Source organism: Heloderma suspectum, chromosome 6 (assembly GCF_057233095.1).
Source record: "Heloderma suspectum isolate Gila_16-S chromosome 6, 16-S_ref, whole genome shotgun sequence".
Taxonomy (NCBI): Eukaryota; Metazoa; Chordata; class Lepidosauria; order Squamata; family Helodermatidae; genus Heloderma; species Heloderma suspectum.
In genome coordinates, this window is record NC_139463.1 from 26,911,494 (window position 1) to 26,983,582 (window position 72,089).

At 44.3% G+C, this 72,089-nt stretch overlaps 1 protein-coding gene and 1 pseudogene across 2 annotated transcripts in view; both read left to right on the plus strand.

Annotated features, from left to right (window-relative positions):
- The first annotated feature begins 4,712 nt into the window (after positions 1-4,712).
- On the plus strand, positions 4,713-15,861 carry LOC146340587 (interleukin-36 alpha-like). The gene is made up of 6 exons (XM_084808166.1): positions 4,713-4,761; positions 7,900-8,245; positions 9,419-9,541; positions 11,238-11,377; positions 12,879-13,087; positions 14,239-15,861. The coding sequence occupies exons 2-6, from the start codon at positions 8,062-8,064 to the stop codon at positions 14,297-14,299; spliced, it is 717 nt and encodes a 238-aa protein (XP_084664292.1). The 5' UTR covers positions 4,713-4,761; positions 7,900-8,061; the 3' UTR covers positions 14,300-15,861.
- A 49,224-nt stretch (positions 15,862-65,085) lies between these two features.
- LOC146340588 (interleukin-36 alpha-like) overlaps positions 65,086-72,089 on the plus strand; it is an 11,835-nt pseudogene continuing 4,831 nt past the window's right edge. Inside the window, exons 1-3 of the transcript XR_014784044.1 lie at positions 65,086-65,135; positions 66,721-66,873; positions 69,759-69,875. The product of XR_014784044.1 is annotated as an interleukin-36 alpha-like (transcript). The remainder of the gene's footprint in view (positions 65,136-66,720; positions 66,874-69,758; positions 69,876-72,089) is intronic.

Below are 72,089 nucleotides of genomic sequence, written 5' to 3' on the forward strand. Positions count from 1 at the left end.
TGATTTCTGTCTGTTTATTGTATAGTGGTAAAATAAACTGTGTTTTCCTATAATCTGGGAGACTGCCAGGAAGGATACTTCAGGTTGCTCAACTGAAATCATGATGTCATCTGTGTATATTGCTCTTCTACACTGGGATGCCTCTGTCTGAATTCCTTGGAGCTGAAGTGATTCTCGAAAACTCTGGAGTCTCCAGTCCAGGAGTGCAGGCAGGACTGGCCCAAGACTTTGTGCTGCCTGAGGCAAAGGACAAGATGGTGTCTGAGCCACCATTCCATATACAGAAGCCAACCAGACTGGCAGCCGAATTTGTCTTCACCACCGATGATGGGGCAGCTTTCCCCACCACACTGGAGGGCAGCAGTTTAGCTTAGGGCATTAAGGGCAGAAACAGCAATGTTCTCCAACAGAGGGGAATAGATAGGGGGCTGCAATGGTTGGCTCCACCAGGCTCCTGGCATCTGCCGTCTTGGCATTTGCCCCACTCTGCCTAATGGTAGGTCCCATATTTGCTTGCCGAATGTGCTTAAAAAAGAGGAAAGAAAGACCTTTTTAATTTTTATCACTTCTCTTTTGATCTCACCTGTGAAATAATTGTCTGAGCTGTGTAGCAGCTTGGAAAGTTTCCCTCAGTACATGAACATACCAACATCTCTAGTCCTCATGGAGCAGGACATGTTTCTCTGAGTCCCTTCCCTGATCGGAAGCTCTGTCTCTTATCTGTGGTCTAAGTAGCCAATCAGGACTTTACCTGGAAGCTGGATTCACCTTCTTGATAGTACTGAACCGCAGCTACAAAGGAGCTGGCTAATTCAGGGGTCGTGCCTTCCCTTGATGCCACAGAAGACTGCAGTCAGGGAGAGGCAGCTAGTTAGCTAGCTAGCCACCTACAGCCAGAGCTAGCCTTGGAAAAAGTGCCCAAGTTGCCGCAGCCTGAGGAACATTCTTTGATAAGAGGCCAAGAAGCCAACTAGGCTGAGGAAAAGGCATGCCCAAGGCTGTCTTCTAGACCATGATAGCAGCTGAAGAGCCAAAGGGAAAGGCACCCAATTGAGTGGAGTTCTCAGCTCCAGGCTAAGATTTCCTGCAGGGTAGATTGACAAGCAAGGAACTCTGGCTGCCCCATCCCTGCATAAATGCTGGCACAGAGGCAAAAGAGGTTTGTGGGTACAACATCACTGCTATCAGACACTCCTTTGCTTGGACTACGCTTGACCCTGAACTATTGCATGTCGTGAATCCTATGGCTTTGGACCCTGTCATGGAATATACAGCTGGACTTTAAGACCCTGCTTCTGGCTCCTGTTTGGACAGTCAGAGTTTCCTGGAACGGTCAGAGTTTCCTGGAACTGGGGCGCTTGTATTGGTGTCTTGCTGCAATGAAGAAGGTAACTGTTTCTTCACATGCATTTGGTTGGTGGTGTTTCAAGGCAGTTCGGCAGGACAAGGTGTGCCCATCAACAAAATGACTGTGATAGTGGGCATGGCCAGTCCCAGAAGAGATGACAACATTTATCAGATGGCAATCTGGTGAGGCTGAGAGCTGTGTCACTTGCCCAAGAACCTTATTCCAAGCAGAGGTGGGATCTGAGACCCCAAACCACAAAACTACTCATTTGGACCCAGTTTCCTGCTCAAACAGAGCAGCCATTTCAGAGAAGCCAGGCTTGCTCTCTTTCTGTTTGCAGGCAACTTATAGCTGTCCCATCTGTTTCTCTCTCTGTCTCAGGATACACACACACAGGATAAAACAGAGCCAGCCCTGTACAGATGGAGAAAAGTGCACACAGACACAGAGAGGTGGAAAAAGTAGATATGTCCTGCTCCTCTCAGTACCCAGGGGGTGTCTCCATGAGTGATTTACTCTGAGCTGGCTGCATTTGGAGGTCATTAACGATATATGACGTTGTGGTCATCCAGCAGCCACCCCGGAGCTTATCAGGGAAAAACCAGATTTCCTGAGACTGCTTATAGTCTGATTCTTTTCCTTAAATCTGGTTCTCTGCTGTATAGTTGTATTCCCCAACCCCTGCATTTGCATGGGTATGCCAGCCCTGCCCAGGGGTGTGCCTTTCACCATGACCTTGGTCAAGGGGTGTTTCCTGTGTGTTTCCCATCCCTGTGTTTCCCAGCACAAACCACTTAGTGTCTACTCAGAAGTAACTCCCATTGTGGTCAATGAGACTTGTCCCCTGAGGGCGCACTTCAGAATTTACAGAGTCCCCCTCAATTGAAATAGCACATTTGATAGCACTAATTCCTTAAAGGCTGTAAAGTGCTTTCCCGAAACTGCAATTCTCCATTGTTTGGTTTATTGCCGTTCAGAAGTAACTAATGCCTGCCCAGCATTGGGTTAGACATGGGGCTGATTTCTCATCTCTTTGTTTCCCCTCCTTTCCCAGCACAAACATATGTGTGTCTACTTCGAACCAATCCCACTGTAATCAATGAAGCTTGTTCCTGAAATGCGCACTCCTGAAGTTACTGAGATTTCCATGAATCAAAATAACCCATTTAGAGACTCTTAATGTCAGTGCTTTGAAGCTTTGATTGATCACAGCAGAGCAGCGAGGACACTGTGTTCCTATAGTGATTGTCACTGTGAGGGAGTAATTAAAGCAGGTGTGGGGGGGGGTTGGGAAGAGAAAGAGCGTGATTCCTGTGGATACAGGGGAGGAAATCTCACGGGATTTTATTAAAGAGGAAAGGGGGAGAGCCTGGGGAGGGAGCATCTCTTATTGGTTGAGCAGCTCCTGCCCCTCAGATGACATTCACTCCCCCTCCCCTGAAGTATGGTCTGTGAAGTGACTCTAACTGGTTGCTTGTGGAGCCCTGCGCGGACATAAGCTGGCTTCTTGAAAAATCTGGGCATCCTTCCATTGTCGTGGAGAACAGCGCCCCCGCCCGTGATTCACATGGCCTCATCTGCCCTACCTTTCCTCTTTCAATCTGAGACAGGTGAATCATTCCTGCTTTATCCAACTAGCTTGTTTCTATTACCTGAACAGGTTTGTCTGTGACTCACCTGATCAAGATAGAAAACTGCGGCTGTATGGACAGACCCCACAGAGCAACTGATTTATAAAACCCAGCTTAGTGTTCTAGGCTCCACAAATTAATTTATGGGTTTTGGTCCCTGAAGCACCTTTCAAACCAGATAACACAAAGTGGTTCCACAACATTTTTTTTTGCATTTTTTATAGCTCCAATAGTATTAGACAATTACAAAACTTTGCAATGATGAAACAAGCAAAACACATCACCACATATAATACAGTTAGGATATTTAAAAGCACAATAGAAATAGTGGCTAGCACATTTCTTATTAAAATTAAAGTTCTATTCCTCTTAACCAACAAAACAGTTATCACTGAGATCTTATATTCAACTGTCTGGCAAGCATGGTTGGTAGGCATAGTTTGTAGGCGTCTCGTTCTTCCAGGATCTCTCTGCTCAACCAAGCCAAAATCATACTGTTTATAAGATTCTACTCAACATTAGCTCTAGTTTCTTATTTTAAAGGAATCTTTCTGCAGCTGGACTTAACCAGGAGCTTCGGACTCAGTCATAACTCCTGTGCATAACCGCAGGAGGTCTGCTACCTAATACGGCCAGGTTTGCAGCTATCTTCGGAAGTGCCCTCATGAAGGTCCCTCCCCCCTTGAGATAAAGAGGTTTTTACTCCCGTGAACTAAGCAATCCACTTGCGACAAACTCCATTGTCTGAGTTCCAAGAACACATTTTTGCACTTAAAGTTAGCTCATAGCATGTATAGAAGTAATTGGTTTGCATGTACTGTTAGCACACACGGATTATAACAAATCTCACATAAAATACACCAAATTCTTGTCACCGATGCATGTTACATTCATACTTTGTAACACCCCCTCTTGATAAGAGATTTATTTTATTGAGATTTTATAGATATATTAAAAACAACAAAATTGTATGAATTCACTAGATGGCAGCATATCAAAATTCTTTTGCTGATCAGTCTTCAGGACAAGGCACATACGAGAATTTCATTTGTGTTCGCAAATCGCTCGAATATGCCCCACGCACAACCCCAAACGCATACATTAAAGGGAGCGCATGGTCTCGGAAAATGTTTGCAAGAGCTTGAATAGTTTCTCTCAAGAGAGGTTAGCAGTGGCTGTTCGCAGTGAATAGCAGAGCCTGGGTGATGGTGAAGCGACAGGGATGAGGGAAGAGTGACTTCTAGGTGAGGTGAAGGATCAGGCTTCTTGGTGAAGCCCAATTAATGAAAACACTCAGCCGTGGGGTCTTCCTAGTGAGCTCTTGCACCACTGAAGTGTGAAGGGGAGTTGCACATCCGGTCTGCAACCAACCAGCCCATGCAGGACATTTGTCCCCTCCCCAACCAAGAGTCTACATGGTTTGAAAGCCAAATGGTTGTGTGAATTCCTCCTTGCTCAGAGCTGCTTCTTTTGAATATGAGATGGAAAACAACAACTAGGCATTCTCCAAGAGGCCTGTGAGATTCTCGTGTAGTTGATAGAGGAGGCTCTTGGCTGAAAAAGCTGGTGCTGCCTCTAGTTAGCCTTTAAAGTGTCACACCCTTTCTAGACACCACATTCTGCCACAAGGCTCACCCATGTGTTCCGTATTGGAATTAACTTCAAGCATGTAAATCACACCCACGTGTCACTGAGTAGCCAAAAATTGTTTTGTAATTTCCCGAGCAGAGCACAGAGAAGGAACCTCTGCCCAAAGCACAGGACTTCCCCACATCGGAACAGGTACTGTCTCCTCGCTTACCTCTCTGATCTTTGTTCCTCGAGTTGGATTGCCTGCTTGCGGGGCCAAACCACCTGAGGCAGGAGATGTGTGAGGCAGGAGCCCTGCACCTGCCCAATTTCTCCATCTTTCAGGATGGCCGTTTGGGTGCCAGGCCGAGACAGTCGTATTTCCCGGATATTTTTATTAACAACGATAGTGTAAGGGTGCAATTCCCTATGCATTTCACCCAGCCAAGCATGCTGGCTGGGACATGCTGGGAGTTGCAGGACGTTTTTCTGTCTAAACATGGATGGGACTGCGCCCGAAATGTTTGTTTGTGGTTTGCTGATTTGTAAATGTCCTGCACTGAACACTCATTTATTCTTGTTCTATTTTGGTTTTATTGTGGTATTGTTGCTTTTATGAATTTATTGTTGTAAGCTACCTTGTGCATTTTAATTTGAAAGACCAGACATAAATGCCCTAATAAATCCTTCTTCCTTACCTCTGCAAAACTGCATTTATTCTGTAGGATGAAAAAAAAATGTAGAGGCACAGTATTGGTACCTGATATAACAGGTACTGGCGGACAGGGAGTTCTGACAAAGAAATTTTGGATGGGTTGGCCTTGATACAAAAAAAATATTTATTTGAAATATGCATAAAATTGCTGTGTTAATAAATGTTCTTCCTAACCTCTGCGAAACTGGTATTTGTTCTGCAGCAGGAAAAAAAAAAAAAAAAGCATTTGGAGATCCAATGCCAGCCATTCTACTTTACATCGTTTCATTATGTGGCTAATCAGTATACATGTTGATCCTCGCCCCCACCTCCAGCTTCTCTTGGAATGCACACTGCAGCCTGTTCTCCAAATACTGGGTTTATTTTGGCATTTGATTCAGTTTTTTTCAGTGTGCTTTCTTAGCTGACTTTCCCTAGGTGATTCCTTCTCAATACAATTCTTAGGTCCTCCACCCTGTTCTAACTTTGGCTTTTGGATTGGTTGATGTTGATATGAAAAAGCCCTCACATACTTATTTAAAATATATTTTTTTAACCACCTATCCATTTTTTTTAAATGATCCAACATTTTTACCATCCGTCATATCAGATTTCAGAAGGGGTGCTATATGTGCTACCAAAGCTGAGGAGAGGTTCTCTACATCTAGTGAATTGCTTTCTTCAGTCAAAAACAATTCAACCCAGAACAAAGACCCAAGATACGTACACAACAGGCTTACTTATCCACTCAATCTATAGAAACGTATATTGATATAAGAAAATACACAGTGCATTTACTCATCAGACTACATCAATACATACCTGAAAATACAGAATAGAAACTCATGTCTCTGACTCCAGTTACTACGGAGTACTGGCAAAGTTCAGTTTCAACGATGCAGAGTCTTTGAGCTTTTCTCCATGAGGCATTTATTTTGCGCTTGTCATTCCCACTCACGGTTGTTTACTGGTTCTTTAGATGACGGTGTCACCCTCCAGTTCTGCTTCTGTTTTTAAAGATCATTTTCAGCTAGCTTTTTTTGGACCAGGCTATTGCACCTGTTCAATAGCAAAAATAGATCCTCAGGTGAATGATTTATGCCCCCAAAAGAAACAGTGATGTTAATGGGGCATCGTGAGTCTTTGTCCTAATCTTACTTTTGTATTCACTGATACATCTATTGTGTATTTTCACCAGTGTATTGATATATTTTGAAATGCATTGTGTGTTTTCACTCTTGTACTGACAAATGTTTCTATATATGTGGAGAGAGTAACTGTATTGAGTGGAGAAAGTGACTGTATTGAGTATGTATTGTTTTGAGTTGTATTGGTCTTTGTTTTGGGTTGGATTTTTTCTGGATTTTTTTCCACATTGTGGTTTGTTCTTGGGAGAACCCCCCCCCCCCTCAGCGAATGCCGACTGCTTATTCCAGTGTAATCAGGGACACTAAAGATGGTGGCCAGCTCCTTTCCTGTCAAATATCTCTTAATGGCTGTGTAATGGAGAATGATCAAGCAGACACTGTTTCCCCCTGAAATGGGGTTGCAAAAATGGAGAAAATTGGGCTTGTTGAATTTCTGGCAGAAATGACAGGCACAGGTGTTTCCATCAGGAAACAACCCACAACCCATCTTGGTATGAAACAACCCAGAGACTGAAATAAGATATGTAGGGAAAGATGATGAAGATGGAGTTGGTATTGAGTATGTATTGTTTTGAGTCGTATTGGTTTTTGTTTTGGGTTGGATTTTTCTGGATTTTTTTCATGTTTTGATTTGTTCTTGGGGAACCCCCCCCCTCAGTGAATGCCTACTGCTTATTCCAGTGTGATGAGGGACACTGAAGATGGTGACCAGCTCCTTTCCTTTCAAATACATCTTAATGGCTGTGTAACAGAGAACTATCAAGCAGACATCGTTTTCCCCTGAAAAGGAGAAAACTGAGCTTGTTGAATTTCTGGGAGAAGTGACAGGCACAGGTGTTTCCATCAGGAAAGAAGCTGTGTCCAGTCTAGGTATGAACCTGATGACACAGAACTTGATATGAGGTATGCAGGGACAGAGATGATGAGAATGGAGTTGGTATGGCTTGGGGCGGGCTCCAGGGGAGCAGCTGTATTAGTCCATTACAGCACAGAAGACAAAGATAGTTGTAAGATGAATTTACATAAACAGGAGTTTTTGCAGGCAAGAACTTCCTTCACCACAAGAGTCAGACTTCATTGCCTTTTCTCGTTCTTCAGTGACAGTTAGATCATTCAGAACTGACCATGGGCATTTTTCCTGGCCTAAGAAAAATGTTGATGGTGTGATCTGCAGCTTTAATTCCCCTTCTTCTCCTTCCAGGTCCACCTCTAGCACTGCCCCTCATTCTACCTTCTTCTTAACTCCTCATGTGTGGGGGGTTATCCTTGCCTTTTCTCAACTCTAAGTGAGGGCAACTCTTTAAAAAAACTCCCCCGTTTCTGTCTGCCTCTATCAGACCATTTGCTCTGTATTCCTCCACTAATACCCCAACCCTCTTGGTTGCTTGTGCTGAGCCTGCAATATAGGGCATGGGACAGACCATGGACCTCCTCCATTACTGTCTGTGTTTGGATGGCTTCACATGCTTGTCACTCAAGAGTTTCTAAGGTGTACCTCTCTTTTAATAGCTGTGACTGCAGTAGAAACAGCCAATACCTGGAACTGGTTGTAGGGCATGGTCTGAAGGCACCTGAGGCAGCCACCTTGCTGAAGCTAAGCAGGTCTGGGTCTGGTCAGTGCTTGGAGGGGAGACCACCTGGGAACCGCACGTAGCCACCTTGAGTTCCACAATGGAAAAAAGGTGGGATATAAATATAATAAAGAAGAAAGAAGAAAGAAGAAGAAACTTTAATCAAAGCTTTGGAGGGGAGGGGAAGGAGGCTGTGGGAGAAGCTGGAATGATGAAACTGCCCAAGAAGACTGTGGACCAGGAAATGGAAGATTTATTCCACGAATTTCCAAAGATATTACCAGGTAAAAAACAACTCCTTACTTTTCTATTTGTTGGTGAAAAGGAGAGACAAAGTCCTAGGATGTAAAAAATAGAGTTTTTTCCCGTCAGAGTAGCCCCAATATCTTTTGGCCCTGGACCACATATTTCTGGGCTGTCTTCAAAAAGCAGACAACACATTGGTTTGCATTTATAAACTAAACATTTTAAATATGAAATTTCATATACATATTGCAACTGTGCTTATGCATACTTACTTAAATTCTTTAAATGTCGTGTGCAGAGATCTCTGAAATGTTTTGGTCTCCAAAATTAAATTCTGTGACCAGTGACATGATTAGCAAGCAGCAGTTTATGTACAGTTGCTTAACCCATCTCAGATGTTCCCATAATTGCACTGATTAAACTCAAGGTCTTTCATTTCTGGATGTGCACCACACTCCTAGGGAGTATCCAAAGAACTCTGTACTTTAGAAGAAGGGAAGAAAATCCAGCTCTTCAATAAGGGGTCAAAGTTTTCAGCCTTAATATCCATTCTAGTTCTTTCCTTAGCAGGGTGTTTTCATTGTCTGCGGGGAGTTTCTGTAATGCCCCAAACATGGTGGCTTTTACAGAGTGATTTCGAGCTTTTCTAAATGAGGCTTTTAATGTGTTCTTGTCATTCCTACTCATGATTGTTTATGGGTTCTTTAGAACACCCTGTAGCCCTACAGTTTCACTTTGGTTTTAGACAGCACTTTATTTAGAACAGGAAAAATGCAGAATTATTTTTTTAAAAAAGTGAAAGAAAACACTATTTCCCCCAATGAATTCACTTTATTCTGGGAAACAACAAAGTGATTAGTGGTCAGGAAAAAGGGGGTGGGCCGGGGAAGAGAGCGTGGCCATCTGGAGAACCCTGAATGGGTGAAATTGGTCCCACAGCCCTAAGGTTCAACACTTCTGTTTCAGACAGACACCAGAAACTGCCCAAATCATGGCATGGAGTGTGCCATGCCAACCAAGGTGTTTGCTACTGCATGCTAACTCCTCATGCAAAACACGAAAGTAGAACGTAACCAATGGTAAAATCATAAGCTGCTGTTCAGTGCCAAACAAGTTATTCATTCCTTCTTTCATAGCAGTCTTTTCCCCTCATGTGAGTGTTTATAATAGATTTATATCTGTCTACCCATCCCCTCCAATGCCTTTTCCAGATACCATTGTGCTCGAAACTGAAACAACTCCCCGCCTCTTCAGAATTTGGGATATTAACCAGAAGTTCCTCTTCCTGCTGAACAAAGAGCTGGTAGCAGCCCCACGGAATTCCAACTCACCAGGTAGCACCTCTTATATTCATGTCTCACCCCTCCCCCTCATTCCCAGTCACTGACTAAACACATGCAAGTTCTGGAGGTGGATACCTAGGTGTTCGGAAGCACCTGAGTCAGCCACATGTTCTTCAGGAGACACTGGAAATGCTGCTCTACTTTACCGTTTGGTAATTACTAATGCCAGGTAACAGATGTAGCAGTTCTGGTTGATCTGGTTCCTGAGTGGCCGACGTACCTGCTCTACCAAGCTGGGTAGACCTGCCCTCTATGAAACTTGTACACCCGGCCTTTCCATCCATTGTTTCTTAATAGATAGACCTATTGTCTATAGGCTGTTTCCACTGCAGTTAAAACCCTCAGTTCCTTCCCTGGCTCTCTGCATCCTCTCGGCGCCTTAATTAATCACACTGCTGCTGCTGTCAGCGTAATTCCCCTACCATGCCTTTTCCTAAAGAAAAGAAAAGGAAAAAATGCTGGAAGACTGGATAACCACAGTAGCCTACACAGCTGGGTTGTCATACACTACTCTAACCCCCAGCAAAATGAGTATAACAATACTTTGCAGGGATGGGGTAACCCACAGTCCCTGAGCCATAGTCCTGCCTCGGGCAGCATGAACATCATAATTATGGAGTAATGTATACATTAAAAAAATAACATTTGGGGGACACAATAAAACTTGAGTTAGAAATATCATGAAGCCTTCTCTTTGCTGCTCCTTTTTGTTTTGGGGTAGAGCCCAATCACACTTCAGCTGAATCACAGCTAGACTGAAATCCTGGATTTCTGAATTGGTTTCTATGTGGCAGCAATCACTTCTCCACCAGGGAAGGCCCAAACATTTGTTAAAAATGAACCACAACATTTCTTCTCCAGAAAATGGGCGTGTCCCTAAAGCCTTCTTTTTGTCTGATTGGTTAGCTCTGCTTTTCTGAATGTTATTATGACTTCATTTATTGTCTAAAAACACAGAAAGGTACAAGCAAGCTAGTTTCTCACGAAATGACTGGGCAGAATGATACCTGCAAGAGGGCCAGACTTTGTTAAAATAAAAACTGGCATTACAGGGATTATTGCAAGGGGTGGAGGATAACGGTGCCCTCTTCACCCTAACCCCCCTCATTGTGACATTTCCCGAGTCTGAACCTACCAGTTGCACGTTCAAGGGTCCAAGAGTTCCAAGGTGGTCAGCACAAAGGTCTCAAAGGTCCAGGTAACAGGCAATAAATGTCCCAAGGCAACACAGCAGACAAGGAGCAGGCAGAAGGAGAGTCAGAGTTCAATCCAGAAGTAGGTACATGAGTCTCCTGGTAGATGCTGGGTATTGCTGATGGTGGGTGGTTCCTTGTCCTCCAGCTCTTCCTCCTCCGAGGAGCCTTCTAGCAGGGGCATGACACTGCCCACACATGCCAGTGAATGGGCTGTAGCTCAGTGGTAGAGCACACATGCACAGAAAGGTGTGCACTGTCACCAGGTTTGGTACTGAACTCCTGTATGTAGACCTGAGCTGCTGTATGTAAGTCATTGAGCTCCTATATGTAGACTTGCATTTACTGTGTTGGGATATTTCAGTCGCTTTGAATTTTATTGGCAATCTTGCATCCAGTTTGGCTTCTCATCCAAGACTTCTGTCCCAAACAAAGATGTTTCTCTCTATCTCTTGTACCACTGACCCTGTTTCTCCCCTGTTGTTTGCCTCCAGGGGAGTTAGTAGCTATGATCCCCAACAGGGGCATTGAACAAAAAGAGAAGCATACATATCCCATCTTTATGGGCCTCGCAGATGGGGAAAATGTCTTCTCCTGTGTGGAAGCCGATGGTCAACCTCAGCTAAAGATAGTGGTGAGTTTCATTTGGGGTTCAGTGTCTCTTTTGATTCCCTAAGAAACGGATGAAGATGGTTTATATTCTATGCTAAACTCTATGGAGGTGCATCAGATTCAGCTGACGGCCAAACCGAATCTCCACTCAGATCCTGGTTTGTGAATCAGCTTCAGTTGAATCTGATGCACAGGTGAAGTGGATGGCCTCCAAATTCATCTGAGCAGAATCAGAGCATTTCCTGAAGCACCGAAATGGGGTCTAAGTTGAATATTGTGGTCAGTGCACACCTCTACTAAACACACAGACACACTCATTCATGCTTCTGTAATCTGGACCAAAGAGATAGATATTCTCTCTACGGGTAAATTGAATACTGAGACTTTGGGTAGAATCCAAGTAAAATCCTACATAGAGTAGACCCATTGAAATGAATAGGACTTAATTTAGGGAGCAATCCTATCAGGATAGGGGACCGCCTCTGAACTCAGAGGTGTCTGCCTACCCAATGCACCATGGGAAGAGCACGGTGGGGATCCTCTCCTCAGCACACCAGCAATACTGCGTTCATGGCTAGATGGCTGATTTTGGTTGTCTAGCCGCAGAATGTCAGAGTGCAGGGTGGGGAGGCATCGTACCGGCACTTCTGCACTCCCTGCCCCTAGGAATGCCCCCTTTTGCCCCGCTCTGCACTGCTCATACGAGTCTGGAGCCCGGGGATGATCTGCGCTGCCAATGAGGCAGTGCGGGAGGGGGCAGGGAGATGGTTCTCCGGGAACCAACCTTGGAGTGTGGGCTCCGAGATCAGTTCTGATAAACTAACCAATACTATGGTTGTCTAGCCACTGTGTAGTGCCCACAGGATTGCGCCCTTAGTCGTGACTAATGTAAGTTCCATTCATTTCACTGGGTCTTGTCTAAGTAGGACTTTACTTGGATTCTAGCCTCAGCTCATTTCCTTGCTAACCGTTTTTTCTTTGCTAGGACAGCACGCTTCCTGTAGCCACTCAGCCTGCCTTCCAGGAAATGTAGATTGCAGCCTATATCGATCAGAAAATCAGTTGAATTAAAAAGCTTCCTGTTAGCGGGTCCAGGCACTTTTCTTCCTTCCTGTTCAATGCAACCAGTGGACATGGCCTCAATTGCTTCTTAATTATTCAGCCTCTGTTCCCTGCAGTGCTGGCACAGGGAGAGCTTAGTTACTGGATTTCCTTTTTTAATAGTGAAATGGTGCTATTTTGATAGAGACTTTAAAATAATAACAAAGAAAGGTAAGGCGCAATTAAATGCCACTTTCCCGACAGGGGACAGAATTTGTGTAACTTGTTTGTAAATCGCACACACATAATTTAAACTTTGAACTCCAGAAAACTTTAAATGTGTTTATGTTTATCTTTATGTGAATTAATATATACTTATAGGCAATAGTCAGGGTTCCCTCTCTTGCAACACTTGGGTATCCACTAACAATACGATACAACATTTCTTCCTGCCAAAACCTTTGTGTATTTGTCTTTCTTAGGAGCAGAGTATTATGGGTCTGTATGAAAAAACTGAGGAATTGAAGAGCTTCACTTTCTTCAGTCAGTCTAAAGGCAGCAAAGAGACATGCTGCTTTGAATCTGCTTCTTTCCCGGGTTGGTTCCTAAGCACTTCGTCTGAGCCACATAAATCGATTGGTTTGAGTTGCGAAGGAGGCACTGAGATAACTCTGTTTTATTTTGAAAAAAAGTAATCAACCAGAACTTTTGTTTTTAAGAATAAATGAAATGGGGGGGGGGGGAGAATGCGAATTCCAATCAATTTTTAAAAAATCCGATACAAGATGGTACATAGACCCAGAGGTATAGTATACAGAAGTATAAATAGAAATATTTTAACACAAAAAATCCAGTCTGACATGGCCACAAAACACATACCCAAACATTACAATATATATCCATTCATCTGCTACAGTATCTGTGTGATAAACTCTCTCCTTCCTCCATTTTATTTATTTATTTATTATTAAATTTATTAATTGCCCAACTGGCTGGTCACCCAGCCACTCTGGGCGATGTACAGCATACAATAAAACAGTTTAAAACAATAAAATTCTACAGTAAAAACATTTTTCTAAAATACCCTAACCCACCCCAAATGCCTGCCTGAACAACCATGTTTTTAATGCCCGGTGGAAGCTCACTAAAGAGGGGGCATGGTGGAGTTCCCTAGGGAGGGAGTTCCACAGAGTGGGGGCCACCACAGAAAAGGCCCTCTCCCTCGTCCCCACCAGTCTAGCTGTCCTGGCAGATGGGACAGAGAGAAGGCCATCCGAGGCTGATCTTGTTAAGCGGCCTGTCTAGTGTTGCTGGAGGCGCTCCTTAAGATAGGCTGGGCCGGAACCATATAGGGTTTTAAAGGTCAAAACCAACACCTTGAATTTGGCCCGGAAAACAACGGGTAAGCAGTGCAACTCCTTCAGCACTGGAGTGATGTGATCTCGCTGGCGGCTGCCTTTAATCAGATGAGCCGCCGCGTTCTGCACCAGCTGCAGCTTCCGAACTGTCTTCAAGGGTAACCCCACGTAGAGCGCATTACAGTAGTCTAAACGAGAGGAGACCAGGGCATGTACTACCGATGGGAGCAGATAGTCGGGAAGGAAGGGGCGCAGCTGCCGTATCAGATGGAGTTGATACAGCGCTGTCCAGCTTACAGCTGACACCTGAGCCTCCATGGACAGCTGGGAGTCCAAAATGACCCCCAGGCTGCGGACCTGGTCTTTCAAGGGTAGCCATACCCCATTCAACACCAGGGCAACATCCCCCAGCCTCCTCTTGTCTCCCACCAAAACTACCTCGGTCCTGTCAGGGTTCAGCTTCAGCTTATTCCTCCCCATCCAGCCACTCACCGTCTCCAGACATTTGGACAGGGATTCTACGGCCAACCTTGGTGAAGATTTGAACGAGAGGTAGAGCTGCATGTCATCTGCATATTGATGACACCACACCCCAAACCTCCTGATGATAGCCCCCAGCGGCTTCACATAGATGTTAAATAGCATCGGGGAGAGGATGGAACGCTGTGGCACCCCACAAGTGAGTGGCCACGGGTCCGAAACCTCCTCTCCCAGTGCTACTCTCTGGTACCTGCTGGAGAGGAAGGACCGGAACCACCGCAATACGTTGTCTCCAGTGCCCAACCCCTCCAGGCGGTCCAGGAGGATACCGTGGTCAATGGTATCAAAAGCCACTGAGAGGTCGAGGAGAACAAGGAAGGAGCATTCACCCCTATCCAGAGCCCTCCTCATATCATCTGCCAAGGCAACCAAGGCCGTTTCTGTCCCATGCCCAAGCCTGAAGCCCGACTGAAATGGGTCTAGATAATCAGTTTCTTCCAAGTGTGCCTTCAACTGCATCACTACCACCTGCTCAATCACCTTGCCCAAAAATGGCAGATTTGAGACTGGGCGAAAGTTGTTCAGAACTTGAGGATCCAAGGAGGGCTTCTTTAAGAGCAGTCTTATCACATTATCTTTTGGCAGCCATTCCATGGTTGTAGGAGATTGAGTTTTGTTCTCCAATGTCTTCCTATTGTAGCAGCAATTAACAGTTTCAAAATTAGTAACTTTAATATTCTTGGTAAACTAAGCTTTGTTGCATTGAATAAAACCAATAAAGGATCTACTCCAGTTGTATGGGCTGTGATTTGCATTGCGTTATTTATTAATTATTTGATGCCTGTACCTTTGGGAAGTCCTACCACATGTGAAGAACATATGAAGAGCTATGCTGGATCAGACCAAAGGCATATCCAGTCCAACAATTTATATTGTATATCATGAACTGAAAAGCTTACAGATTTATACTTAATGGATACATGAAACCATCCCTGCTTTGTAATGGGTATCCCAACTTCCCATTCCCAGAGGCTTTAAATTCAATTATGCAGGAAATTATAAACGTTTGCCAATCACTCTTTAGATTCATCACTGGTTGTTATTGTTTCCAGATTTGTCAGCTTTTGAAAAGGATAGTTGGGCCCCAGTAAATACATTCAAAAACTCCTTATTTGTAAATATTGAAACCAGGGAAGGATACCAGCCAGCTGGATTTTAGCTGCTATCATAGCTAGACAATATTTGCCCATCTGTAATCAATGATCAAATTATGTCCATTTTACTTATTTCCCAATTTCCAATCTGTTGTGATCTCCCAATCATATTGTCTTGCTCATGGTTAGCTGGGCAACGCTGGGAGTTGTGGGGACTATCTAAACATGCATAGGATTGCACCCTCATTGTGATATGTTTTAAATAAATAATATAAATAAATAAATGTTATGCGCCCCTTGAGCATAGGTTGGTTTTGTGTTTTGGGGTTAGATAATTATTGTCGTATTTTAAATTGTTTTATTGTAATAGTCAAATTTTGTGTTTGCTTTACCGATACTTGTTTTGGTAATATTGTCGTCTGCTCTGAGCTCCTCTTGGAAACAACTTGCAAATAAATGAATAAATAAACAAATGTGTTTTGTACATGGATACCATAATATCTCACCTGAAGCAGTCCTGAGGTTAAGGGCAATTTTTCTGTCAGGTAGCTTTATTCCAGTTCAAACCTTAAAAGTCCTAAATATGCTAAGGCATATGAAACAATTCTGAGCTTTTCGAAAAGTCAAGTCATGATGGTGGGCCAAATATATTTTAAATTAGCCTCACCTTGGAAGTATTCTGTGGTACATCAGGAAGTATCATGTAGTATTATGCAGTATTCTGTTCTACATCAGAATGTATTATTCTGTAGCAGACTAAGTGGCCATGTCAGGGGTCAGACTAAGTGGTCTCATGTTCTTGCTGAGCTAGCATAGTTTGGCAGAAACAGCAATGTAGAGACTTCCCCTGTCAGCAAGCCAAATTGCACAACACAGTCATGATTTTGCCTTTTTGCTTACTGCAAGACTGTATCCTTGTTCTCAAGATAGAATGTCCTATGGCCCATTTCCTGTACTATAAACAACTGTACCAACTGTAAAACCACAGGAGAGGGGGTGGGAGAAAGGGTCACTTGTGTGTCATCATCTCTATAAAAGTAATGTGTGGCTATGCCTCGGGGCTTTTGGCTCTTTGGAAAAGATTCCAGCCTTAAGCCCGCGTGTTAAATAAAGAATACTCATTTTTCTTTACTCCGTGGTCTCTCCGACTCTGATTTCTGCTACATAAATAGTGCTGTGACTCGGATGTGGCAGGCTCTGAGACAGAGAGGTGGCAGTTGCCTGCTCTTTATCGCCGCACCGGGAGGGAGAGCTCGGCGCACACCTCCCTTTCTTGGCGCCACCGACCTTTTTGTCGGGTAAACGGGAGGGAGCCTGCGCCGGGATCGCCCAAACGGCAGCGAGCAGCAAGAGAACCTTGGGAAGCGGAGGAAGGAACTTGAGCCCTGCCTGTATCGCAGCTGCAATTGAGTTGAAACCCACATTGGAAGCCTTCAGGAGTAAGGCAAGTATGGAGTAAAAGTGGGCCCCGCCTTTAGGGAGAAAGGCCACTGGGCAGAAAAAAAGAGGGCCCTGCCTTACGAAGAAGGTCAGTGTTAGTATACGTATACGAAAAGAACCTACTCCTTGCGAGTAGAAGGGGGGCCTGATCACACCCCCGAGCGGGCGCCAGTACCCAGCATGCCAGTACTCAGTAGGAAGCTGAGGAAGCTGGGGAAGCCGCTTTCTGCTTTGGTGAAAAGTGGAGAAAGTGGGTGGCAGGGACATATGGATGCAGTGGAGAGATTAATGATTGTGTGAGTGGCTACTGCGGTTTCCGATGCATACCGTTGACCGTCCGGGTGCCCAGGCCAGTAGCAAAGTGCGTGGTGTGAAATTCCTTTTGTGTCTGCCAGTGAGACCCCTTACTCACTGACCAATCCCCTTTCCCTCCTTGTGTCTGTCTTTATCTTAGGAGAGAGGCTATGGGAGGTGGGGGAAGCAAGACTTGCACCCCCTTGAGATGTATGTTAAAAAAAAAAAAAAAGGAAAAAGATTTTTTAAAAAGGATTCAGAATAGAGAGAGGGAATAGCAAAAAAGCTCAAGGTCGAGCTGAGAGAGAAAAAAAGAACAAGATCTGAGGCTGTTAATCAGAGAAATGTTGCAAGACAGCCTGGCTTTTGACGAAGCGTGGGAGTGTGAGGCTGAAAAAGTAACCATTAGCCTAGTGCGCCGGGAGGGCAGCAGGAGAATTGCCCACAACATTCTAAGTTGTGCAACATCATCACCTCGCCTAATTGAGATGAAATCCCTAAGAAATGGAAACTGAAAATGAAGACCCAGAAGATGAAGGCGCAAAATGAAATAAAGGTGAAGAATCAGCCCCCAGGGCACAGGCTAGACCCCTCTTCGAGTGGAAAGTGTGCCATGCCCATAGGACGGTCCCAAGGCAGAATGAAGCGGAGAGACCATGATGAAGATCTCTGTCAAGGTAGCCGTGTTTAGCTTTGAACTGTCCTAGAATTTCATAGAGCCTGTAGACCATCAGCTATATGATTTCTGAAGAGCGTAACCATTAAGCTTTTGCCGTGGGATTCCCTGCAATGAAGAAATCTCACTGATTTGAGTGTCCAGTGTTAAACTGCCTGAGTGTGTGTGCTGAAGAGACCGAGAAACCAGACAGCATGTTCCTGGCCAAGCCAAAATTACGCTACTACCATGCTCCTGGAAGCTGCAATAAACTGTGTAAGCTGGGAGACCCAACCTGATTGAGAAGAAAAGATATTGGAGTAACTGTCTTGAAAAACAGTGACATCTGTGTAGCTGGCTGGCTGACGCTGTCAGTGATGTTACAACTTTAAATTAAGACTGTTTTCCTGTTTGAGACCCCAGCGAAGAAAGCTAACCTGAGTTATTTGTTGCCCGTGCCAAAGCAAAGATTTGGCTGCCCTGTACCTCATCGTGTCCTGTTTTAAGCTTGGGATTTACAAATACAAACAAACTGGGAAGCTTGCCTTTGAAGTCCTGCGAATCACCCCACCGCCTCCCCGAAGAAGATTAATGGCTGCCTGAAAAAAAATGCAAGTATAAGGCGATGCCCATCACCCCCCAGCATCCTGAGTTTCAGCACTCAGTGTTTTAGTGCTTTTGTGTACCAGGTTAGAAGAGAAAAAAAAAGAGTAAGTTTTTAAAATGTCTGTGAGAACCTGAGAGAAGTAAAATAAAATTTACAGAGGAGTTGCCCAAATTAAAGCGTCATGGCTAGAGAGCTGAGCTGTGCAGCTCTGTTTAGACAGAGGCCTTGCTAAAAAGTTAAAGGCCCTTGTCTGTCAGAAGGGGTGTAGGGCCACACTTCCCCTTTTTAAACTGATGCAAAAGTGGAGAGCCTTTGCTGGAAACATCGCATCTTCATTGCCCAGAGCCTTCTCTGTTTGCCTCCATCATCATCTGGGCTTTTTAGAGACACTCTGCACATGAACTAAAATTTTAAATTGTCAAAGACTTGCCATGGACAGTGCTGTGAAGCTTTTGATAAACTTGAACTCTCATCGCTGTGGACCGTGTGTCTGTGTTTGTAGTCAGCTCGGTGTACAGCAGGCTGAGTTTGATCTATGACTTTTAGATTTTCTTTTGCCAGAACTCATGCAGCATAGAGTTGCCGATGCAAAAATGGTGACCTAGAACTCTTTGCGTGTGTGGGTATGCCTGTCCCTTGATTTTAATGGGCCCTGAGCTTTCAGCCAGAAGAGCAGTATAATTGCTGGATCTGCTCCATCATGCCTTACCGTGCTAAAAGTGCTTTCCATTCATTGTGTTAAATTGCAGAAAAAGTTTGTTGTGTATATTTTATGATTTCTTAGATATCATAAAATATATGTGATATTTGCAGATTAGTGTTAGTTGCAACTCCAAATGATACTAAGTGTGGTTCCCAATGGATGACAAGGAGAAAAGACAAAGTCAAGTAGAGAAAGACAGAAGCAAGTAGAAAAGAAGGAATAGAGAAAGTAGAAGACAGATAGAGAAGAAAAAAAAAGAAAAAAGAAAAGGCAAGAGGCAAAGAAAAAAACATCTGTAGAAAAGAAGCGTAGCCATAGTTGCCCCCAGGGTAAATTAAAAGCAGCTGATTGTGCCTGGAGCTTATTACCTGGGGTAAAGTAGCGACAATAATGTAATAGTTCTTTAAGATGAAGAAAATGTAACTAGAAGGAGAAGAAGAGCCTATCCCAAATGTGTGTCATTGGGACTAGTGTAAGGCAGAAAAGTTTAAGTAAGTGAGTTTAACTTGAAAAAGACAAATAAAGAGACAAGGCTGGTGCATGGAGCAGAAAGTTTTATGTAAAAAGTTTGAAACATGATCAGCAATACAGGCAGATCAGCAAAGAAAAAGAAAGCAAAAGAAAGAGAAAAAATTTGTCTTCCCATACTAATAAATAAAAGTGTTATCAAGCACTTTGGAAAGCGAAGTTGTTTACAGGAAGCTGTGCCTGAGAACCAAACACTTCTAGCCTATGCTGAAAATGCTTGCTAGTGTTGTGCTGCCTCATTGGTAACATGTATGGTATAAAATCCATTTAGCCCAGTAGCTCGTGGTTCAGAGAAGCTGTCTGATCTAACCATTAGGTACGCCTGTGTGCTGTAAGTTACCCAATAAAGTCTCCTTGTAAGTACCCCCCCCCCCCGCTGGAATCCCAAAACACAAGTTGGGCTAGAGCGCCTCACCCAGTATCAAACCCTGCTGTTAAAAGCTGTAAAGGCAGGTATGAAGAAGTCAGTTAATATGACCAAAGTGTCTAAAGTGCTGCAAGGTGCCACCGAGGCCCCAGAGCGTACTTAGGGTGTCTTCCAAATGCCTATCGCCAGTATACCCCCCTCAACCCAGAGGCCCAAGAAGACGTGGATGAAAGAAGAAAAGAAGAAGACCCGGCAGAGGCAGAAGATTCTTAAAAAAGAACCAGTGTGCCCAGTGTGGACAAAATAGACATTAGTGGCATGAATGCCCAAATAAAATAAATCAAATACACAAAGGAGAAAACCAAAGGGGCCAGAATGGGCGAAGAGAGAGACAGCTTGAGAGGGGCCATGACAGTGACTTCATGATTGACACTGGAGTGGCATCAAGAGCAAGCAAACGTTAGCCTTAAACAAGAAGTCCAAACACTGAGCAAAGTTCTTCAAGCCCAGCGTCGCTTTGTCTTAGAAAATAAGCCATTCCCATCACAGAAGTTTATCCTTTCCAACCAAGAGTTAAAGTATGAGTTAAAGAGGGAAAAATAACCCTTTAACTCCCAGATAGAGAGGAATGAAAACTGTCATACTTTCCACCCCCGCAGCTATGAAAGCAGCTGGAGTTAAACCCTGGATACATTGGACACGAGTCAAGAGAGCGAGAGGGGGAGAGTAGACTGTAAACAGAAATCCTGAAAATCCTTTAAAAATCATTCTGAAAAAGCAGTAAGAAGACTCAGGCTAGACCTTACTGTAGACACACCGGAAGACTGTCCCCCTGCGTACGGTCAGACCTGCAACTGGAGAATTGAAGAAGGGGACTAGACCCTACTGCAGCTTGCCAGGTGAATAGCTGCCCGGCGTACGGTCAGATCCCAAAGAAGATCAAACATGCGTGTTGTAGTGTTAGTAGTGTTGCATTGTGTTTCCTTAATAAGGTGCAAAAAGGGGGGTCTGCCCCTAGAAAGAGAAGTTTGTCCCAGCGATTTGCTGATAATTACTGGCTTCACCTGGCTAACATCACGAGAATAAAACATTTTTGTTTGCCAAGAGATATACCTGTAAACAGGCTTATTAGCTCTTGCCTAATACCTGTCTGTAGACATCCTAGGAAAATTCAAAAAGATACCTTGTTAAGAGTTTATGGTGTAAGTTTAACTTATTCCCCAAATGCTAATTGGGGCGTGGTTGCAAAGATCCTACCCCCTACAGAATTTACTTTACGTACCCCCATCGTTGCTGAAACAAATACTATGTGTGCACGAATGCTTAATTGTCAAAAATTTTCCAGAAAATATAAAGCTATCCCTGGCCCCCTTCCACTGTAATAAAATTCAAAACATATCTTTTAATGATGCCCACATACTTTTGCCTCATAGATGGTTTTAGACATGTGGTTCCCGCACTTGGTCATTCATTCCTGCCAACTTGTCTAATAACCACCCATGTTGCCTCAGCCGCCAATTGAACTGGTGCCAATTCTTCCCCTGTGGCCCGAGAAAATCCGTCGACGGCAGCCTTGAGCACTCCAACTAACTAAAAATTGTAATAGTCATGTGCAGTTATATTCTGACTCAGAAAAATTGGCCTTAGCAATGTCACTGGTTGGGGTTCCAGGTTTAGCCTTGGCTGATAGTCTGGAGATCAACCGGTTAGCTTGCAGCTTAGCCAAAAGCATAAATGCCACCTCACGAGCATTGTCATTGTTAAATAAAGAGTTGCGTGATCTAAGAGGTGCAGTTCTAGAAAATAGAGCTGGTATAGATTACCTCTTCCTTCTTCATCATTTAAGTTGTGAGACACACCAAAAGCTCTGTTGCTTTAACTTAACTGATAATGGCAATGCTGTAGATGAACAGATCAACAAACTGCACCAAATAGTCGCTGACATCAAAATAGAGCAACATAATTGGCTCGACTGGTTGACCTCTTGGCTTCCAGATCTCAGCTGGCTCAAAGCATTATTTGTTCTGATTTTACCAGTAGCAGTGGTAGGGGTACTGTTATGCCTCTGCATCCCCTGGTTTGTGCATTGCTTAAACAATCTGTTTATTGCCTCAGCCACAAAAACAGCCACCCGCTATGCTTTAATAGCTCAACAAGATATTAAATAAGAAAGTTGCCATAAAAATCCTGTGTTATGCCTTGCCAACCGAGATGTCTACTTGTGTAATGAAATGCTATAATTGTAATAAAATTATGCATTTAAGGGGGGAATGTAGCAGACTAAGTGGCCATGTCCGGGGTCAGACTAAGTGGTCTCATGTTCTTGCTGAGCTAGCATAGTTTGGCAGGAACAGCAATGTAGAGACTTCCCCTGTCAGCAAGCCGAATTGCACAACAGAGTCATGATTTTGCCTTTTTGCTTACTGCAAGACTGTATCCTTGTTCTCAAGATAGAATGTCCTATGGCCCATTTCCTGTACTATAAACAACTGTACCAACTGTAAAACCACAGGAGAGGGGGTGGGAGAAAGGGTCGCTTGTGTGTCATCATCTCTATAAAAGTAATGTGTGGCTATGCCTTGGGGCTTTTGGCTCTTTGGAAAAGATTCCAGCCTTAAGCCCGCGCGTTAAATAAAGAATACTCATTTTTCTTTACTCCGTGGTCTCTCTGACTCTGATTTCTGCTACAATTCAGGTGTTGGGGAAATGAATAAACAGTGAAGTAATCAAAGGAGGAGCCTTAAAGACATTCAGGGTGAGGTTTCCAATTAGTCTTTCCGTACATGCCAAGTAGGATTTGGGCTCACATTTGCAAGAAGAGCTTTGGCTGCTGTCAGCGTTAATGCTGAGTTTCTTGTGTAAAAGATGCAGCCATTTGAACCCAAGAGCTGTGATGCCAAAATCATTACCATCTGTTAAATGAGACACAAGAGCCTTGCAGTTTGGTTGCCAGGCTGTTCACAGTGAAGAGCAGAGGCTGGGTGGTGGTGGTGGTGGTGGTCAAAGAAGCGACAGGGATGAGGGAAGAGCGACATCTAGGTGAGGTGAAGGATCAGGCTTCTTGGTGAGGTGACGGATCAGCCTCCTTGGTGAAGCCCAATTAATGAAAACACTCAGCCGTTGGGTCTTCCTAGTGAGCTCTTGCACCACTGAAATAGGAAGCTGAGTTGCACATCCGGTCTGCAACCAACCAGCCCTTCCAGGAACATTTGCCCCTCCTCAACCAAGAGTCTACATGGTTTGAAAGCCAAATAGTTACGTGAATTCCTTCTTGCTCAGAGCTGCTTCTTTTGAATATGAGATGGAAAACAACAACTAGGCATTCTCCAAGAGGCCTGTGAGATTCTTGTGTAGCTGATAGGGGAGGTTCTTGGCTGAAAAAGCTGGTGCTGCCTTAAGTTAACCTTTAAAGTGTCACACAGTGTCTGGGCACCACATTCTGCCACAAAGCTCACCATGTGTTCCGTATTGGAATTCAAGTGTGTAAATCACACCTATGTGTCACTGAGTAGCCATAAATTGTTCTGTAATTCCCAGAGCACAGCACAGGGCTTCCCCACATCGGAACAGGTACTGTCTCCTCGCTTACCTCTCTGATCTTTGTTCCTCATGCTGGATTGCCTGGTTGCAGATCCAAACCACCTGGGGCAGGAGATGTGTGAGGCAGGAGCCCTGCACCGGCCCAATTTCTCCATCTTTCGGGATGGCCGTCTGGGGGCCAGGCCGAGACAGTCATATTTCCTGGAGATTTTAATTAACAACAGTAGTGTAAGGGTGCAATCTTCTATATGTTCAGACAGGAAAAAAAGTCATACAACTTCCAGCATGCCCCTCCCAAGCATGCTGACTGGCACATGCTGGGAGTTGCAGGACGTTTTTCTGTCTAAACATGCATAGGACTGCAGCCTAAATGTTTGTTTCTGGTTTGCTGATTTGTAAACGTCCTGCACTGAACTTTTATTTATTCTTGTTCTATTTTGGTTTTATTGTGGCACTGTTGCAGTTTCAAAATTAGTAACTTTAATATTCTTGGTAAACTAAGCTCTGTTGCATTGAATAAAACCAATAAAGGATTTACTCCAGTAGTATGGCTGTGATTTGCACTGGGATATTAATTACTTGATGCCTGTACCTTTGGGAAGTCCTACCACATGCAAAGAACATATGAAGAGCCATGCAGGATCAGACCAAAGGCATATCCAGTCCAACAATTTAAATTGTATTTCATGCACTGAAAACTTTACAGATTTCTACTTAATGTATATACAAAACCATCCCTGTTTTGTAATGGGTATCCTAACATTCCTTTCCCATAGCCTTTAAATTAAATTATGCAACAAATTATAAAAGGTGTATTGATAGTAGCAATGACTGCAAGAATCAGCTTCAAACACAACTGCTCTTTATTCAGCACACACAGAAGTGAGGGCTTAGCAGTATGCACAGTACCCCCTAGAATACATCACATTCCTTCCCCCTTAGCTATCATAGTCTTTCAACCAACAAGGAGGAACCCTTTCACAGCATGGTCTCTGCAGTCGACTAGTAGATGTAGATTACTCAGATGACTTCGTTTCAGTTACTGCTGTAGGTAAGGAAAGAGTATTGCTCCCATTGCTTAGTGGTTCTGGTACTTCAACAGCTGATGAGAGAAACTCATCAGTTCCAGATAGATCTTCAGCAGTTACGTCTGCTGATGACAACCTACTCTGGCCAGAACGCCTTCTCAGCTGGTCAGCATGGTGATGCCACACTGACCCATCTGCACACTGGACCTTGTATGACACAGGTCCAGTGACCTCAGAGATAGAGGAAGGAACCCACTTCAGTCCAGCACCATAGTTCCTAGCAAACACCTGATCTTGTGGGGCAAATGAATGAAGAGTAGGAGCTGAGAAAGCAGCACCCAGAACTTCCTCCCGTTTGCTTTGTAAGTCTTCAGCTAAGTCTGGGTGGAGATAGTCAAGACAAGTTTTTAGACGCCACCCCTTAAGTAACTCTGCAGGACTGACTCCTGTTGTTGTACAAGGAGTAACAGGTTGAGCAAAGAGAAACCTGGCAAGGCGTGTTGGCCAGTCTCCTCCTACATTGTGCTTTAGGGCATCTTTTGTTGTCCTGTTCAGGTTGGCCATTTGCTTGGGGATGACAAGGTGCAATGGTGACAGCTCGAATAAGGTTCTTGTCTGCACATGTTTTAAATTCAGCAGATGTAAATACAGTCCCATTGTCTGAGACTATAGTATTAGGCAACCCATGGGTTGCAAATAAGTGGCGCAGTGCTGTGATTGTTTCAGCGGCTGTTTGTGATGGTATTAAGTAGGGGCATTGTTAGGAAAGGGCCCACCTGGGCATGGGCCCCAGATATTTTTTTTGAGCTGTGCCCCAGATCTTTTGAGCTGTCCTAATTGTCATTTTTTTTACATTTTCCCATTGACTTGCATTGGAAAATAGAAATGGCCATAACATTTTTAGTTTGTAAGATAAATACATGAAATATGGAGACCTGGTAGCCCCTATGGAGCTCATTGAATCTGCCAAATTTCAGACAGTTAGGTGCAGTGGTTGTTGTGCTAGTCACAGGTAAAATTTGCTATTTTCAAGAAAAACTGTCAAAGGAAAGAGCTATAATTTTTTTGTGCTTCCACATAAGTGCATGGAATTTGGGACCTGGCAGCCTCTCTGAAGCTGACTGAACCTGCCAAATTTCAGACAGTTAGGTGTAGTGGCTTTTGTGCTAGCCATACATAAAGTTTCCTTTTCTCAAAGACTAAAATAAAAAGTAAGAATTGGCAAGCCACACAGGGGATTAGAGATCCTAATCAGAAGATGTTTAAGGTGACCATTAGGAGGTCACTATCCCTAATCTCTGGTGGTTTTTTTTTTCTGAGATGCAAAAAACCTCTGTCCCTCTACTTTTCTGCTCTTACATGCCCACTGTTGTGAGCTTGCTTGCAATTAAATTTTGAAGAGGGAGATGGAAGGGAAGAAAGAGCTCCATGCGAAATACTGGTATTTCACACAGCACCTGATTTCACTGCCCCAAACTGGAACCTTTGGCTTCTGCAGTAGCTTCAGTACAGCAAAGGATCCAATTAGCCTCCACAAACTTCTTTCTCCCCCTCCACTTTAATTTCTCCTAAATAGCTATGTTGTTGTTGTTGTTTATTCGGTCAGTTGCTTCCGACTCTTCGTGACTTCATGGATCAGCCCACGCCAGAGCTTCCTGTCGGCCGTCGCCACCCCCAGCTCCCCCAAGGTTGAGTCCGTCACCTCCAGAATATCATCCATCCATCTTGCCCTTGGTCGGCCCCTCTTCCTTTTGCTTTCCACTTTCCCTAGCATCACCATCTTCTCCAGGGTATCCTGTCTTCTCATGATGTGGCCAAAGTACTTCAGTTTTGCCTTTCATATCATTCCCTCAAGTGAGCAGTCTGGCTTTATTTCCTGGAGTATGGACTGGTTTGATCTTCTTGCAGTCCAAGGCACTCTCAGAATTTTCCTCCAGCACCACAGTTCAAAAGCATCTATCTTCCTTCGCTCAGCCTTCCTTATGGTCCAGCTCTCGCAGCCATAGGTGACTATGGGGAAAACCATTGCTTTCACTATGCGGACCTTTGTTGTCAGTGTGATGTCTCTGCTCTTAACTATTTTATCAAAATTTGTCATTGCTGTCCTCCCAAGAAGTAAACGTCTTCTGATTTCTTGGCTACAGTCAGCGTCTGCAGTAATCTTTGCGCCTAGAGAGACAAAGTCTGTCACTGCCTCCACATTTTCTCCCTCTATTTGCCAGTTATCAATCAAGCTGGTTGCCATAATCTTGTTTTTTTTGAGGTTTAACTGCAACCCAGCTTTTGCACTTTCTTCTTTCACCTTTGTCATGAGGTTCCTCAGCTCCTCCTCACTTTCAGCCATCAAAGTGGTATCATCTGCATATTGGAGATTGTTAATGTTTCTTCCAGCGATTCTAACTCCAGCCTTGGCTTCATCAAGCCCAGCACATCGCATGATGTGTTCTGCGTACAGGTTGAATAGGTAGGGTAAGAGTGTACAACCCTGCCGTATTCCTTTCCCAATCTTAAACCAGTCCGTTGTTCCATGGTCTGTTCTTACCGTTGCTACTTGGTTGTTATACAGATTCCTCAGGAGGCAGACAAGATGACTTGGTATCCCCATACCACCAAGAACTTGCCACAATTTGTTATGATCCACACAGTCAAAGGCTTTAGAATAGTCAATAAAACAGAAATAGATGTTTTTCTGAAACTCCCTGGCTTTCTCCATTATCCAGCAGATATTGGCAATTTGGTCTCTAGTTTCTCTGCCTTTTCTAAACCCAGCTTGTACATCTGGCAATTCTCATTCCATGAATTGCTGGAGTCTACCTTGCAAGATCTTGAGCATTACCTTACTGGCATGTGAAATAAGTGCCACTGTTTGATAGTTTGAACATTCTTTGGTGCTTTCCTTTTTTGGTATGGGGATAAGCTATAGGACTCGAATTATTCCAAAAGGAGGGTTAGGACTATGTGGCGTCATGATTGAGGAACTGCTGAGGCTTTTAAATAGGTTCTAGAGTTTTTAAAAAAGCTAGAAAAAGCTCTCAGCCACTTCACCTCATAAAGTTAATGTAAGTATGTGCAATCCTTACAACCCCCCCCACAGCCTCCTAAATTCCTCTGAACTACCTCTCTGAAAGGAGCCCCTTGGCTTAGGGAATTCTCTCTACCCCCCCCCCCCGCATTTCCAATCACCATTCTTCTTTTCTTCTTCCCTCCCCTATCCTGTTCTTTCTTTCTCTTCTTTATTCCACCCAGGGCATATCTTGGGGAATACTTAAAGAGAATTCTCTTTGGCAGGCAAGAGAAGTTCTGAACTGTATTTGACTTTACACAAACAGACAAGACGGTTGGTTTTTTTCCTTCTCCTCACTCAAGTGTTTGAGAAAAGTGGGTTCACATGGTTGCAGAGAAACAAATCTGAGGCTGTTTTGTTCGTCAGTTGCCATTATCCAGAGACAGGAAAGGCTGTAGCTCAGTGGTAGAGGACATGCTTGGTATGCAGAAGGTCCCAGGTTCAATCCCCAGCATCTCCAGGTAGGGCTAGGATGGAAAGAAACCTGCCTGAAACCCTGGAGAGCTGCTGCTGCCGCCAGTCAGTGTCAACAATATTGGGCTAGATGGACCCAGGGCCTGACTCAGTATAAGGCAGCTTCCTATGTTCCTATGAACTGAAAGCTTTAATAAAAAACAGGAGTTTTTGGTTTGTTTTTTAAATGGAGGGGAGATAAATACTGCTCTTTTATATAATCCTATGTATCCCTGCTCAGAAGCCCCATTATGTTTAATGAGGCTTACCCTCAGGAAAGTGTGCATAGGATTCCAGCCAAAGTTACTTTTGCAGGGAAGTTTGCACCTTGATGTTCTTCGTGTTTACTCAGAAATAAGTCCTGAGTTGTGAGCATGGTAATAGTACAGTGCCTACCCAGTTCTGGCTAATGAATTGACTACCCTTTCAGCGCAGTCTTATGCATGTTCTGTCATCTGTGGGTGGGGTGGGTGTTTTTGCATGAATTCTAGCTTTGGTGGTGAGGGAAAGGCACTTAGTACATGCTCAGAGTTTCTCCATAACTTAGCCCTAGTTTTGAAAACAGACTCATTGGCTGAATCCTGGTGATGTCTTGGTACAAATGACAGTATGGGGAGGACGATTCAATGAGAGCTTGTGCATAACAAGGAGGAGGTAGAGGAGATTTACACAAAACAAAATATCTGTTATTATGAAGAGTTGCTGGTGGATGGTAGGATGAGGAGGGATGGTTGCATGGAGGGGAACATAATTGGTAGGGGGAGAATGTAAGTGCTCAGTGGTGAAAGAAAAGCATTCTGCATATGCTCAGAGGCACTCTATATTTAAGAACATAAGAAGAGCCATGCTGCATCAGACCAAGGTCCATCTAGTCCAGCATTCTGTTCACACAGTGGCCAACCAGATGCCCACGGGAAACTCACAAGTAGGACATGAGTGTAATAGCACCTTTTCACCCATGTTCCCCTGCTGCTAACATTGGTGAAATGTAAGTAAGTTCTAGTAATTCCAAATTTGCAGGCAGGTATATGGTTCAGAAACTATGGAGGTTTCTTGCCTAGGGGACAGCTCTAATGACTTGTGCATTTTCATACAAAACTACCCAAAAACTATTGGGGAGGGGGTGAAGGGAAGGGAAAGCAAATCACTCCCTCCTCCAAATTGGAAAACTCTCCTTCCACATGACCTGCTGCACGTATCCTTCTGAAACTTTGCTGGTTTCTTATTTAGGGGCACCTCTAGACTTTCTGTAATTTTCAGAACCATGGTCCACAAGGAACATAGAGAGAGAAATATGTCCTCTTTTGGAGACTTTAAAATGTCAAGGCCACTCTTGCACAAAAACCCTTGTGGCTATCATTCTGAAATTTGGTAGGCATCATCTCCTCTGATGGGGCAATGAATCCTGAAATTTTTATCTAATTCTTCCAAGGAATAACAATGTTATTGGCAGTTCCCTTTAAAAGAAAATCAAAATACAAACGCTGCACCTATTTTTTCTGACATTGGGTAGGCATAATCCCCTTGTAGGGGGCTACTATGCCTGAAATTACCATCCAGCTCTGACCAAGAGAAAAAAGTTACAGATTTTTTGTCTAATTTCCCATGGTAGTCAACATTTTTCAAACCTTGACTCAGGTCTGGTGCTGAGCTGAAGTGCACTGACTACAAACTGGCCCGAGCAGAAGCGGGATGTTTTCCAAAACGCTGAATCGGGGTCTGAGTTGAAGTGAGGTGGGGGGTCAGTGCACACTTCTTATGTATGTATGTATGTAATCTATGTGCACAACATAAGCACATCACATGGACACCACACATATTAGAGGTCCACTTAGATTTGGAGATATATATATATATATATGCATATGCAAATTTGTGTTATGGGCCTGTGCTCAGGATCTTTTAAGAACCTAGCAACGCCCCTGGCACTAAGACTACTTCAAGGCACTTCGAGTAAGAATCTACCACAATCAAAAAGTTTTTTCCCTTGAAATGGTCCTGCAGAACCCATATGAATTCTTGACCAAGGCTTCTTGGTCACTTCCCATGGAAAGATAGGTGCCCTTGATTGTGCCTAGTGGCTAAAAAGTATTGCACTCATTTACTGTTTTTTCAATATCTGAGTCAATACCGGGCCAACAGACAGAGGTCCTGGCCAATGCTTTCATGCAACAGTCCCTGGATGAGCTGCATGCCGTGTGATCAATATGGTTTGACGACCTTTATTTGTAATAACGAACATGGTTTCCCCATAGCAGACATCCCTTATGGGCAGACATCTCATGCTGAATGGCTTAAATTCCTCTGGCAGTTCCTCATCTGGCCATTCCCCCCATACCCAGTTTAAAACACGAGCCAGTACAGGATCTCGAGCAGTCAGCCTAGCAATTTGATCAGAGGTGGGCTAGGAAGAGCTTCTAGCATCAAGACTTCCAGTGGAGGAGGAACAACAAAATCTGGAATCTGGAGTTGTACCTGACTCAATCCGTCAGCATTAGTTATTGCTTTTCTGACTTGTAGACAAGTGTATAATCATAAGCATGGAGCAGAATGCTCTGACGCTGCATGCGGGGTGATAGTATGCAGGGAGGAGGCTTACCATGGGTTGTCTCCACAACAACAGAAGGAGAAACCACTGGTGGCTTACCCAGATTTTTCAAGGAGCTGGCTTTGGTCCACGCAGGGCTCCACAAACGAGTGCACCACACCATTCTAAGTCCCTTCACAGGAACATACTTCTGGGTGGTGTGGGGAGGATTGGAGTGAACATCATCAGACTGGCAGGGGCTCATCAACCAATGCAAAAGGCTTCCACCCCCTCCAATGTGAGAGGCTTCCCCTGTCCTTCCTTACAGTTGACAAAGCTGTGAATGATCAAAGTTTCGATACTTTGCATTAATTACTCCAAAGCAAACATTACAGAAACACGAGTACAGCCTTCTTTCTCCCCTAAAGCTCCTGATGCTGTGAACAATCAAAGGTTCGCATCATTACTCCCTTACAGCTCAGAAAGCAGCTTCAACATTGCATTTCACAGCCTTTAGGAGAGTTAACCCTCTGAATACTTGAAGCACCGTGGCTCTGAACAGCTCCCTTTCTAATCCCCTTTCTCCTTTCCACTGAAGCTACCAATGCTCCAAAGGATCAAAGCTGCGAATTAATTACTTCTGAAAAGCAAGGAAGCAAACATCAAAGACATTCAGCTTTGACATTAAGGCTCCTAAATGCATTATTTTGATGCATGGGAATCTTGGTAACTTCTGGAGTGCACATTTATGGAACAAGCCTCATTGACCACAATGGAAGTTACACCTGAGTAGACATACATATGTTTGTGCTAGGAAAGACAGGGATGAGAAAGACAGGGATGAGAAACCAGCCCCCTTTCTAACCTGATGCAGTGCAGGGTCAAAGGTGCAAATTAGTTACTTCCGAATGGCAATAAACTAAACAATGGAGAATTGCAGCTTCGAGATAGCGCTTTACAGCCTTTAGGGAATTAGAGCTTTAAAATGTGCTATTTTGATTGAGGGGGATCTCTGTAAATTCTGAAGTGCACATTCAGGGGACAAGCCTTGTTGACCACAATGAGAGTTATTTCTGAGTAGACACTAATTGGTTTGTGATGGGAAACCCAGGGACAGGAAACATGCTTGACTGGGGTCATGGTGAAAGGCACACACCTGGGCAGGGCTAGCATACCTGAGGTAAATGCAGGGGTTGGGGCACACAACAACTATACTATGGAGAACCCAACTTAAGGAAAAGAATTGGACTTGAAGTAGTCTCAGGAAATCCAGTATTTCCGCAGAAAGCTCCAAGGTGTCCCTGGGATGGCAATGATGTTAAGTGCCCCGAACGACCTCGAAACGGAGCCAGCTCACAGCAAATCGACTGTGGAGACACCCCCCAAGAGAAAAGATTCCTAGAAGAGGCTTGTGGTCTGTGCATATTTCAAAAGCATGGCCCTAGAGATAGTTGTAGAACTTTTTGACTCCTGCAATAACAGCCAAGGCGTCTCTATCAATTTGTGCAAAGTTCCTTTCAGTGGATGACATAGTCCTTGAATAACAAGCAGTTGGTGCCTCTGTACCATCTGGAAATTTGTGGCTTAGCACAGCACCAACCCAGTAAGAAGAAGCATCAGTAGTAATGATTAGTGGTTTTTTTTTCATCATAATGTACAAGCACAGAATTTGAACTCAACTAGTGTTTGACATTCTGGAAAGCATTCTCATACTGGCTGGTCAATTTTCATGGAGCTCTTTTTCCCAGCAAATGATGCAGTAGCTCAGCAATGGAAGAAACGCATGGTAGAAATTGAGAAGTCCCAAGAAGGCTTGAAGTTCCTGCTTTATTTTTGGAGCAGGTGCATCATGAATTACATGTATTTTTTTTTTGTCAGTGGGCTGAATGCCAGAAGCAGCAATATGGTAGCCCAAAAATGTTACGCTGGAGGTTCCAGTTTCACATGTCTCCTTTTTTTTTTACATGAATGTTGGATGTGTCGAAGCGATGTAGGACTTCTTGAAGTCATTCAGCAAGCTCTTCCTCTGTTGATCCCATGAGCAGGACAGCGTCAAAATGTGGTACGACACCTGGAATTCCAGAAAGTAGGGTTTCCATGAATTGTTGGAACAGCCCAGAGGCCACAGAAATTCCAAACTGCAGACGCTTTACTTGGAATGCCCTTCCATGAGAGATTATTGTTTGGGCATCTCCTGTAGAATCATCAACAACCAACTGTTGATATGCTTGGGCTGGATCAAGTTTTGCAAAGACCTTCCCTCCACCAAGAACAGGGAGGAGTTGATTGATAGCAGGCACTGGGTATGGATGCTGCTTAAGTGCCTTGTTCACAGTGCACTTGTAATCCCTACACAGTCTCACCTTCCAATTAGGCTTTATTACCGGCACAATGGGTGTAGCCCCTGGGTCTGTGTTACTGGTTTTAGCACACCTTGCTTGATGAAATGCTCAAGCTCTTCTTCAATTTTTTCCTGCAATGCAAAAGGCACATTCCTGGCTTTCATGCAAATGGGTGCAATAGATGGATCCAGATGGAGTGACACTGGCTTCCCTTTGTAGGGAATTCTACAAATTCTTCAGAAAATACCCTTGCCAATTTATTATCAGTAAGGGTGTGAATTCCTTGAACCAGTTTCTCCCAAAGAGGTTTTTCCTCTACACTTCCACAATTATAAGTGGAAGCTTCCCTTGGAAGGAGCCATACCGTACATCTACAATGCACCATTCAATGATATTGACTTGCTTTTCATTGTACTCATGCAGAATGCATGATGGACGTGACAACTTTGGAGCAAGGATCCCAGAAACTATGTGCTAATAGGTGTCTCTGTTAATTCTGGATACCCCAGACCCCGAATCCACTTCCAGCCATTGATCAATACTGTTGCAAGCAACACAGAATCATGAGGTTCCTTGCCACAGACCTTCTGAATATGATATAGCTATTGAGTTTCATCACCCTGTGGATAATCAATCCCATGAGACTCTAGGTGGAGTGACTCCTTGTTAAAGTTGCTTGGCCTTCTGCTGACAGATTTTGAATGGCAGACTCACTCAAGGTGACCCTTCTTGAAAAACCTGCACTCACATCCTTGAATCTGCATGTGGTCCTCCACAGCCTGAGCAGGATCGGTAAGCCAGGGCCTATCTGCAGATTTTATGGAGGGTACATTTCTTGTGTTCTGTTGACCTTGCAGCCCAGAATTATCAGCCTGCTTGCTCTGGATGGCATTTACATCATCTGCATCTCTCTTGAGTTCTGTGACATATACTGATGCAGTCTCACTGGCTAATGCCTTTTCTCGAGCCATTGCAAATGTCAAGTTGGCTCGGACAGGAGGCATTATTGTAGCGTTTCATCGTAAACCCCACAGACAAGGCGATCCCTCTACATATCCTCTAGAAAATCCCCAGAGTTGCAGTGTTGAGAAAGATGACACAGTTCTGCAATATAAGTGGCAATGCCCTCTCCAGGTTGCTGCATTTGTTTGTGAAATTTAAATCTCTGCACAATAACTGAAGGATTTGGTGAAGTATCTTCAATAATCCTAAAAGTTCATCAAATGCCTTAGTTGTGGGTAAGGCAGGAGCAGTGAGGGATCTTATTATGGCAAATGTTTGTGGCCCACAAAACAGTTCAGAGCACAGCTGGCTTTTGTTCAGCATTAGCTATCTTATTGGCTTCCAGATACAATGAAAGGCATTCTGCATGAGAATCCCAAGAAGCAGATTGACTAACATCAGGTTGTAATGGCCCCAGGCCTGTAATCAAGTCACCAGTAGTTTTAGAGGGGCCTAGAGATCCATAATGCTTTCTGCTTTAGTTCATTATTAAGTGCAATTTCCTTGCTAGTGGGCCCCTTGGCTGGTAAGATAAGTCAAAGGTCGATATCGCTGCCTCAGCACATTCCATGCTAATGAGCTCTGAACCGTTTATCTTATCAGGGCCTAGGATATGCCTGAGTAGTGAGGCTCTGTTTATGCTAAGCTACAGGTGTCTGTTCTGGGAAAGTTCTGATTATTTTCCTTCTGAACAAGCACTGCTAGTCTATGCTGGGAAAGTTGCAAATGAACTCTAATTAATGCTTGCTTCTGTCATGCTGCCTCAGTGCTAACATGTATGGGATAAAACCCATCTTACCCCATGGCTCTGGGTTCAGAGAAGCTGTCTGATCCAACCATTGGGTATGCCTGTGTGCTGTAAGTACTCAATAAAGTCTTCTCACAAGTAAACATGAATCTGGCTTATCACTTCCGCAGCACTTCCAAACCTTAGCAGCCCATGGCTGGGGCATACAAAGGTTGACTAACATCAAGTATCGTTGTTATAACCAATAGGATTTTGAGGCTTATAACTTATAAGTGAAAACTTTTTTTTTTGGCAACTTGCTTTAGCTAAAGAGACATTCTCGTGGTCTTTTAATTAAAGCTTTGGGGCTGCTAGACCTCTCATCTGTAAAGTCAATTGCATAGTGTGTTTCAGCTATTGGGTGGTATTGAAATATAATAAATAAATAATATAAATAGTCTGAGCCTTTACCTTTGGGTGTATATCTGCCCAAATGATGTTGCCAATAGGTTTTTTTTAAATCAACCTTTAACATATTTGTTAAATGATCAAATAAATGAACGTTTCTCTTAAGTTTTTGCCAGCCTTTTAGTTCCAACTGGAAGGGGTAAGTAAATAAATAAATAAAATTTAGGGAACACAGTAATTTTAACTGCTGATATTCATACTAATCGTGTTTTCTAATTAGTTAGATCTTTCTCAATTTTGTGAATAGTGGGGCTATAATTAACATGAGCTAAATCCTTTATATCAGAATGTATATTTACACCGAAATATATAACTGGTTTGTGAGACAGAAACAGACCAAAAAGTGATGTCATGTGATTTTTTTTAATTATAGAAGATAATTAATTGTAATGCGCTTTGATTTCTGTTTGTTTATTTTATACCATGAAACCAAACTCTATTTTCCTAGAGTTATAGGATTATTGCCAGGATATTGCGAGGAAGGATACTTAAGGTTGCTCAATTGAAATCATGATGTCATCTGTGTATACTTCTCTTCTACACTGGGATGCCTCTATCTGAATTCCTTGGACCTGAAGTGATTCTCGAAAACTCCAGTCCAGGGAAGCAGGCAGGGCTGGCCCAAGACTTTTTGCTGCCTGAGGCAAAGGACAAGACGTTGCCTGGGCCACCATTCCATATACAGAAGCTGACCAGAGAAGCAGCTGAATCTTTCTTTACCACTTGTGATGGGGCAACATTCCCCACCACACTGGAGGGCAGCAGTTTAGCTTAGGGCATGCAGGGCAGAAACAGCATTATCCTCCAGCAGGGGGGAATGGCCAAGAGGGTTGCTGCCCCCACCAACCTCCTGGCATTTGCTGTACAGGTGTTTGCCTCACTCTACCTAATAGCAAGGTCGGTCCTGCATTTGTTTCGCAACTGAGTTTTAAAAAGAGAAAAGAAAGCCTTGCCCATTTTTACCACTTCACTTTTGATCTCACTTGTGAAATAATTGACGAAACTTGTAGCAGTCTGGAATGTTTCTCTCACTACAGACACACATTAATATATTGTGTTTCATGGGGATTGGACATATAGCTTTGTGGGATGACTCCGGAGAAGCAGAGAAGTGTGGAGGAATATTTGATTGGTGGAAGGAGACTCCATACTGCCAGAGAAATATTTTCTCTCTTAGCAGTGCTAAGCTCCTGAGCAGAATGTGGAACAAGACCTCCACTCTGTGGATTAAATGAGGAACTGTCCCTCCATATTTAAAGCTGTAGTGCTAGGCACACCATGGGTCAAACTATCTGTGACTAGGGATGTACGAAACTCACTTACCTTTTCGTAGAATCTTTCGCGGTGGGGGGGAGGTGCTCTGTCCCTCCCCCCGGAATCCTCGAGGGGGGGGAGGTGATCTGGTCCTCCCCCCCCGGAATCTTTGACGGCTGGCTCCGCTCCACGGCCAGGCTGCGGAGCAGCCGGCCAGGGACATTCGCAGCCAGATTTCCGGCTGCGGACGGGCTGCTGCGGATGCAAATGGCGGCCGTCGTAGTGGCCGCCATTTGTGTCCAGCCTGGCAGCCGTGATACGCTATGTAAGAATTTATGTAGCCTATCACGGCTAACCCCCCCCAAAAAACAGTGTATGCAAATGGTGGCGGCTACGGCGGCCACCATTTGCGTTCCCTATTTTTTGCCGTTTTATCCTACGCAAATATTTATGTAGGCAATTACGGCGAAAAAAAGGGAGCTGCAAATAGCCTACGTAAATATTTACATACATAAATAAATAAATATTTACTTAAATAAATACGTAGAAAGGCTAGAACGGCGAAAAATAGGGAACGCAAATGGTGGCCACCGTAGCTGCCGCCATTTGCGTACGCTGTTTTTTTGGGGGGGTGTTAGCTGTGATAGGCTACGTAAATTCTTATGTAGCCTATCACAGCTACAAAGACGCCAGTGGTGGCCGTAGCAGCTGCCACCAGAACCGCCGCCGCCGCATCCACCGCATCCGCCCCAGGTAAGTGCCGTCCCGGGGGATTCTGCGGGGGGGGGGCAGGAGGCCGTTCCGCCACGGATTCCAGGGGGCTGGATTATAAAGAATTCGGCCTCACTGGAATCCGTGGCGGAATTCTCTGCCATCCCTACCTGTGACATCAGACATATGGTTTAACACATGTCTCTTTTTCGAACTGCAAAAAGGAGTCAGTGGGGGACGCAATCAGGATTGTGACTTCAGCAGGCAGGCGGGGGCCTTTGACTATTTCCACAACAGAATACTGACGCAAACTGAAGGCACTACTTGAATCAGGAGGCAAGCTTCCATTGGCTCAGCTGTCAGCACATTGAGATTTACTTCCAAGTTTAAAAGGGCTGCATCTGAATATTCCAGCCATAAATGGTTTATCAGGATGTTCGAAAATAAGTACACCACCATTTGTAGTTCAGTAATCTGGAGCAGGTTTCTTTTACTCATCAGATTGTATTCCTTTTCTGGCTGCCTAGCAGAATGTATTTCCCTGAACTGGCAAGTGAAGACACCCGGGAAGCACTTGGAGGAATGGCTCTTTCGAGTGCACAGGTTGCAGAGTGCTCAGCATCCTGATCAGGTCAGCAAGAGGTTGATGAAAGAACTTGGGCAGTAGCTGGAGGAGTAGCTCCTCCAGATGCCAGCTGAGTCCCAAGCTGGTTTTGCTCTCCTTTCCCAATCAGAAACACAATCTCTGATGTAACTGGTCTAAATAGTCAATCAGAAATTTACCTAGAAGCTGGTTTCACCTTCGTAATGGCACTGAGCATCAGTTTCAAAAGAGCTAGCTGAGTCAGGGGTCCCCAACCTTTTTGGGCCCATGGATATATTTGGAATTTTGAGAGAGATGTGGGTACTGTCACAAAATGGCTGACCTGGGAGGTGTACCCATCCCATGTGAAAATGCCTGTGATGGTAGCCACTGCCAGTCACAAAACACATGGCAAAAATTCTCAGATGGCAACCTTACGAGGCTGAGAGATGAGTCACTTGCCCTTAAGCCTAATTCCAAGAAGGGGTGGGGTCTGAGGCCCCAAACAAGAAACCCACTCATTTGAAGCCAGCTCTCTGCTCCAACAGAACAGTCATTTCACAGAATGCAACATTCCTTTCTTTTTCTTTACCAGCCAATTTACAGACAGAGATAGAGGACACAGAGAGAGGCAAACCACATACTCTTCCCCAGGAAAAAGTACACACAGACCCAGAGTGATGGGAAAACCCAGATATATCCCCCCCGCTCTACCCACCCACGACTCCCATTCCCAGAACCAAACCATCACCTCCTCTGCTCTACCTTTGCTCTTTCAAACCACTGGTATACTTCACTATTGACCTGGAAAGGGAAAACTTAATTGCCTTCTGCTAATAAATCTGATTAATTCTCTGGCTCTTCTCAGTTGAATATGTTCCTGAGGCTACCTTACCCTTCCTTCTGTTTCCCAGCAATTACTCTGCTCTTTCCACTGCTCTTTCCAGGTATGGATCTTCTATCCTCATTAAGGATTGAATTATATATTTCAGGCCTTCAAATCACAAAGCCTTATTTCTAGGATTTATATCTGGGGGGTGTCTCCACCAGAGATTTACTCTGAGCTGGCTGCGTGTTGAGGTTGTTAGGGATACGTGACATTGTAGCCACCTAGCAGCCACCCCGGAGTTTATCAGAGAAAAAACAGATTTCCTGAGACTGCTTAAAGTCCGATTCTTTTCCTTAAGTCGGGTTCTCCCCAGTATAGTTGTTGTATGCCCCAACCCCTGCATTTAGCTCAGGTATGCTAGTCCTGCCCAAGGGTGTGCCTTTCACCATGACCCCAGTCAAGGGGTGTTTCCTCCCATTGTGCTGAATGAGGCTTGCCCTCTGAATGACCACAGAAATAACAGAGAAGTAGGGGTGTACGAATCCCCTTACCTCGCATCCGCGGGGGGGGTCCGTTCCTCCCCCCCCCGGAATCCAAGCTGGCCGGCTCCGCCCCAGCTCCTATCAGCGCGGAACAGTGCTCTCTGGACGCAAATGGCGTCCACTACGCCATTTGCGTCCCCCTTTTTTTTTTCACACGATAGGCTACATAAGTATCTACGTAAATAGAGACACGTAGCCTATCGTGAGGAAAAATGGGGACGCAAATGGCGTAGCGGATGCCATTTGCGTCCGATCACCTAATTCTGGGTTCCGCACAGACGGCGGAATGGAACCGGAGGGGGGGGATATTCGGTCCAGAGAGGCACAGGCAAGTGTGTTCGTTCCACCGTGGACTTCGGGGGGTCGAATTCACTGGAATTCAGCTTCATTGGAGTCTGCGGCAGATTCCGTGGACATCCCTACAGAGAAGCACCTCATTGACAGGGCACATTTTAAAGCCCAATTCCTTAAGTGTGATTAAGCGGGATCTCAAGGCTCTGATTCATTGCCTTAGGAAGTAACTACTGCACAGCTTCCTTATAGAGATCCTGTGCATTAAAATGGGGCCTGGTTTCCTTCTCTTTCCCACAAGAAACCCATTAGTGTCTCCTCAGAAGTAACTCCCACTGTGGTCAATGAGGCTTGCCTTTGAATGCCCACAACAGAACTTTCAGAGATCCCCCTCAATTGAAATGGCACATTTTAAAGCCCAATTCTTTAAGAGAGATTAAGCGCAATCTCGGGGCTCTGATTCATTGCCTTAGGAAGTAAGTGCTTCACAGCTTTGTTATAGAGCTCCTGCAGGTAACAATGGGGGCTGGTTTCTGGCTTTGTGTTTACTGCTCTTTCCCACAACAAACCCATTACTGTCTCCTCAGAAGTAACTCCCATTGTGCTCAGTGAGGCTTGCTCCTGAAATACAGGTGCATCTGAACTTTCAGGGGAAAGAAGAAAGGGGGGGGAGAGGGGGGAAGCTTCTCTTATTGGTTGAGCAGCCCCTGCCAATCAGATCATAGAATCATAGAATAGTAGGGTTGGAAGGGGCCTACAAGGTCATCGAGTCCAACCCCCTGCTCAATGCAGGAATCCAAGTCAATCCAAGATGATGTTCACTCCAACCTCCACCCCCACCAGGACGTATGTTCAGTGAAGCGATTTTTACTGGGCCAGAGAATCTGCTCGTGGAATCCTGCTCACAGCAAAGCCAATTCCTTTGAAAAAATCCAATACTCTTCCATTAGCTTCTCCTTCCATTATTGTGGAAACATGGCCCTGGTCTCCCTGTAACATTCAAAGATACGTGCTGTGACATCAGTCATGTGACTGTAAACAGTAAAATCTGTTCTGACACAGACTCCTAATCCTGTTGTGAACACAACAAAGATTCGTGTTTTAGCTGAGCTGCTGAGGACAGAAAATGGGAGCCAATGCATTGCAACATATGGGGTATGCCACAGGAGCTTACATTTGCCCATTCGGCTTCATTTTCTTCCAGTTTTGCCTTTGAAACATTCCCAACCTCTGGGGCATATCTGGGAATCAGTTCTGTTACAGTAAACTTAGTTAGGTTCTGTCCCTGTAAGAAATTCTTTGACTACACTGCTGCTGCCTATTTGAAAAGGGCATCGAAAGGACCCAGTGTTTTTGCCACCAAAGGCTATATGGTGGGAGATTTCAACTATGCTCTGAGGTGTGATCTCACACCCAGATTAAGTTGTCTCTGTCCAGATCCCACTGTTCTTTTTACCTTTTCCTTGATCTGCCCTTTGGATGTCTTGGAAGTTGTAATTACAGCAGGTTCCTTACCTGCATGTTTTGTGAACACCGTATTAACTGGTTTAGATCCAGTCTCCCTTCCACAAAATACAGAAACAGATGTGACAATCTCCTTTTCTTACCTCCTCTGCATATCACAAGCATGCTCACATTCTTGCTCGCAGGGGATGAAATCCTCCATATCAATATTTAAAGAAGCGTCTCCAACAACGATTCTTTGAGCATATAGAGTTTCTTTTAATTTTGCAACTGAAGTTCTACAAGGAGCATGACTCTCCCTGTATGCTGACATACCCCATTCCTTATGCTGGTGCAGTAGGAGTTTAATAGCCCCTCCTAAATCTATATTCTTTTTTTTTTTTAATTATTATTTTCTGGCATTTGAAGTAGGTATGGAAAAATCTATTTCAGTTTCTCATTTTTCTAATCTTTGGTTCATCCTGAACTTTGGGAATTTTTTTCCACTCTTAAGTTCAGTTTGCCCCAAATGTTGAGATTTATTTTAAAAAAAACTTTAACATGACGTTTGTATGCATGTTCATGCAATTTCTCTGAATACACATATTTTTGCATCCACAGTATTGATTATATCCCCCCTGTCACGATTCCCTTAGCTCCCACTTCACTTCAATGCCCAAACATACACAGACGAGAGGCTTCAGTCTACAGCTTTTAATACATTACTTCACAGGGTCATACAGATGCAAATTCTCAGAGAAACTTTCCATCTACCAGGAATGCCTTCAGGGGATCCAAATGGAATTTATGAGAGTTGCCTCCCATTTGAAGAGAGAGGTGGTCTCTCTAGCCTAACTTAAGGGGGGGAGGTCCCTCTCTTCTCATGAGGCCTATAAGCACAGCTTCTCATGCAAGGCCAATTGGGTAGTTCTGCCCTTGCCTTCTCTGTCTTTGCTCTGTGCCTGCACCTGGCATCTATTAGGTCAATCTCCTGTTCGCTGCCTCTCACAGGAAGGGGTGAGGAGGGACCCTCAAGCTCAGCCATCTGTATGTTTGTAACCTGAGAAGCAGGCCTACTCATATCTGGACTAGCTTAGGAAAACACCTCCCCCATGTCTGATGGTTATCCTTCAGAATCTGAACTGCTATCCCATTCCCTGTGCTCAGAAACACCCCTGACACCCCCTTGCACCAAATTCCCTCCAAACATTTTAACTCTTTGTCTTAGTTGCTTCTTTTACCACTGCAACCCATAGTCCTTTTGCATGTGGGCACTTTTGTTGTCATGTGCTGGTTCTTATCTTGAGAAATCTGGAGCACACTGTGGAAAATCTGGATATACTGATCACACAAGTCCATATTCAATTGAGTGGACACAGTTTTATATTCCAGTGCCATAAATACAACAGAGTCCAACATCTTATAGCACTCTACTTCCTTTATAAAATAAATTACTTCTTCTTTCATTACAGTTCTGGTGTCTTGTGTGATGGTCTCAACTTTTGCAGGGGTCATGAACAAATTGTTAGCTGTTGATGTAGGAATTTTTGTGCAAGTGGAACTATCAAAATGTTCCAGAACCATGCTGTGAGACCCACTTCCCCTGAAGAATTGCATATCAATTGCTCAAAGACATTTGGGGATAAGCCCAAATGTAGGATAAATAATTTATGGATAATCAACCTCGTGAAGCAGGGCCTCCTGTTACCCTGAAAGGTTCCCACTTCCTGTCTATATCTGGGTCCACAGAGATGTGGTTCTTCTGATGCCGAGAAGGACTCAGTGATTTTACACTCAACACAGCTACTTTATAAATAGATGCTCATAGCTATATTTTAAACACTTATTAACACCAAGTAAGCGTATTTAAGACAACTATAGAAAGAAATTGATACTATGGTATTTTTTGACAAAGGTTACAATAGGAAAAGAAAACAAGACAAGCATAGTCCATACATTACCACTTCAGATTTCTGCCTGCAGAGCTTACTCCCTGCTGGGAGTAACCCCACTCAGTATCTTCCTTTTACTTTTATAGTTTTGTTCTTGAACATGATACGTGGTGTGATTGCGTATTGGCTACTACACTCCTTTAATCCTGCATCTTCATATTTATTCATACTGAATAATGTTTTGTTTTTACTTGTACAGTTTTATAGACATTTCCCAACTTGTCCTTTGTGGTTTTGACCTGTCTGGGAAATGAACCTTATTGAGCAAGAGTGTTTCTCGTAATGTCTCCTTTTCGCCAGGTCAAGCTTCATGCCAGTAACAGGTCAAATGCAATCTTTGTTTCAGATAGCCATTTTAGCTATACCTCTTTGATATGCCTGAAATGACCATTGCCTTAAAATTGCCTACAACCCACTAAGGCTAATTGTAATTTATCTTCCTCTTCTGGGACTTGAACCAAACCTCTTTTCATAAGGTACAAGCAAGCTGCTGTCTCTCTTCTGTGAACATTTCTACACCAGGCTAAAATCCTGCAACATTACTGGGGCTTTCTGCTTCCATTTTAAATGCAGGATCACAATGGGCTCCCTTTACACATGCTTCCCTTCCCCCCTTTCCCCCCCTTATCTGCGTGTTCTATATTTTTCATTATACAGCCACTAGATAGTGCTTTGGTCTAGTTCCTCTTATTGTGCAACTTCCTCTTTTTGTGCTATTGATAGCTCATTGTCTCTAGACTTTTAAAAAATGGGATAATGTTCATTTAGTGCAGGAGATGCCCTGTAGCTTGACGATGACCTGTGAAGGACCCGCAAACGTCTGTGAGTAACCAGTCTCAATAGCAGGATAAAAGCCCTATGGGGAGAAGCCCTATATCCAAATTTAAGTTTATTCTGCAGAATTTTGTTCCATTATACTATCCATACATTCTAGGGCTGTGCACCACTTTGATACAAAGCCTGAATAATGAGGCGAAGTGGGCTGATTCAGAGGTGCCTCGTCGTGACACGAAGAGGATCAGACTAGCACCGAGGCACTTTGAAGCAAAGCAGCTCCTCCATGACGCACCTCATCTGTTTTGTATATTTGGAGCTCTTTTTATGCCTTCTGAGCAGTCCAGACAGGCTGTCTTCTATCAACTTCTGAAAGATCACATGGAAGGACAGGAGGGGGAGGAGGGAGGGGGAAGGTGAGAGAATGCAGAGGTTCCAGATGTATCAATCTGAGAGAGATCCGGCTACCGGAAGAGGTGGGGGAAGGGGAGAGGAGGAGGGAGTGGTCTTTGCTGTGAGTCAGCCTCCGTTTGCTCATAGTGAGAGAGGTGGTGTTCCTGGAGAGGAGAGGACTGTCTGAACATTATTTGGCTAGAGCAGTGGTCCCCAAAGTGGGGTGCATGCACCTCAGGGGGTGCATAAGATGATCCACTGGGGTACATGAGCTGGCTGATAACTGAGCAGCCTCCTGCTGCCCTGACAAGCTGCTGTTGTGTGCAGGGATGGTGGTTGCAGTGGTGGAAGCAGGATGGGATGGGAGCTGAGAGGGAAGCTCCATGGCATTTCTCTCTTGGCTCCAGTCCTATCCTGCCTCTGCCGCGGCCATCGAAAGGCAGCTGCTCCAGCCTCTGCCAGGCATGGCAGAGGAAGCCATGGCACTGGAGCAGTTAGTATCCTGCCGAAGAAGAGGGGGAAGGAGATTAACCCTTCCCACTCTCCTTTGGCAGAGCAAAGCCGAGAAGAAAGCGCATGCTATGAAGACTGGGTAAAACGAGGATCCATAAAATCAAAAAGGGATCTTCATGATTTCATATGATGTTTAAAGGGGAGACCCACAAAACCACCATCCAGTCATAGAGCACATCTGCCTCCATGGACTGAACCAGAAAACTCATGGATCCACCACTCGTGGGTACAGCCACAGTGTAAAAACAGGGATCATTGGCAGGGATCCTCTTAATTTCAAATGATTTTTGCAGAGCAAATCCTCCAAACCACAATTCCGTCACAGAGCACATCTTCCTCTGTGAAATGAACCAGAAAAATCATGTATCTGCCACTCGTGGGCAAAGCCACAGTGCAAAAACAGGGAAAAATGCCTCCTGCCCATTCCCCAGAACAAGACAGTTGCCAGTGTGAGTCCAGAGGGCCTAGGAGCTGGTGGCGGCAGCCCGCTCTCATTGCAAGCTGCTGCCACTGGCCTTACTCAAGCCTTCACGGGCTCCTCACAAGCAAGGAACCCGTGAAGGCTTGAGCAGAGACAGGAGATGGCCTCTAACCGGGTGCCCTGCCCTCCTTGCAAGGAAGGGAGAGAGTGCAGTTGGAGGGTGACTCCTGCCCTCGTGCCTGTTGGCGGTTGGCGGGCTGCGACAGGCAGCGGTTTCCCCAGCAGTGCCAGCAGGGGCTCCCCCAGCGGCAGTAGCAGAGGCAGCTCCCCTGGCGGTGGCACCCCGCCCCCTGCGGAACAAGGGCCGAGGTAAGGAGGCGGGGGCTGGGTGGCGTGTTGCGGGGGCCGAAGCAGGATTCGATGTCCGAATCCTGCTCCAGCTTAGTAGGCCAAGGTGCCCGCCCCCTGAATCAGCCCTAGCCAATCAGGCTCACCTAGGAAGCCCTAATACATTCTGTCTTAAATGGGGGAGGGAAAAGATCTGGCGCCCATGAATCAGCTCCATTTGCCTTACAAATCACTGTTAATTTATATTTAATTGCTGTAGTGATACTATTGAGAGAGACTAAAAATACTTCCCTGGCTCTTATCTCTAGCTCTTGCTTGCTTTTGTTTTTCCATTTCCTGGAACATCTTAGCCAGTAATATGGCACTCCCTTGCCATCCCAGATACCGAATCCAGCTGGACCAGCAGCTGAATCTTACTTCAACACTGGCAATGGGATAATGTCTTCAACCACACCTGAGACAACAGGATAGTTTAGAGGGCACAGGAGAGGTTGAGTGGCACACATAACTCTGACCTCAGTCAGAGGAGAACAGCTGGGGAGTTCAGAAGGAAGAGCCAAGAGGCTGCCACCGCTGTCCCTCAGCAACTTTGCCCGAGGTGATTGCCTCCCTCCGTCTAATGGTAGGGCCAGCTCTGATGTAGGCACTGTATTTCAACTAACAAAATAAGATAACAAAACCTCATTTCTCAGTGCATTTCTAAACATTTCTAACCTTGTAGCCACCTGTAAAATGGAAAGAGAAAAGGGGAGATACAATACATTAAGAAAAGAGAGATCCCTCTCAGGAAAGAGGAAAGCAGTATAAAAAGAGAGGGGGAAAGAATTTAAAACTCAAGCACAATCACTGAGCCATTTCTGAAACCTAATTTAGGACTACTAGAAGCCCTGCCCAATTAAAACACATGTCAAGGAATACATTTATGGACAAGAAACATAATAGAAAGGAAAAACAAGGCAGAGGAAAAAGGAGGGGGAATGGGAGGATAAAACAATAGAGAGAAATGGAATGCAGTGAAGTGTGTGGACTCCTTCCACTTACTAAAAGTGATCCAAAAGCCCTGTTTATATTGATCAGAGATGGGATCATATTATATTGTAGGATTTACATCAATTTGATAATGGCATGTCATTCCACCTGCAGAAGTCACTGCTGCTCCTGTCATTATCTTCCCATTGCTTCATAAGCACATCCCATACCAGCATCTTCTTCCAAAGCAGCCCAAGCATTTCAGCATCTGTAATGATGGCTCTTCCTCCTCCTTTGGCATCTTAGTAGGTAGGAAATGTGTTATTTGTCCTTATTGTTAAGCCAGATGCGAAGGTCACACTGAGGCTGTTACTAAAGTTCCCGCAAAATTCCAGACTGTTTACATAGAGCTGGATTTTTCTACAGTGGGCATCCATCTTAATCCATCATGGCTGCTCTAGAATCTGCGGAATCCTCCCTTGGGCCTAGCATGGTCAATCTAACAAGGGTCATTTATATCTCTTTATTGTCAGTATGGATTAAAAACAACAACCCTCTAACAGAGCCATCCTATGGTCGCTGGGAGAGCATCTAAATTGGATGTTAATTAACAAATTAATGCTTTTAACTCAAAAAATACCATGCAGTAATTTGTAAATGTTCCTTTTTTATTTAACAAGTAAATAACAGCTTTTTTTTCTGTGCAAATTCACCAATTGTTCTGGAACAACGTAGTTTTCTTGCAATGTCACAGTTTATGTTACGCATAGCAAGGCCATTCAAACAGTCTTGATCCATAGCTGAATGGTAGTAATTCTTGACCTGCTTCAGCCCACTGAAAGACCACCTGAAGCTACTGATGCAGGTAGACTGAGAAAAATCCTCAATGCAATGGTGACATTAGGAAATACACCAGCAGCATGTCCAGGTTGGAGTATTTCCTGAAGCAATTCCTTTAGCTTACAATCCAGTTTAAAGCTGTATGATGAACGCCTTCTTCAATCCTGTCAGTTTATCTCTGTGTCTGTATGTGTAGCCTCCTTTGGAGATACCGTCAAGTCTAAATTGGAGGACCTCCATGAATGTGAGGCCTGGGCCAAGTGGCCCTGCTGACCTCTCTGTGATAGGTCCTGCCAGCAGGCTGGGTTTGCTCCTGACTCTTGGGCTTTTCTTTTTCTCTTCCATCTAATGGGCAACAACTCATAGGATTGTACCCTAATACCTCTAAAGGTAATCTTGTACATTTCCTTTGCTATATTGACGTTAACTGTTACTGTTATTCTGACACAGATTTATGTCAAGCCCAACAATTTGTATGGACTAAAGGAACATTCAGACATGGTGCCCCCATGCCAAGAGTAGCCAACATAGGTAGCAATGAAGAAGGAATGGGGCATGTGGGGTGTAGCAACAGAGGAGCAAACAGAGGCGGTGCCTCCCCCTAAACGATCATTCATCCCCTTCGTATGAAATTTTCTTTCAATCCCCAAATTTCTAACATTTCAGTCACCTAAAACCTCAGCTTTTAGAAATACAGAGTAGGCATCCAAAGAGAGGGGGCGGAACAAAGTTAATGGGTCATACCAAAGAAACGTGAACACAGATAACAAATGCAAGAAATAAAGGTACATACAAAAAAGAAAAAGAAAAACTGCCACATTGGCCCATGAGTAAAAAAGTCCAAAATCTGGGGGATGTCAGTGAATCTTCAAAATCTATATTAGGCAATACCTTTATTAGGCGCCACTAAAGTGCCAAAAAATATTGTGCAATGTTTCAAGTTCTCCAAGACTCTTCAGTCCGCCAGGTGTGATATAAAAGAAAGGGAATGGGCAAAGAAACAGAAAAGTTCAAAAATGAGGCTAGAACTTGTGGGCATGAGATCTGCAGTATAGGCTGACTTCTAAAAAGATGAGTGCAGACTGAATAAGTCACTACTAGGCATTGTAGGTATCAGACAGCACCTTGCATTCTGGGCCAAACAAAAAATGGCTGAAAACCCCCCCCCCCCATTTCTGAAAAAAATAAAAGCCAGCTGCAGCTCAGATCCTCTTTCTGAATTCAACCCTGACAAACACCTCCAAACTACATGAGTATAAACTGCACACCCAACATGGTGTACCCTTGTTTTGTACATGGGTCTCATAATATCCAGGCAGCCCTGAGTTTAAAGATGTAAAGCACCCTTTTGTATTGAACAGATTTTTTTCCGCAGGTGAATTCCAACTAAACCATTAGAATCTGAAACATGCTGGAGCACATGCAGCGATTCTGAGCTTTTCTTGAAGTCAAGTCACGATGCTGGGCCAAATACATATTAAATAAGCCTCACCTTGGCAGTGATCAATGGGACATCAGGAAGTATTATTCAGCTGTTGGAGAGATCAATGAATGGTGACCAACCTGCAAGGATCTTGTGTCCCATTTAACAGATGACAATGATTTGGCCATCACACCTCTTGTGTTCAAATGGCTGCCATCGAAATTAATGATGATGACACCAAAATGCTCTTCTTGGAAATGTCAGCCCAAATCCCTTTAATTATAAGGAGGAATCTTAACAATATACAAAGTGAGGTTTCCCTTTAATGATTATTTACATTCAAATGGGATTTGGGCTGACATTTCCAAGAAGAGCATTTTGGTGCCATCATCATTAATTTCGATAGCAGCCATTTGAACACAAGAGGTGTGATGGCCAAATCATTGTCATCTGTTAAATGGGACACAAGATCCTTGCAGGTTGGTTGCCACATTTAGGTGAGATGAGGGCTGAGGCTTATTGCTAAAGCCCAGTCAATTAAAACACTCAGCTGTTGCGTCTTCCTCATGAGCTCTTGTAGAAGGTCAGTTACACATCCAGTCTGCATCCAACCAGCTCTTGCAATTGGCTTTGCAGAAAGATCTGTCCTCTCCCCAACCAAGAGTCAACATGTTTTAAACTCTAAGGGTGCAATCCTATGCATGTTTACATGGAAAAAAGTCCCACAACTGGGGAATGGGGGAGTTGTAGGACTTTTTTCCCATCTAAACCTACATAGGATTGCACCCTAAATGGTTGTGTGAATTCATCCTTGCTCAGAGCTGCTTTGTTCCCTGAAACCTTTTGAATATGAGAGGGGGTTATCTCCATGAGCGATTTATCCTGAGCTGGCTATGTTTGGAGGCCTTTAGGGCTACATGACGTTGTGGCCATCCAGCAGCCACCCCAGAGCTTATCGCACATACACACACAAAACGGATTTCCTGAGACCATTTAAAGTCTGATTCTTTCCTTTAAGTTGGGTTCTCTGTGATACAGTCGTTGTGTGCCCCAACCCACGCATTTACCTCGGGTATGCTAGGCCTGCCCAGGGGTGTGCTTTTCACCATGACCCTGGTCAAGGGGTGTTTCCTATCCCCATGTTTCCCAGCAGAAACCAATTAGTGTCTACTCAGTAGTAACTCCCATTGTGGTCAATAAGGCTTGTCTCCTAAATGTGCACATCAGAATTTACAGAGATCCCCCCTCCCCAACTGAAATAGCACATTTTAAAGCACTAAAGGCTTCAGCTGTCTTGAAGCTGCAATTCTCCATTGTTTGGTTTATTGTTATTTGTAGGGATGGAGGAGAATTCCACCACAGATTTCAGTGAGGCCGAATGCACTGGCATTTGGCCCCTCGAAACCCGTGGTGGAACGGCCTCCCACCGTTCCGGTGGCAGTGGCGGCAGCTGGTCTCTCAGCTGGCTGCTGTGGATGCAAATGGCGGCCGCTGTAGCGGCCACCATTTGCATCCTGCCAGGCTGCCGTGATAGTCTACGTAAGTATTTACGTAGCCTATCATGGCAAAGAGCAGGGGCGCAAACGGTGGCCACTACGCCGTTTGCGCCGCTGCTCTTTCCGTGATAGGATACATAAGTATTTACATAGCCTATCACAGTAAAGGCAGCCACGCAAATGGCGTAGTGGCCGCCATTTGCGTGGCTGCCTTTACTGTGATAGGCTACGTAAATACTTATGTAGCCTATCACGGCAGCCTGTAAGGACGCAAATGGTGGCTGCTACAGTGGCTGCCATTTGCATCCGCAGCAACTGGCCGTGGCTGGAACTCTGGCTGCGGATGGCCCTGGCCGGCGGCTCTGTGGAGCCGCCGTGGTGCAGAGCTGGCCAGGGAGGATCCCGGGGGGAGGGACGGAGTGCCTACCCCCCACTGCGAATCAAAGCGAAAAGGTAAGTGACTTTGGAAGTAACTACTTCCACCTTTGATCATCCGATCCTGCACAGCGTCAGGTTAGAAAGGGGACTGGTTTCCCATCCCTTTGTTTCTCATCCCTGCCTTTCCCAGCACAAACATAAGTGTGTCTACTCAGAAAAACCCCCCCATTGTGGTCAATGAGGCTTGTTTCCAAAATGCATACTTCCAAAGTTACTGAGGTTCTCATAAATTGAAATAACACATTTAGGAGTCTTAATGTCAAAGCTTTGAAGCTTCTATTGATCACAACATGGCCAGGAGAATGCTTTATTATTTGTTGCTTTAAGGAAGTAAGTAACAGGGAGGGGGGGAACAGAAGGAGATTGTTCGAGGTTTGGCAGGTTCAAGGAAGAGAGAACACTCTGTTCTTGTAATGATTGTTGCTTTAAGGGAGTAAGTAATGCGGGGGTTGGGAGAGAGAAGGAGCATGATTTTATCAAAGGAGAAAGGGGGGGAGAGCCTGGAGGGGGGAAGCCTCTCTTATTGATTGAGCAGCCTCTGCCAGTCAGATGACTTTCACTCCAGCCCCCCGCCCCACCTCCAGAAGTATGTTCTGTGGAGCGACTTTTACTGGTGTGGTGCACTCACTTATGGAGCCCTGCATGGACCAAAGGTGATCCCTTGAAAAAATCCAGGTAATCGTTCATTCACTTCTTCTGTTGTTGTGGAGAAACCCCCCAGGGAAAAGCCAAACTAGGCATTCTCCAATAGCCCTGTAAGACTCTTGTATAGCTGATGACAGAGGCTCTTGCCTGCAAAAGCTTATGTTGACTTTGTTGTTGTTGTTCAGTTGTTAAGTAGTGTCTGACTCTTTGTGACCCCATGGACCATAGCATGCCAGGCCTTCCTGTCTTCATCTTCCGGCGTCATATCTTTTAGCTTTGTGATACATTCCATGGGGTTTTCTTGGCAAGAATACTGGAGTGGGTTGCCTTTCCTTCTCCAGTGGACCACATTTTGTCAGAACTTTCCGCCATGACCTGTCCGTCTTGGGGGGCCCTGCATGGCATAGCTTATGGCTTCACCGAGTTATGCAAGCCCCTTCGCCACAACAAGGCAGTGATCCATGAAGGGGATGTTGACTTCAGCTGGCCTTTAAAGTGTCACAGGTCATACAGTTTTTAGAATAGCATCCTGCCACAAGGCTCAATTATGTGTTTGATCCTGAAATTACCCTTGAGCATGTAAAATCACACCCACGAGTGTCTCTGGGTAGCTATAAAATGTTGTGGAACTCCCAGAGGAGAACACAGAGAGGGGAACTTCAGTCCAAGGCACAGAACTGCTCCACATCAGAACAGGTACTGTCTCCTCAGTTTATCTCTCTGGCTTTTGTACTTCATGATAGATTGTCTGCTTGCAGGGCCAAACTGCCTGTGAGCCAGGAGATCTGTGTGTAACCCTTCTTGTGGTCAATTTCTCCATCTTTTATGATGGCCATTCTGGGGGAAACTGTGGGGAAACAAAAGGGAATGAGAACCACCCCCGCCCAAAGGGTGAGGCTGGTGGTCATGTATCTGAAATCACACTTTATTCAGAATGTGTATACATGGGTAGCTCACAAGGGAACTACAATTTGGGAACAGGTTACATGGGTCTTTTCTCCCACACCATTGGGGCCCCAGCCTGAGGCAGCCATATTTTCTTGAGAATTTAATTAAAAACAATAGCTGAAATGCCCATATCTGGTTTGCTGATTTTTTTTAAAGAAATACATCTGGCACTGAACATATATTTATTCTTTTTCTAGTTTTGCTTTATTGTGGTAATGTTGCTTTTATGAATTTATTGTCATAAGCTACCTTGTGCATTTTAATTAGAAAGGCAAGATTTAAGTGACTCAAAATAAATATTTATTTTCCCCAACCCTGCAAAGCTGCTATTTCTTCTGCAGCAGAAAAAAAATACAGAGGCACAGCTGTGATACCATTGTGATACCTGGTGTAACAGGCGTGGGGGGATAGGGGATTTCTGACAAAGAGCCCTGTGGCTGCATTACATTTAAAAGAGTTTTAGAGATCTGATCACAACTGTCCTCTTTTGCATCATTTCATTATCTGTCTTTCTCCTAGATGGCCAGCTTCTAGACATGGTAAGCAGCCTTGCTTCTCTTGCATTGCAGCATAATCTCCAAATACTGGGGAATCCATTTGTATGGCCTAGGTATATTATAGCCTATGCTTCCATTTTTCCAGCCTGCTTTCTTAGCTGGTTTCCCCAGACGATTCCTTCTCAGTACAATTCCTAGGTCCAGTCCCTTCGAACTTTGGCCTTTGGATGTGTTGGTCTTGATGTGAAAACACATATTGAAAGCATTTTTATCATCCATCACCATATCAGATTTTTTTGGGGGGGACGGGACAATATGCTACCAAGGCAAAGAGGGATTCTCTGCTTCTAGTGGATTGAGTATCTTTGGGTCAAAACCCAAAGAATGGCTACTGCTTATTTCAATTTGATGAGGGCCATTAAAGATGGTAGCCAGATCCTTTCTTGGCAAACAGCCCTTAACAGATGCCTAACAGGGAACAATCCAGAAGACATAGTTTTCCTCCAAAGGGGAGGAACAAAAATGGATAAAATTGGAGCTGTTGAATTTCTGGGAGAAGTGACAGGCACAGGTGTTTCCATCAGGAAAGAAGCTGTAACCCTTTTAGGAGTGAAGCTGATGATGCAGAGCTTGGAGTGAGGTTTGTGGAGACGGAGATGATGTGGATGGAGTTGATCTGCTTTGGGGTGGATTCTAGGAGAGTAGTCCATTACAGCATAGAAGAGCCTTGGAAAACTAAATAATTTCCAACAGCAGCTCTTGCAGACAAGAGCTTCCTTCCCCACTAGAGTAAGACTGCATTGCCTTTTCGGGTTCTGCAACGACAGCTGTATCATTCAGAGCTAAGCATGGGCAGTATTTCCCCATTTCTGCCTGCCTCTATTGGGCCATTTGCTCTGTACTCCTCCAGTAATAATCCAGCCCTCTTGATTCTTTATGCTGAGCCTGCAATATAGTGTCAGGGACAATCCATCCATCTGCTCCATTACATCTTTTCTTAGAATGTTTTGCATGCTCAGTTCTCTGCTTGTCACTCTGGAAATGCAGCCTGTGGTTTTTTTTACTGTTTGTAATCTGCCCAGAGAACACTGGTTATCGGCAGGATTAAATAAATAAAGAAATAAAAAGTAAATAATCAATATGAGGGCTTTCTTGTTTAATAGCTGTGGCCCCAGAAGAGGCAACCAGTACCCTGAACCTCAATCAATCCTTGAAAAGAAATGGAGAAAGTGGGAGAAGCTGTAATGATGGAACTGCCCAGGAAGACTGCAGACCAGGAAATGGCAGACCTATTCCATGATTTTCCAAATCCAGGTGAAAAACAATTCTTTGCTTTTCTATTTGTTGCCCAGGACAAGTCTGCAAACTGTGCAGATACATTACACAAAAGTGACCTTAGGAGAGGCATTTGAACGTTCTAGAATGCGGAAAAACTGCACCAATACCAGAAAACCACCCAACAATTGATGGTCAGTATCAAAGGGAGTGGGCTAGGGGAAGGGGGCATGGCCATCTGGGGAACAATGGAGAGCCAAGTTGGGACCTAGGTGGACTGGATTTGGCCTGCAGGCCTAAGGTTCAGCACCCTTGTTTTAGAATGACATCAGAAACTGAGCAAATCATGCCATAGAATGTGCTGCACCAACTAGGATGTTTGCTGTTGCATACAAACCCTTTCAAGATTACAACCACAGCATATTTAAATGTGACCAATGATACATTTATAAGATGCTGTTTGGTGTCAAACAAGTTTGTTATTCTTTCTTTTATAACATTTTGGTTTCTGTGGATGCATTTGTGTGTGTGTGGTAATAATAATTCATACTTTTCTATCCCTACGCGATGGTTTCTCCAGGTAAATTTGCAGGGGCCCTTGAAGAAAAGGCACCCTGGCTTGTCAAAATTTGGGATATTAATCAGAAGTTCCTCTTCCTGCAGAACAACATTCTGGAAGCAAGCCCACAAAGTTCCAACTCGACAGGTAACAGCTCTCATGTTCACTTTGTAATGTGTGTGTGTATTAAATTTCCCAAGTCCCAGTCCAATACTCTAACCACTCTACCACACTGTTCTCTTTCTCTCTCTCTCTTACCACTTTCTTGCCTGTTGTTCAACTCCAGTGGAGTTAATAGCTATACTCCCCAACACATATGATGGCTATAATTCCCAGCAAAAAAAGCATTCCTATCCCATCTTTATGGGTCTTGCAGATGGGGGAAATGTCCTGTCCTGTGTGGAAGCTGGTGGTCAACCTCAGCTAAAGATAGTGGTGAGTTTCCTTTGTGGTTCAAAACCTCATTTGATTCCTTAAGAAACTGATTGATTTATAGTCTATGCTAAACACTATGGATGTGCATCAGATTTGGCTGATGCCCAAGCTGAATCTCGACTCAGGTACCGGCTTGAGATTTGGCTCAGGCTTTGGCTGAATCAGATGCACATCTGAAGAATGACTTAAGTCATTCTACGATAACCATTTTTTCTCCTCTGTAGAGCAGCTCTTGCACTGCTTCCCAGCGAATGTAGATTGCAGCCTAAATCAATTAGAAAATCAATCAAATTAAAAAGCTTCCTGTCTGCAGGTTTGGGCTGTTTTATTCCTTCCTGTTCAGTGCAACCAGTGGATTCGTTCTGAATTGCTTCTTAATTATTCAGCCTCTGTTCCCTGTGGTGCTGGCACAGCTAGAGCGTAGTTCCTGGATTTCTTTTTTTCTTTAATAGTGAAATAATGCTATTTCAATATGGAATAAAAAAAATAGAAAAGAAAGGTAATCAGTAATTAAAGCCCTCTTTCCTGGCAGGGAACGGAATCTGAGTAAGGAATGTATAATTACTTACATTACAAGCAAGATTTAAACCTGGAACTTCCAGAACACTTTAAATTTATTGACGTTGATGTGAATTAATATATGCTTATAGGCAATACTCAGGATTCCCTCTCTTGCAACTCTTGGGTGTCCGTTAACAATAGAACACAACAATTCTTTCTACCAAAACCTTTGTGTATGTGTCTTTTTTTAGAAGGAGAGCATTATGGGTCTGTACCGAAGAAATAAGGAATTAAAGAGCTTTACTTTCTTCAACAAGACTGAAGGCAACAAACAGACTTGCAGATTTGAATCTGCTGCTTTCCCAGGTTGGTTCATAAGCACTTCATCTGAACCAAACCAGCCTATTTCTTTGAGTCGTGAAGGAGACAGTAGGATCACAACGTTTTATTTTCGAAGAATAAAATAGATAAGAACTGTTCTTTTTCAGCTGATATGAAATAGAGGGAAGGTGTTAAATGCAATCTCTTTTGTATTTAAATATTTTAAAATCAGATGCAAAACATCACACAGACCAGAGGTAAAATATAAAGCAGTATAAATAGAAATATTTTTACATAAATCCAGTCTTACATGGCCACAAAACACATTCCAATATATAAGAAAGACACCCATTTATCTGCTATAGTATCTGCCCGGTAAACTCCCTCCTTCATTGCTTATCTTGTCCATCTTGGCAAAATCCAAGTGTTTGGGCACCCATTCCATGGTTTCGGGAAGCTGAGTTTTGTTCTCCAGATTCTTTCTCAAGCTATTTTGGCAGTAATTATCAGATTCAAAAGTAGCAACTTTATTTGTCTTGGTAAGCCAGACTCTACTGCAGGGAAGTGCTTGGGTGCCATAGTCCAGTGGTAGCTGGGTTCACATGCAACAGGGGTGGGGCCAAAACACCACACATATCAGCATATTTTACCTTCAAGCTGTCATTGCCAATTACTAAGACTTAGGAAAGCCATTTCAACCCCTCAGAATGGACCAGAAACTCAGGGCTGGACACCAATCAGCTTCATAGGATGACCTCATTGGGTTCTAGTATTATGAGAGCACGAGAAAAATGTCTCCCTATCCACCTTCTCCACACCATGCATAATTTTGCACACCTCTATCATATCCTTCTTTTTTTAAGTGTGGTGTCCAGAACTGTACACAGTATTCCAAGTGTGGTCAGACCAGATATTTGTATCAGGGCAGTATGATATTGGAAGTTATATTTTCAATTCTTTTCCTAATTATGCCTAAAATGGACCTTGCCTTTTTCACCGCAGCTGCACACCTAGTTGACATTTTCATTGAAGATGTCCACCACAATCCCAAGATCTCTTCCTTGGTCAATCACCACTAGCTCAGATGCTATCAGTGTATAAATGAAAGGGATGTTTTTGCCCCACTGTGCATCAGTTTACAATTGCACATTTAATTATACAAGTAAGTAAGTAAATAAACCACATTTGCCATTTTGATGGAGAGATGCTTTTGGAGCTCTTCACAATCGCTTTTTGTTTTAACCATCCTAAACAATTTGGTATCATCAGCAAACTTGGCCACCTTACCACTCAGTCCTAATTCCAGAGTGTTTATGAACAAGTTTAAAAGCATTGGTCCCAATACAGATCCCTGTGGCTACCTCTCCTCTCCTGCACAATATAACACAGGTCTGAGCACTCAGGCTGTTGACTGGTAGGTCCAGAGCCCTGTGGCTCCACAGTCACATGTGCATCTCAGTGGACTCCTGCCCTTCATCACTTGCCACATATATACCCTTTGCCCAAGACGTGTTGTGGTTTGAAAGGGGTTATGGTTGAATAAATGATTTCCCAGCTTATCTGTATTTAGTTCAACCATAACTCACAAACCACCATAGGTTTTGCCACTGATATATGTTAAATATGAGAGCACTGTGGTCACTGTTTCTAACTGGTCTGACAAAACTCACATCTCATACTAGGTCTTGGGCTGGCACCACTTAGAATTAGGGATGCTGGAGAAATCTGCTGCGGACCTCCAGAGTCTGCAGTGGTCCGGCCGCACTCACCTCTGCCAGAGTTCCCATGGGGCGGGTCTCCATCTTTCTAAAAAATGCCATACGCTAATGTCAGCTGCATTTATTTATTTAATTACATTTCTATACGCCTCATAGCTGAAACTCTCTGTGTGGTTTATAGAAGTTAAACTATTAAAATACAATATAAAAAGTTTAAAAGCCATTTACATAAAAGCCCACAGACAATATGCACAAACAACATATAACTAAAAAAACTTTGAACAGTCAGTCATAACTAAAGACACATCCAGGACCAATTAAACTCATCATGTACTGCCAAATGCCTGGGAAAAGAGAGAGGTCTTAACCTGGTGCTGAAAAGATAACTATGTGAACAGCTGCAATTCATGTAACAGTAAGTGCTTTACGGCTGCAAATAGTGTAAAATACGCCATTTACGGCTGTAATTTTCCCGCAATAGGCTAATGGCAGCTGCCATTAGACTACTTGTCTTTTAGTAAGCTGGAGAGCCACTCTGCCAACTCCAGCAGACACAGCAGGGCTCTGGAGAAATCCACAGGGGCCCAAGTGGCCTGAATGTCCCCACGGCGGACCTCCCTGAACCGGACGTTGGAGGATTTGCCCATCCCTACTTAGGATTAAATCCAAAGTTGCCTGAAATATTCAGATGCAGCCCTTTTTAACTGGGAAATAAATCCCAGGTGCACCAATGGAAGCTTCCATCCTGATTCAAAGAATACCTTTGGCTTTTGTCTGGATTATGTTGCGGGAATAGTCAAACACCCCTCCCTGCTTGCTGTGATCACAATCCTGATTGTGCCCCCCTTTCCCAGTGGCTACTATTTGCAGTTCAAAAAATTATCCTGGTGGTTTCACACAGATGTATGGCCCAATTGGAGTCCACTTGGAGAAGAGTCTTCAGTGTGGTGGCCCCCTTTCTTTGGAACTCCCTGTCCCTGGAGGTCAGGCAGGCAGGCGCCAACACAATATTGCCGGCGCCTCCTGAAAACAATTCTATTCCAGGAAGCATTCCTTGAATAAGCAGCCATGGTTTTTATTGGCACTCTCTTTTTAATAATTTTAATATGGTGTTTTAACTTTTTAAATCTTTTACTCTTGTTCCTCTCATGTTCACGGCTCTGGAATCTGTTTTAGATGGGGAGCAGTACACAAATGTTGTAAGTTAATAAATAAAAATAAATACAAAAGATACATGCAAATTGCCTCAGGTTTTCTCCATGCCAGCTGCAAGAAGGAGGCGGTGGGGAATTCGGACTCCTGGGTCTGAGGTTGGAGCTCTGTCTCAGACCTTGGATCCAGGAATCTGAACTATCCTGTGCCCCCTCCCCCCATAAGATAACTCTAGGGGCTATAGGTTTGCTCTCTTATTAGGGTCATTTATCTCTCTTTATTATCAGCATGACAATCATGAAACAAAAAAACAAACTCTAATACCTCTAAAGTGAATCTTGTAAATGTCCTTTGCTCTATCAGCATTGCCATCTACTGATGTTAATAGCCACTGTCGTAACCTTCTGGAATAGAGTTGTCTGAGGTCCCACAATTGTGTGGGCAAAGATGCAGTCAAGCATGGTGCCCCTATTGCAATAATAGCTAGTGTAGGTCAAAACGAAAAGATAATGGGGCATTTGCACTCCAGAATAAGCTTTGGACCACCCCAAATGTTTGACAGCATTTTGCACCACAAACAAGCATGGGGGGAGGGTACCCTTCCCCAAGTTGGCCAGGAACGCTGGGAGTGGTAGTCCAAAACATTTGGAGGGCAATGGGATGGGGAAGGTGGGGATATATGCAATTCTATGCCTTCTCTTAGACCATACTCTCCAGAAGATATGGAGAAATGATTGCAGGTGGCCTAAAGCTCATTGTGGGGAGCACACACCCCGTTCCCTATTTATTACTAGGTAGACTGGTTATTATTTGGCAGGGGAGTGCCATGCTTGACAGTGTCTTGCACTGTCAATGGGTCACTTCCTGTCTGGTTCGAGCATCTGCATGTCCTCCTTGTTTCTCAGAGCCTGGGAAGAGACATCAGCATCCAAATGGGCATAGAGATAGAGAGATAGATAGATAGATAGATAGACAGATGATACATTTTATGCACTGAAATATTAGTAAAGGTGATTGCTGAATATGGATTAGATTGTATGTATGTACATACATATATGTGTGTGTGTGTGTGTGTATGTATGTGTGTGTGTATATATGTATGTATGTATGTGTGTGTGTGTGTGTATATATATATATATACACACACACACACACACACACACACATATATATATACATATACATATACACACACAAATTTTCCAAATCATCTGAGCAGAGTTATTTGCAATTCTCCAGATCTCAGGGCCTAAACAGATATGATGATAGATGGGTTGTCAGTTAAAAACAAACAAACAAAAATTTATAGCAGATACAGGACTGGGAACTGGGTGATTTTTATTGGGACCAAAACATGCAAGGAAGTGAGGCTTAACCCTTTCTTCCTTGCCACAGTCCCAATGAAAATTTTCCCCACATGCTCCTATTAGATCCCACAAAAGCTCCCATTGGTGATGCCATTGTTTCCCCTCCCAACTTGCTGCAGTCCCAATGAAAATTAGCCCCACCACACAACAACAACAACAACAATAATAGATGGCTTTCCTAACTACATGTTTAGTGTCCTAATGACATTTGGCCCTTAGTTGTAATGTATTTATTTAATAGATTTATATACCATTCACCATATTTTAAAAATATATCTGTATGTAGTATCTCTGTATATGATAAAAAATGCAGTATGGGACCTTGGTTCCTTGAAAACAACAACAATCCTTCACCCAACTGCTACCAAAAGGATGTATTAGGAAAGATCTTGCACTGAGGGGATGGGAGAAGAAACAAATTAGGCTTGAACTCAAATAAGAGAAACTGCGGAAGAGAAGAAAGAAAAGAGGAACAGGCCAGCAAAGAACAGGCCACCACAGAACAACAATAGATGCAGTGCAAACCTGAGTTTAATTGATATATTCCCATCCATGTGGGCAACTGAATCAAGCATCACCATCATGCAGGGCCGGCCCTACCATTAGGCAGAGTGACGCAACTGCCACAGGCAGCAGTGACAACTCCCAAGCTATTCCACCTGTGCCTCCTAGCCACTCCCCAGTTTTGGAGGACTGATCTGTGTGTGCCGCATGACCAGCCTCTAAGCTAGCTTGCTGCCTCAGCTGTGGTGGAAGATGTTACCCACTGCCAGTGATGAAGTCAGATTCCACTACCAGTCTAGTTAGCTTCTGTACATGGAATGACGTGTGTGTGTGTTTGTGTGTGCGTGCGCGCGCCATCTTGTCCTTTGCCTCAGGCAGCAAAATGACTTGAGCTGGGCCTGCATGATTGTTGATTCTTGTAAGCCACCCTGGGAATCTTTTGACTGAAGAGCAGGATAAAAATGCTTTGAATAAATACAACAACAACAACAGGTAATAAAAACATTTCAAATCCTTATAGTTATGGAGAGAAAAGTGTACTGTAGTCAGTTCTTTTTCTTCTGAACTGAACCAATTCATACTTGGTCAACACAAGCAACATCTTCCTGAGACAACACAGCCACAGATGAAAGTAGCTGCACTACTCAATCCAGGTGCAGGGAACGTTTGAATAGGCAGGCTGTGCTATGTTCCGGTGCAAGCCTGAGGAGGAACATCACCAGCAACAAACTACCCTTCTCTTGGGGCTTCTTCACATGGACCTTTTATCCTGCTATTGAGATTGGTTACTCGTGGAACTTTGCGGGTCCTTTAGATGACATCGTCAACCTCCAGGGTGTCTCCCACATTAAATGACCTTTATTCTATTTTTTAAAAGATTGGAGATAATGAGCTATCAAATTATAGCGTTTGAATTCCGCTTGAGTTCCTCACAAAAAAGGAAAAAAAACACCATAAGAGGAGCTAGACCACAGCTCCATCTAGTGGCTGTATAGTGAAACATCTGGAAGAGTCAGATAAGGGGGGAAAGGGGCTGGGAAAGGAAGCCCGTGTAAAGGGAGTCCATCGTGATCCTGCATTTAAAAAGGAAGCAGAAAGCCCCATTTTAAATGTGGAATTTGGAGCTGGTGTAGAGATGCTCTTGTTTGCAGTGGATTAACTGTGCATGTTTGCACTGTGAATTAACTGTGAACTGACTCCTTAAGCCCAACTTTATAGTCTCTCTCCTACCTCAGCTTGGGAGTATTCCTGCTTCAGGCTTCCATGAAGAGCCTTGCCAGGGAGCTGAAGGAAACCCTGCTAATTAATCAGTTAAGTTACTAACAGCAGTGTGGATTTTGAACTTCACACCTGCTCATACCCTCAGATCATCTTCAGCAGTCCTCCTCTGGGAGCTCCCACCAAAGAAAGTGAGGTGGATCGCTATCAAGAAGAGGGCCTTTTCTGCTGTGGTACCCCGGTTGTAGAATGAGCTTCCCAGAGAGGTGTGCCTGGTGCCTCAGTTGGAACCCTAGCATGGGCAGTAGGAGGGCTTTTAAGTTTTTTTTAAAATTACATTTATATCCTACCTTGTTTCCTTCTTAAGAAACCCAAGGTGGCTTACATTATCCTCCTCCACTCTATTTTATCCTCACAACAACAACCCCGTGAGGTAGGTTGGGCTGAGAGTCTGTGACTGTCCCAAATCACCCAGTGAGCTTCCATGGCCAAGTGGGGACTAGAACCTGGATCTCCTGACCCCCAGTCCAACACTTTAGCCACTACACCACACTGGCTATCTGGGTTGCAGAGGAGCAAACGGGGCCCAGCTCAGGGCATATACAGAGCCAGGGATAGCAGCTTTATTTAAAGTCTGCTTCACGCTGAGTGGTGTGCTGAATGCTCCCTTTTGAAGGGAAGTGTGAAAAGGGCACTTGAGGGGAGGAGGGTTTTTACATTTACTGAGAAAGGTTGCTGGATGGGCAAAATGAGCAGAGGCGCAAAGGGACTGATGAAAAAAGAGGCCGAATGAATTGAAAAGAGCTCTTTACTGATAAGGAAGTTTGACTTTCTGAATGGAGATTTCATGAGGGCTGGTAGGAATTTCCTCACTACATTATGTGTTAAAAGACATCCTGTTATTCAGGGGCGAAAGAGATTAAATTAATGGATACCATTGCAATCATTTAAGGCTCTAAAATATCCAGGGAGTGTTTTATGAGTTACCATTCTTTACATTCCAGTTGAGACTTGAGTTGATATTTCCAGTAAGGCCTTTTGGTGCAGTCAGCATCTGTTAAGTGGCATACAACGCCCTTGCAGCTTTTGTTGTCAGGTTGACAGCAATGATTGCTGGGGGTCAAAACAGCAAAAGGGACAAGGAAGCAGTAGTGTTAGACTGAGGTGAGGGATGTGGGTTATCGTGAAGCCCAATCAATGAAAACATGTTGAGTCTTCCTAGTTAGCTCTTTCACCAATGCAAATATGAAAGTCGGTTGCATGCCCAGCAGGCAACCAACCCATTGAACTGGTATTGCAGAAAGATTAATCTCCTCAGCCAAGAGTCAACGTGTTAAAAAACAAAGAACAAAAAAGAATGGGTATGTGCTTCTGTCCCTTAACATGTCTTAATTATGACAGAGAAAAGCCTCACCAAAGACTCCTAAGCAAGCTTGGGAGACATGGGGCCTGTTTCCAGAAGATATTTACTCCAAACTGGCTGCATGTGGGGGTCGTTAGGGAATACATGACGTCGTAGCCATCCAGCAGCCACCCCGGAGGTTATCAGGGAAAAACTGGATTTCCTGAGACTGCTTGAAGCCCAATTATTTTCGTTAAGTCAAGGTCTCTGTGGTATAGTTGTTGTATGCCCCAACCCCCGCATTTAGCTCGGGTATGCTAGCCCTGTCCAGGGGTGTGCCTTTCACCGTGACCCCAGTCAAGGGGTGTTTCCTGCCTCCCGCCCCTGTGTTTCCCAGCACAAACCAAGTAGTGTTTACTCAGAAGTGACACCCATTATGCTCAATGAGGTTTGTCTGCCAAAGGCACACATAGGAAATAATTACTCCCCCCCGCCCATTACACCGATCAAGTGCAGCAATGCTTTAGGAAGCTTGGGGCTCCTTCAGAGGCTTGTCTGCTAAATGCACACATAGGAAGTAAGTACTTCCTCTCTCTGTTACAGAAAGGGGGGAAAGCCTGGGGGGGGGAAGCCTCTCTCTTTGGCAGAACAGCAGCCCCTGCCACTCACATGACATTCACTTCAACCCCCTGCCCCCGTACCAGGAAGTATGTTGTCTGAAGTGACTTAAAATGGGGCGATGCACACCCTTGTGGAGCCCTGTCTGGACCAAAATCGGCTCCTAGAAAAATGTGGGTAAGCCACTTCCCCCTTTTTCCTTTGTCGTGGAGACATGGCCATGGGATAAGAGGAGAGGTTTTCTTATGGATCAGTAACTGGTTAAAGAACAGAAAGGAGAGAGCAGGAATAAATGGTAAATTCTCCCAATGGAAGTAAACACAGGGATCTGTATCGGAACCAATGCTTTTCAACTTATTCATAAATGATCTGGAATTAGGAGTGAGCAGTGAGGTCACCAGGTTTGCAGATGATACCAAATTATTTAGGGTGGTTAAGCAAAAAGTGATTGTGAAGAGCTCCAAAAGCATCTCTCCACCAAAATGGCAAATGTAGTTCAATGTAAGCAAATGTAAACTCATGCACGGTGGGGCAAAACATCTTCATTTATACACTGATAGCATCTAAACTAGTGGTGATTGACCAAGAAGGACATCTTGAGGTTGTGGTGGACATCTTAATGAAAATGTCAACCGAGTGTGCAGCTGTGGTGAAAAAGGCAAAGTTCATGTTAGGCATAATTAGGAAAGGAATTGAGAATAAAACTGCCAATATCATACTGCCCTTATACAAATTTATGGTGCAACCACACTTAGAACATTGTGCACAGCTCTGGATACTGCACCTAAAAAAGGATATTGTAGAGCTGGAAAAAGTGCAGAAAAGGGCAACTAAAATGATCAAGGGGCTGGAGCAATTCCCTTATGAGATAAGGGTAGAACATCTGGGATTGTTTAGCTTAGCAATAAGATGAGTAAGGGGAGACATGACAGAGGTATATAAAATTATGCATGGTGTGGAGAAAATGGAGAAAAAGAGATCCCCCCCGCCTAATATTAGAACCTGGGGTCATCCCATGAAGATGATTGGTGGGAGATTCATGACAGATAAAAGGAAGTACTTCTTCACACAGCACATAGTTAAAGTATGGAATTCACTTCCACAAGATTAGTGATGGCCACCGATTTGGATGGCTTCAAAAGGGGATTGGACAAATTCCTGGAGGAGAAGGCTATTGATGGCTACTAGTCCTGATGGCTATATGCTACCTCCAGTATCAGAGGCACTATGCCTATGTACACTAGTTGCTGGGGCACATGGGTGGGAGGGTGCTGCTGTTGCACTCATGTCCTGCTTGTGGGTTTCCTGTGGGCAGCTGGTTGGCCGCTGTGTGAACAGAATGCTGGACTAGATGGACCCTTGGTCTGATCGAGCATGGCTCTTCTCATGTTCTTAACAAGACGCTTCCCAAAGGGCCTGAGAAACTAATGAGTGTCCAGGTGGAGGTGGCCCTTAACTGGATGAGCTTGTTCTGCTCTAAATGTGTCTTTAAAGGATGCATATCTTATCAAAACATCAAACTGCTGAAGGCTCAGCCAAATGTTTGATTGCCAAATAACCCATGAGCATGTAGTCACACCCACCAGTATCAATGAATAGCTATAAAAATGTTGAGTGCATTCTAGAGAACACAGTGAGGGGAACTTCTGCCCAAGGCACAGGATGGCCCTACCTAACCACAGGTACTGTCTTCTCACTTTACCTCTCTGGCCTTTCTTTCCTTGTGCTAGAAGTCACTATGCAGGCCTGGCGTGAGCAGCCAAAAGGGATGGATTATTATTGTACTCTTCCAGTAATAATCCAGCCCTTTTGGTTGCTTATGGGAGAATCAATGGACTGCTTCATTACTGTCTTTATTTAGAATGTTTTGCATGCTCAGTTCTCTGCTTGTCACTTAGCGCTTCAGTACATCAGGGAAAATCCTGCATCCATACTGGGGCTTCTGCTTCTAGATTCTCTGTGGGTTTAACATCAGCTCCTTTACATGGGGTGGACATGTACTTTGAATTGAGCAGGCCCTTTCTCGGTAAATTCTATATGTTTTCTATATGTTTCATTATACAGTCACTAGATGTAGCTGCCAATAAATCGAGATTAACCAACTTTATCAGATTATCTTCGATCTTTTTCAAAGTGGGATAAAGGGGGAAAAGAATGCGAGATGTTCTGGCGGTTGACGACATCATGTAAAGGACCCACAAACTTCCGTGAGTGACCAGTAGGGATGGCGGAGAATTTCTCCATGAATCTTCGGGAGGCCGAGTGCCGACGCATTCGGCCCCCTGAAAGTGTCTCCGCCGCCCCCCCCACCCGGGATGGGACTTACCTTCGGCGAATGTCCCTCTCGGCAGCGGGTCCCGGCGGCGTTTCAGCGGCGTTTCGGCAGGGGCGGGGGCGGCGGCCGGTCTCCCGACCGGCTGCCACCGCCGCCATTACAAAATAAAAAAGTACAGTAAAAAACAACAACACACACCCGTGATAGGCTACGTGACGATTTACGTAGCCTATCACGGCTAGATTTCCAAAGTCAGCCGTGATAGGCTACGTAAATCGTCACGTAGCCTATCACGGGTAACTTTGGGAAAAAAAAAAGCACGTACGCAAATGGCGGCGCCCCATGGGCGCCACCATTTGCATTCCTTATTTTGGCACGTCTAGTCTACGTAAAGATTTACATAGACTACGGCGAAAATAAGGGCAACGCAAATAGCGTTCCCTTATTTTCGCCGTAGTCTACATAAATCTTTACGTAGACTAGACATGCCAAAATAAGGAATACAAATGGCGGTGCCCATGGGGCGCTGCCATTTGCGTACGCGCTTTTTTTTTCTTCCCCAAAGTCAACCGTGATAGGCTACGTGACGATTTACGTAGCCTATCACGGCTGACTTTGGAAATCTAGCCGTGATAGGCTACGCAAATCGTTACGTAGCCTATCACGGGTGTGTGTTTGTTTGTTTTTTTTTACTTTTTTTTTCGCGGCCGGGGAGACGGGACGCTCCTCCCCGGCCTGAATTTCGCTGGCGAGGGGTGGGGCCCCTCCCCCCCGGCCTGAATTTCGGCCGGGCGAGGTGGGGCGCCTCCCCCCCTTGCCTGAACTTTGGGGGGAGAACCGAAGCGCCTCCCCCCCACTGCGAAGCAAGCTGCGGGACAAGGTAAGTCCCTTTCGTCCATCCCTAGCACTGACCAGTCACGAGTGTGCAATAAATCACTCATGTAGAAATGCTCTTAGGAATTATAGCTTATAATGTCCCTCTCATTTAATAGCTGTGACTGCAGCTATTAAACCAATGCCTGGTACCTCAATCAACCCTTGAAAAGAAATGGAGAAAGAGGGAGAAGCTGCAATGAAGATGCCCAAGAAGACTGTGGACCAGGAAATGGCACATTTATTCCATCACTTTGAACATCTGGGTGCAGGTAAAAAGCAATTCTTTGCTTTTTTATTCATTGCTGAAATGAATACCATTCCCAAAACTGTGCAGATATCCTTGAACATTTCAACAATGGAAAAACTAAGTTCATTTCCATTATCTCCCCACATAAACAAGTATGCTAATTGAGTGAGGTCACATCTTCCATGTGGCATCTTCCTAAATTGGTGATTTAACAAAAAAATAATGAGGACTGCAAAAAATTAAAAAGAAAGAAAAGCTTTAAGGCTGCAGTCCTGTGCATATTTAAGCTATGTTGCTAAGCTATGTTGAAATCTGGGTTGTCGCTGTGTCAGCTCATCTTCGCAAACCAACCACGGTTTGTTAAGCAGTTATAAAACACAAATAGAACCCATAGTTAGTTTGTTTGCTTGTGAAGTCTGGCTTGTTTAAACTACGGCTTGTTGTGATGTCTGAACTCAGCATCATGGCTTATCCATGGCTTGTTTGTAGTGCTATTGTTAAGTTCTCATTTATGTAATATAAATGAAAAAGAGTACTCACTTGTAGGTCCAAGCAACAAGAGGCTGTTTATTGAGGAACAGGCTAACACTGAACTGAATAGGAAAATGAAAGTAATCACAAGCACAAGGTAAAGAGGTGGAGTCTAAACTCCAACTCATAATAACTGGAGACAATAGTTTTCAATTACTACAGCTATCTTCCCGGAAACAGAAGTGCCCAGCATGAGCAGCCTGAAAATCAAAATACCCTGAAGGTTGGCAGAAGAAACCAGAAGCAGGGAAGACAAGCCAGTTTGCACGTCTGCAAGACAATTCATGGCTGAAGCAATGTGTGAACATAGCCGTTATCTAGCTTTTGGATGTAACTCAGGTCTTCCAATCTTAGAGGCTTAGTTTTCAGCCAGGTCAATCCCATTGAAATGAACAGGACAAAATGAACTTAAGGGCTCCTTCACACGGAGCTTTTATCCTGCTTTTGTTATGGCTCAACCACGAAGTTTGTGGGCTCTTTAGAAGACACCATGAACCTCCAAGGCATCTCCTGCACTAAATGCCCTTTGTTTCATTTTTTTGTTCCATCAAATTACCCCATTGTGTTCCGCTTGGGTTCCCTCTGTGAAAAGAGGAAAAGCGTTGAGAAGAGGAGCAAGATCAGTGGAAGATAATGGGAGACTCAGGTATCAGGAGAAGGAGGGGGAAAGGGGAGGGGGGAAAGGAAGCACATGAAAAAGGGAGTCATTGTGATGCTGCATTTAAAACAGAAGCAGAAAGCCCCATTTTAAATGCAGGATTTTGGGCTGGTGTACAGATGCTCTAAATCTCAGTAACTGTTTAATCTTGGCTGACTGCTGCCCATAGGGCAGGGGATATGGAAGCCAAATGGATGTAAACATGGTAGCAGAAGGAGGTGATTCAAAGCCAGAGGTCCAACAGCAAAGGCAAGATGTAAGACAGGGAGGCAGCCAAATAGAAGAGTTCAGAGGCAGAGGACTATGTGATCATATAGTTCAAGGGTGTGCAACCTGTGGTCTGGGGGCGACATGCGGCCCTCCAAGGCCTTTACTGTGCCCCCCAAGGGTGGCCTGACCACCCCACCACCATCAAATTCCCTCCCCACCGATTGTCCTGCTGACTGTACTGTCCACTCCATCCCCTGGATATTCTCAGACAGATCAGTTTTCCTCCATCCCTGCTAGCAGAAAGGAAAGAGCAATCTGTATCAGGATCCCGGGTGTGTTCAGCCTCCAATCTCAGAGCAAGCATCAAAAGGGTTGGGCACCCCTGGTATAGGCCCTAAAAAGAGCCCCAAGGCTTTTGGTAATGCATGGATCTCTTAAAGGTACCATACTTCTTTTGGAATTCTTTGTTCTCTTTGAGAGCAAGTGGGTGCCTTCGGCCAAGGAGAATACATAAATATAAGGTCTTGACCAATTTGCAAGGTGGCTGTTAGTGTGGCCACTTATGAATTGCCAAAAAAGAGGAAATGCATCACCAAAAAAGAGGACATAGGTGGATGCCAGTGTTATGCAAATCCTAATTTATATGTTGAAATGGAAATTTAGAATTGTTATAATTTAAATAGAAATAGAGTACATCTCACCATTGTGTGGAAGACTGTGACCAGATGATCTGTGTGCCTTACTCAGTCTGCTGTCTAGTTGCTAACTGTTGATGGGCAACTTCAAGGCCTGGCTGTCCCTTCTTGTGGTTCTTTATCTTTATACCAGACATGGACTGGACAGCCCTTCAAATGGAGAAAACCTTCAAAACAGAGGACAGCAGCCCTTCAAATAGAGGACCATCCTGTGTTAAAGAGGACATGTGGCCACCCTAGCTGTTTGGGGGATTGGTCTGTCTGTTGGGGTGGTCGGAGCTGCTGGTACCCAAGGTCCCTTGTTGACCTGACTCCATCTGTAGTGGGTGTTCCGATTCTTTGGGGCCACACGAACTCCATGAGTCTACCTCTTCAACCAGGCAATGCTGAGTGATAGGGGCAGGGAAGTGACAGCAACCTTCTCCATCACAACCTAGGTTGCTTGTTGGGGCCATGAACATAACAAATCATGGTAATGGACTGTAGCCTAAAACATCCATCTGATGAGGCATGTGTCTGTTTTCTCACTGTGGCAATATATACCTGTGGTTTTAACACTGGATGAACAAGGCAACACTAGGGACTCATTTAACTGCATACAGTATTTTAAGAATAGACCATGTTCTGGACAAGCTGTGCACCATGGAAAATGTGTCATGCCAACCAGCGCATTCGCTATTTTATGCAAATGGGATTACAGCTGTAACACCTGAGGACAATGAAGAAATGATACATATTCAGTGCCAAATCCAATTTTTGTGCATATAGATCTGTATGTATGTATCATATATTTCCACTCCAAATCCTCCCCAGGTATGCATGCAAAACTGATATCACCCTGGCTTTACAGAATTTGGGATATTCGCCAGAAGTTCTTCTTTCTGCAGAAGATGACTCTGATAGCAGCCCCACTAAATTCCAACTCATCAGGTAACAGCTCTTAAGTTCACTTTACACCTCTCAGCTTTTCCTTGTTGAACACATGTGTAAATTCTAGAGCTAGGTAGCCAAGGGTCAGGAAGGTGTCTGATTCAGACACATTTTCTTTCCATGGAGATTCATGAGAACCACTGAGAAACTCGAAAGGTGAGAGTTCTGGACCAAGCCTGTTCTAGTGCAATTCCTTTATTACAGCCTTTCCTAACTTTGGTTTCCTGGATGTTGTTGCACTACAATACACTGACCATTGGTGACACTGGCTGGCAATGGGGGACAGAATTTTGGACAGAATGGGGGAACTACAGCAGCAAAGGGCAGACCAGAAGCTTGAAGAGCAACAGCAAGATGAGGCAGTGGGAAATGCTGAGGTGAAGAAAAATGGAGTAGAGGATACTCCTTGGAAAAGGGTGACAGTTAGGAGAAGAAGAACTAGACGACACTCTGCACCAGTGGAAGCGGTGGAGCTGTGGAACCGATTCCAGGTACTTGCAGATGAGACTGGAGGACAGCCTGCAGAGGAAGAATCACAAGGGAACCTGCATGAGAGTGAGCAAGAGGCTAAAGGTCAGTCAAACAGAGGCGATGAAACCCAGGCCTACAAGAAGAAGAAGAGAAGAGTGGTAGTAGTGGGAGACTCCTTGCTGCGTGGGATCGAGACCCAAGTATGTCGCGAAGACCCGTGGACTCGCCAGGTATGTTGTCTCCCGGGAGGACAGATTAGAGACGTGACTGAAAGGTTGCCTGCACTCATAAAGCCCACTGACAGGTATCCCTTTCTTCTCATCCATGTGGGAACAAATGATACCGCCAAGCGGAGCTACGAAGAGATCACGTCAGACTTTGAAGCTTTGGGAAGGAAACTCAAGAACTTTGGGGCCCAGATAGTTTTCTCATCCATCCTTCCAGTAGTTAGAAGAGGGATAGAAAGGGAACGAAAAATACTCCGGGTGAATGACTGGCTACGAAGGTGGTGCCGACGAGAGAGATTTGGATTCTGGGACCACGGGCTATACTTCCTGGAAGATGGGCTGTTGGCTAGGGATGGGTTGCACCTCACAAAGGCTGGGAAGAATGTGTTTGGCCACAGCATGAAGAACTTCATCAGGAGGGCTTTAAACTGAATCCTACGGGGAAGGGAGATGTAATGTTGGGGGTAACAATGGACGTAGGCGCATGCACTGCAATGGAGAGAACAGCTCTGATAGCGTCCAATAATAGTCTTCAGACACAGGTAGGAAGAAAGCCAGACTATGAAGCACATGGTCTTCGATGTCTATATACTAATGCCAGAGTATGGGAAACAAACAGAACGAACTTGAACTCTTAATACAGGAGGGAAATTATGACTTGATAGGTATAACTGAGACTTGGTGGGATGACTCTCATGACTGGAATACAGCAGTTGAAGGATATAACTTGTTCAAAAAGAACAGGAGGAACAGAAAGGGAGGCGGGGTTGCATTGTATGTGAAAAATACATATCTCTGCACAGAAATACAGGAGGAGGAGCTTGGTAGCCCCATCGAGAGCATCTGGGTTGAAATAAATGGAGCAAAGAATAAAAGGAACCTGGTGGTCGGAGTCTACTACCGGCCACCCAATCAAGGAGAAGACAAGGATGAAACTTTTGAAAAGCAAATAGCCAATGTTTTAAGGAAGCATGATGTAGTAGTAATGGGGGACTTCAATTTCCCCGATATTTGTTGGGAGACAAATTCTGCAAAACATGGCCCCTCCAGGAAATTCCTGACTTGTGTGGCGGATAACTTCCTCCTACAGAAAGTAGAGGAAGGAACTAGAGGATCGGCTATCCTTGACTTGATCCTAACCAACAGAGATGACTTAGTGGAGAAAGTAGCAGTTACAGGAACTCTGGGGGAAAGCGACCATGTTGTACTTGAGTTCTTGGTTCTAAGGGAAGCAAAAGCCGAGTGTACTCAAACGCGTACCCTGGATTTTAGGAAAGCTGATTTTAATAAACTCAGAACAATGATCAGTAAGGTCCCATGGCAAGCAATGCTAGCGAGAAAAGGAGTCCAAGATGGGTGGGAACTTTTAAAAAAGGAAATTCTCAAGGCACAATCACAAACAATTCCAACAAGAAGAAAAGGTGGAAGACAACAGAAGAAGCCAATGTGGCTTCACAAAAAGCTTAGGGATGACCTGAAAACAAAAAAGGACACATATAGGAAGTGGAAAGAAGGC

Bases quoted from the DNA above. Each gene is read 5' to 3' on its own strand.
- LOC146340587 (XM_084808166.1), top strand. From the start codon at position 8,062: ATGGAAAAAAGGTGGGATATAAATATAATAAAGAAGAAAGAAGAAAGA. The intron at 9,542-11,237 runs GTAGCACCTCTT...GTTTGCCTCCAG, and splicing joins ACGGAATTCCAACTCACCAG to GGGAGTTAGTAGCTATGATC. The intron at 13,088-14,238 runs GTAATCAACCAG...CTCCCCATCCAG, and splicing joins CTGTTTTATTTTGAAAAAAA to CCACTCACCGTCTCCAGACA.